Source organism: Nymphaea colorata, chromosome 3 (assembly GCF_008831285.2).
Source record: "Nymphaea colorata isolate Beijing-Zhang1983 chromosome 3, ASM883128v2, whole genome shotgun sequence".
Classification (NCBI taxonomy): domain Eukaryota; kingdom Viridiplantae; phylum Streptophyta; class Magnoliopsida; order Nymphaeales; family Nymphaeaceae; genus Nymphaea; species Nymphaea colorata.
In genome coordinates, this window is record NC_045140.1 from 7,728,894 (window position 1) to 7,797,686 (window position 68,793).

The 68,793-nt window shown below is 36.5% G+C and overlaps 3 protein-coding genes across 10 annotated transcripts; 2 read left to right on the forward strand and 1 right to left on the reverse strand.

Annotated features, from left to right (window-relative positions):
* Positions 1 to 9,814: 9,814 nt before the first annotated feature.
* LOC116250521 (uncharacterized) lies at positions 9,815 to 26,263 on the reverse strand. Of its 2 annotated transcripts, XM_050076679.1 has the most exons (12): positions 25,849 to 26,263; positions 25,653 to 25,747; positions 22,195 to 22,252; positions 21,674 to 21,689; positions 21,498 to 21,586; positions 20,905 to 20,981; positions 20,416 to 20,498; positions 16,732 to 16,783; positions 16,565 to 16,633; positions 10,490 to 10,576; positions 10,319 to 10,383; positions 9,815 to 10,243 (listed from the first exon to the last, which is right to left on the reverse strand). In XM_050076679.1, the coding sequence occupies exons 1-12, from the start codon at positions 25,958 to 25,960 to the stop codon at positions 10,141 to 10,143; spliced, it is 906 nt and encodes a 301-aa protein (XP_049932636.1). In that variant the 5' UTR covers positions 25,961 to 26,263; the 3' UTR covers positions 9,815 to 10,140. The 2 variants fall into 2 exon arrangements, with proteins under 2 accessions (XP_049932636.1, XP_031480057.1); XM_031624197.2 differs by having other exon boundaries at positions 21,498 to 21,689; positions 25,849 to 26,248.
* On the forward strand, positions 12,850 to 16,547 carry LOC126409897 (uncharacterized). Its single transcript, XM_050076678.1, has 3 exons — positions 12,850 to 13,877; positions 13,979 to 14,183; positions 14,270 to 16,547. The coding sequence occupies exons 1-3, from the start codon at positions 12,854 to 12,856 to the stop codon at positions 14,541 to 14,543; spliced, it is 1,503 nt and encodes a 500-aa protein (XP_049932635.1). The 5' UTR covers positions 12,850 to 12,853; the 3' UTR covers positions 14,544 to 16,547.
* Positions 26,264 to 31,393: 5,130 nt separating the features above from the next.
* On the forward strand, positions 31,394 to 60,383 carry LOC116251036 (protease Do-like 10, mitochondrial). Of its 7 annotated transcripts, none has more exons than XR_007572909.1 (10): positions 31,394 to 31,806; positions 32,555 to 32,800; positions 35,167 to 35,362; positions 39,521 to 39,780; positions 39,865 to 39,992; positions 40,441 to 40,644; positions 45,739 to 45,789; positions 49,202 to 49,464; positions 49,556 to 49,620; positions 49,714 to 50,002. XR_007572909.1 is itself a non-coding variant. In XM_031625094.2 (10 exons), the coding sequence occupies exons 1-8, from the start codon at positions 31,470 to 31,472 to the stop codon at positions 49,445 to 49,447; spliced, it is 1,668 nt and encodes a 555-aa protein (XP_031480954.1). In that variant the 5' UTR covers positions 31,394 to 31,469; the 3' UTR covers positions 49,448 to 49,464; positions 49,589 to 49,620; positions 49,714 to 50,002. The 7 variants fall into 7 exon arrangements, 6 of the variants coding, with proteins under 6 accessions (XP_031480954.1, XP_031480955.1, XP_049932982.1 ...); XM_031625094.2 differs by having other exon boundaries at positions 49,589 to 49,620; XM_031625095.2 differs by lacking the exons at positions 49,556 to 49,620; positions 49,714 to 50,002 and adding an exon at positions 60,255 to 60,383.
* Positions 60,384 to 68,793: the final 8,410 nt, after the last annotated feature.

Sequence of the window (68,793 nt, forward strand, 5' to 3'; positions counted from 1 at the left end):
TTGAATCTGAACTTAGATGGTCTTTATCTTGATATGTATGAGAAGATTTGTTATTTCTCTTGTTTCTTTTTTGTTTGGTTGCTCTCTCATGAAGATTCTATAAACAACAGGAACATATGGTGGATTTTTGGTTCAATTGTTGGGACGCCAAGTGTTTCTGACATAGGACTAGAAGATGAAGCTTCGTTCTAAGGGGTCTGCTTAGCTTGTACTATTGTTTCAACCATCTTGTTGGCTTCAAATATTCACACCTCTAATGTGACAAGAAAATGAAATTATTGAATTAAAATGATGACAAAATGAAGGTTTACATTGCATTAAGAGTTTAAAGATTAAGAAAACATTAACTGATCAAAGATGACAATGACTAAAGATAAAATAAAGAGTACAAGATTGACACCAGAAACTTTTAAGGAAGGATGAATGGCGGTTGGTTGGCATCCCACCACTCGGCATTCCATTTTTACTACTGGGCCTGTAAACTAAGTGTAGGATATTTGTGTTTTCCATTCTTGTTGAGATACTCCGAACAATGCCACCCATTGAGAAGAGCTAAGGTCAAATTCAAGAATAGCTTCGATTGATGTATGCACGAAAACCATCTTCTGTCTCTAAGAAAATTGTCTCATGCATCTACACAATAATCAACTACAAAATAAGGGCCCAAGAGTGTAGTACGACCATGCAATGGTGAGTGTATTTAAATGGATTTTGACAACGACCATAATAATCTCAAATGATATCTCCTGCATCTAGCTGATCGATTAGACAATGGTATTGTTTCAAAACTATCAATGCTCCATTAGTGTTTCTGAATAGACTAGCTGAGAGTCCTACGTGCTTGAGGAACAATTATTGTAAAGTATATGTGCATCCTTCCACATAGTTTGTGTCTCTGACATTGAAGCAGGTGAGTCATCGGCAAAGTAAAGCCAAGACTGTCATTACCACTGATAAGTGTTAGGTCTCGGTATGCCTCCATATCTAAAAAAAGTTGGACGATACAAACATCTAGGAGGTTGGTGAAGAGGGTCGCTCCCACTATGCAAAGCATCAGACAATGTTTAACTCTTCTTGTGGTTTTTTGAGATAAGGTGGAAGGCTAAACATAGGCTCCAAATTCTTTGTATAGTTACTTTAAGTTGATGTTTTGGCTTTCAATGTTTTCTACTAAGGGCCAAGTTTTTTATTTAGTAAATCGACTATAAGGTCATTTGCATTAACCTTAGTCGGGTTCATGAGGAATTGTTTCTCCAATGGGTCATTTGGATTACAAGTCAGGGTAGGAAAGTCTAGTGTTTCAGCAAATTCATCCAAAAATATTGTTATTTCTCCCCATGGCATCCAAAAGGAAGAGGTCTTTGGGTTCCATCACTTGACAATAGCATGCACCTCCATCTACTGATTATAAAGGAAATTGACTCTATGTTGAAAAGAATACATCTTGAGTGAAGACTCTGAAAGATGGAGATTAAATTAGTGAAAAAATTCATCAAAGTTAACAAGGATGATATGAGGCAGGCTGTAAATCATCACATAAGGTTTTGTGCACATCTAACATTCTCTATACTTCTATTATGTGAAAGAATTTGAAGAAAAGGAGGCATAGGAACCTAATTGAGATAACTTTGCATCACGATAATCCAATGCCACTTGCTATGCTTATATACTTCAGTCAAATGTCTTAGTACTAGCATAGATTCTTTTGTAGGTAACTAGGGGTAAGGTTTCTCTACTTCTTCTTAAACGCGCGTCAATATACCATAAGTTACCACTCGTGGTACTAACGAATGAGCTTTCTCGCCGATTTGTAGTGCAGTTATAAGACTTAGTCTTGTGCTAGCGTCTAAGGCCAAACACGACAACATCTTGACCAGGTCAAATACGCATGAGAAGTTTTTGAAATATGAGTAAGCATGCGAAATTGGATGTCTCTAATGGAATGTTGCATAAGCGATAATTAAAATAAGTAGAAGAAAAAGCATTGTTTTGAGGGTTATATTTGATCTTAAATGTTGGTAAACATAATTAATCATCCTCAATTAATCTTATATTCCAAAAAGCAAACACAATCACTAAGCAATGCAATGAAATGCTAATGGGGTCAAGGCCAAAGAAATGGACATGTATTAACATCGGCAATATGGAAGATGTTCAAGTTAGTGGAAATGTATCAATGGTAACCATAGCCAAACGATGATGGGTTCTATCATGGTCGCCATCTACTTGCGTCCCCAAAATTTATTTTGATTTTGGAGTGCTTTAGAAATATAAAATTTTATTTTTGAATGAGAGAGAAATAGACTCACCCGTCAATACGAGGATTGACCGTTCCTACCATCTTTATCGAGGGTAACCAATCCAAGGACTATGCTTATTCTTCATACATTTTGTTTTTGCTTAAACATTTTTTCATTCCAAATGTGGTATAGTGCTTGGAAAAAATGTTGAAGATTTGATGTTTCAAATTTTTTTAAAAGTTTTGAAGAATCATTTAATAGTATAAACCATTTTAACTTGGGAGATTTTGAATTGAAAAATCTTTACAAATATCATTTAGAAACTTTTGAAAGATAATATGAGTATTTTGAAAGTCAATTTAGTGTTTTCTTAAGAACTTAAATAAGTTTAAAGTTTTGCTATAATTTGGTTACTACCTATCTAAAGTTTCATCTCATCTTACTTAAGTTCTTTTAAAGAGGGGCTTATGATCATTTGTGAATTCCAAAAGTGAATGTGAATGCATGAATGCATTGACTCTATATGATTGAAAGCAAATTATTTATTCATATTATATCATTCATTTAAGGATATCACATACATATAGATTTATTTGCACATTTATTTTAGATATTCTCATGAAAATGAAAAACAATTGAAAGTGAAATGGGGTTGTATAGCATCAAGCATGATTCCAATATTGGGTCATCACTTGAGTTTCAATCTTAGTGAATTTGATAAATGAAAATTTAAAATCTTAGATTTTGGGAAAAGAATATTCCAAAGAATAGAAGAAAGAAAAGAAAAGATTTTAAGCCAAGAGGAATAGATAGAAAGAGAATGAGAATGAGATTTTGAAAAGGAAGAAAAAAAAATTAAAGAGAGAAATGGGTGTATGTGTGTGTGTGTGTATAGTTGTATTTACATACGTATATGAAAATTTATTAAAAAATGATCTTACATATAAACATGAGAATGTCACGAAGATGCACTTTAACATGTATACATTCGTGAAGGGTTTTTCGGGTTGGACAAATCTCAACCTCAAAAATGAATATAATAATAAAGAAATCTCAATCCAAGCGCTCATTCTTACCGTTCATTCACGTATTAACAAAAAGTATCAATAATTTATGCATAAGCAACATCTCAAAACAAAATACACATTCAATAGAAGAGAGAAACATGTTTCGGTCCTACAATGAAAACTGGTTTCACCTTCTCACACTCCTAGTGCACTCAAGGATAGCTCTTGACTCTAGAAAGTAGATTTCAGAGCTATCTTGTATGGCCATGGGGAGGTGAAGAAGGAAGAAAGCAAGAAGAGAAAAGTTTTGAGATATTAATTACATACCTCTAATGTGAATGATATTTGAAGATAAGTCTCCTTCTCCCAATGATTCTAAAGTTTCTTGAATAGAGCTCCAAGGCATTGAACATGTCTCTCTGAGAAGCCTCCTCATGCTCCATTGAAGAATAGAAGTTAGGGAAGCTTGCTCTCACGGTTGGAGAAGAAGAATAAGAGAAAATGAGAGGAATAGAGAGAGAGCTAGGGGAAAAAATCTAAGTTATCAAATGAGAAAACACTAGAGGTTTTTCAAGGGTTAGCTCATGCCGAAGAGAAAAGATTTTGATGATATTTATAAGGAGTTTTAAAGCCAAAACTCAAAATTTGATTTTTTTTTTAAATTTAACAATATTTGCATGTGAATTCTAAATATTTATTTTGAATAATTTTAAATTTATTTTTTAAATAGGTTTTGACCAAATGAGATTGGCCCTTAACCCCTGCAAACACCCCTTTGGGGGTGTGGACAGAGCTAATGCCCACCCATCAGACCAAAAACACCCTCAAGTGGGCAGTTTTTTACCCAAAAAGGGGCCTACACCTGCCTCGATGCATAGGCTGTGATTGGCCATGCACGCCTTGCCAGGCGACAGCACCAAGCGATGTTGTGGCTGTGCTACGCATGGTAGCACCTTGGCCAGAGTGCATGGCCTGACCATGCGCTGCTCGGCCAGGCACCGGGCATGCGTGAGGGGGTAGAAATGCCCCCCTTATTGGTTCGTTTTGAACCAATAAGGGTTGGCTTTCACCTCCTTGGCTTCTAAGTGATCCCACACATAAAAAATGTAAAAAAAATATTTTTTTAAAACACATATTTTAAATGGCAAAGTAGTATTTTGTTACAAATAGGGCCGACTTCATTTTGAGTGATTCTGAACTTGTTTTAGATCTGAATCTTGGTTGCCAATGTGTTCTAATAGACGCTGAGGCTTGGATCAAGGATCTTAGGCTCGAAGTATATTTTTGGCGCAAAATTGAGATGCAAAATAAAGGGAATGTTTGTGAATGTGCGAGCGGCGCTTGATAGTATCAAAATTTGTTATTTTGGCCTCGACTTTGGATTTTGAATTGAAATTTTTGATTTGGATCCAAACTTTGGTTTTGGATCTAACTTGGATTCAAGAGCTACTTTATGCGTTCACTTTCCTAGTTTAGATGTAATTTCGTTCTTGGGGTTCAATCATGGTCTTTGGCTTCGTATTCTAGAATAAGGTGTGTATTTTAGATCTACGACTTGGATTTGGATCTGAATCTTGGTCTAAAGTTGGATTTTGGATTTAAATATTGCATTTGGACTTGGATATAGGCCTAGGAATCCATTTTGGATCGAGTGGCCGTGAATTGGACTTGGGCATAGATATAGAAGTTTGTCTTGTGTCTAGGGTCGAGATTTGAATTTGAGTGTGAGTTTAGAAGCCCGTTTTGAGCTGAGCTTGGGCCCGGGGTTTGAAATCAGATTCTGGTCATTGTAAAAATGGTTGAAATAACTGAGAATCTTATTTGAGTGAAATGAAATACATTCTTTTGAAAAAAAATGAGGTGATAACAGTCATGCATTGCAAATCCCAAGGGTTTGCCCATTCTCTCTCCTATAGATAGGACTCCTCCCTCTCCTTTGGCACTATATTCTTTGAGCTATTCCTTGGTGAGCCCAAAAAGTTGGTAAAATTTCAATTGGGTACTAAAAAGGGTACAACTCAAAACAAGTTAAATTTATTTTTTGTCTAAGTGTTGGTTCGGGCTGCATTAACACTCAACGTAGACCCAACCAGACACGGTGTAGGGGTCATGGGATTAGACTTAGCTGGGGCACCAAATTTAGGTAGTTCCTTTTTCCCTCTTATTTCTTTTCATATTTGCAATTTAGTATTTTTCTTTCTTCATGTTTAGTTTAGTTTTGCTTTTAGTAAGTTTAGTTAGTTTAATCATGCATTGCGGTTTTGTTTTAACATACACTGAACCACTTTGCACGAACATGCACCCCTTTGTCTAAAACCAAACTGGATCCGCCAAATTGCATACTCTACGTGCATCAACCCAGGATGCGACAACCTGAACCTAGCCTAGTTGTCATACAATAACCATTTCAAATCATGGTTTTCTCTAAAATGTTTTGAAAAGAAATCTCTTTTAGTTTAAAAAACCGTAGGTCATATAGGCATGGAGTCCAAAGCTATCGCAATTCCCTAAGACTAAATTTAGACCGGTCTTGGAGCCTACTACTTATAAGCCTAGTTCAATAGCCTAGATCTAGTCAAACTCCTTTAAATACTCAATTCATATGAAATGAATGAAGCATATATCATATAACACATGGTTTGACTAAGACCAAGCCCATTTGTGATAGTCAAACCTGTCCCAAGTAGGTTCAAATCTAGTGTAGGCAAGACTGAGCCCAGTTATTTTGACCAACTTAACCCTAGCCCATTTGGACCTTGGATCACATTTCCAAGTACTGGATTTAAATGATAAACCTTATGTGGATCTAAACCAACATTAACCCAAGTCTAACCTACTTGGATTTGGATCCCAAGTATTGGATTTTGGATACCAAATATTAGATCTTGGATCTTGGACCTTAGATTTTGGATCCTGGATTTTAGACTTTGGATTTTGAATTAAAATTCACATATGAGTCTCAAACCATAAATCTCAAATTATGGATTTCAGAGTTCAGGCCCTAGTTTTTTTATCTTAAATTTCAGATCTTGGATTGAATTTCAAAGCAAATGAGTACTTGATCATAAACCTATGATCAATCCCTCCAAAAACAAACCCAAATACAATATTTTAAACCTTGTAATCATCAAATTTGAATCTATCCTTTTAAAATTTGGATCTTAAAAGATCTAATCGTGAATACTATATCAAATTTACTGAATCTTTGATCTTCAATTTTAGATCATGGAGTCTCAATCACATGAAATGATATTTTGACTTATACAATGTCTCTTATTTCAGTTTTCGAACAATAATTGTATAAAACTTCATAGATCATGATTATAAATCTTGGATTCAGATCCAGTTTTCTTCTAATAGGTCCACGTCCTACATCCTAGTCATAGTATAGACCAGGACTCTAGGTCTGCATGACTCAGTTCTTGCATGCATCATATTTATTTTGGGCATTAACTTGCATTGATCTCTGATGATCCAGACATCAACAGACATCAAGATTTAATTCTTTCTATTCATAAGTTTATTTCTAAGGTCTATTTAGATTTCAAAACATGCATCATTTTAAATCTATAGTATGTTTCCTTTTCATAGGTTTTGGATGATATTTAGGTTTAGGAATTGGAACATTTAGTTTAGCCCTTGGTTTGTAAGTGCCAGGAATGGTTAGACTTTGTACCGATAGGTCAAGTTCTGTCTCTTGGAATCCTACACAAAGAACAAAGGCAAGTACATGTAATGATATCCCATTTATTATGGTTTGCATGTTAAATTGAAAAATTTTACATGTAAACACATCCTCTTTGTATCCAACTATCCCAAAGGTTAGTGACTCCACACATAGTCGTGTGACCCATTGGGGTCATGGTTGTGTGGACAGCTAGGTGGGAGTGCCTGCTTTTGAAATCTGGTGAGAACTATAGGATTGGTACTTAATGGCAGGACTTTGAATAAAATACTAAATAATATGTGTGGCCAATTGAATAAGGCATTTCCTATGAATGCACCCCATATTAGGGATGTACAACGGGCTAAGCCAACTCAAGCTTTACTCGAACCCACCCATGCAAGTCAACTCGAGCTCAAGTTGTTTAATAAATGTGTTTAGCTCGAGTTTAAGTTAAAACTTGAGTTATAGATGAGTCGGGTTTGAGTTACATGAACTCAACTTGTTTAAACTCAGCTCAGCTTGTGTCCTCCTTATTTGTTAATCTTTAGGGGCACGTCATTAATTTTTTATAAACCTTAACACCCTTTTTATGGTTTTCATTTTCATTGAAAGAAAACAATATATGAATTAAGTTACATGAGTTTAAGCAAGTCGAGCTCGAGCTGAGACCCAGTTCAATTCATGAGTCAAGCTTGAGCTCTAGCCAAGCAATGTGTGACTCGAACCAAGCTCGACCCCAAGTTACCAATGTGTTGTTTTATTGGAGTGTCCCGATCCTGCCTCCTCAACGTAAGTGCCCTTGATGTCATTCTTGTACCCTCAACGTCTTTGGTTGTGATGCTTTTATGATGAATATACAATCAATTTTCTAGATGTGATCCTTCTGTATATAATAGAAATATGTATATATTTGTTTTTGGGTTGCCATGATGCCATCTTTCTGAACGGGTTGATATTGTGTGCACAAAATTACACATACATCATTCTGATAGAGTATAACACATGTATGCTCCAGGGCAGTGGCGGAGCCAGCGTAGGGCAGGTGTGGGCGCCTGCCCACGCCAGCCTAAGATAGCCCAAATTCAAGTCGTAGCCTTCTTCCTCCCTCTCACTCTCTTCACTATTTATTAGAAATTCATAAGAATTGAGATCTTAAATTCATAGTGTTATCATAAAGATGTCATGCATGGCGGGAGAAGTTACCGAAGGTTCTCCTTAGCTTAGTCGATTTCTATGGGGAAAAAGAGGCAGACCACCATAACTCTGGCTTTTTACGTGATTGCAAGGGAGAAATTATCCATGATAAGTTTAACGGAGTGGTGGTACACTAAAAACATTTGTTTCATGCCTCATTTAATAAATCATGAGTTTAAATTAAAAAAGAAAAAGGTGAGAGAAGAAGGCCACGTTCGGAGACGGCTAAGAATTTTCTTAAATATTGTAAAATTTTTAAATGGTCTCGCACATCTTCACCCTGTGGCCTATTAGAAACATGTATAATTTATTTGTCTAAACCACATTGGAAAATTATCAAGAACTGTCTTGAATATTTTAAAATTTTTAATTGTCTCACACATCTTTACCATGTGGCCTACTTAGAAGAAATGCATGACATCTTTTGTCTTACCCCAATTGGAAAATTATCTTTTCATGTACGAAATTTTTGTGAGATTCGAATTCCTTGTCGTAGATGATGTCTACACTCTATCAGGGCAGGTACCAAACCAGTCTCCGGGCTCTACTTGTTCTGGCTAGGCTTGCAGAAGTGAGCCACGAGACTTGCAGGAGATTATTCATAAAACATTTAACACCGATTTTCTAAATTTGCATTTTCAATTAATTAAAATCACTTTTTTAATATTCAATAGTATTAATGTGAAAATAAATTTGTAAATCAGGTTACACAAGCCAAATAAAAGGCCAACACTTTCAGGTCATGCTTAGCGTTTTAGCTGCTCGATTTAGGCTTTTTAGGCCCTATCCGGACCATGCCTTTTTTATTTTTTTTTCTTCCTCCCAATAAGAAATTTTAAGTTAGAAGACGGTCTCTTAAAAATTCTTTATTTTTAACTAATAATCTTAAATATTTATCCTTATATATATATAAGTCCCCCACCAGATTTGAGTATTTTAAATAAGTGCCCCGCCAACCAATTTTTCTGGCCCACTGCTCCAGGGTTGCTATGCACTAACTATGCAAACAATTGATATATTGTCACGTAGGACAGGTCGTGCCAGACATTGAATACGTCAGCAAAACTGCTTTCTTGTATGATTCACTCATGCTGCACTAAGGTTTGTATGGGTTGTGTCCTGAGAATGACGCTGTCACATCAACATCAGCCTAGGATTTCTGAAAATAGGCGAAACAAATGCTAGAGTTTGTTAACCATACCTTAAACAAGGGAACTATATTACATATTTTGAAAAAAAAGGACAAAATTCATACTAGATTAAGAAGCGTCATATAAGCCCAAGACATCAGCTGCATTTCTCTTACTAGTTTAAATAAATTAGTAACTTGTGATTAGATATGAATTTATTTAACCAATATTCAAGTCCTAAAAAGACATGGAAGCATAGATCTACTTAAATTCTTAGAAGTGGCATCCTCGTTTATGAAGATATGCATTGAATTTTGCCAATAAATTTTGGATTTCTTTGACAAATTGCAACTCTCTGTAGGTTCATCATAGGTCCCCTTTTTGAGCTCTATATAGAACCAAACCACCTGATGAAGGCCTTTCAATTTCATTTTCTTACTTTTTCCTGCATAAAGAATTAGTCTTTTAGTGCACTTGTAAGTGAACTTTACGTTTTCCCTCTTTCTAGTCTTATTTTCTTGTTGCCCTAGTCACATTCCATTAAAGTATTAAACATCAACACTTACTACAACTATATCAACAGGAAGCAGATAGTAAAAAATTAAAGTATGAATCATTAGTAGCTCTCACAGTTTTAAAACCACCGAGAGGATCTACTAATGGGAATCTGGAGATTGACATGCATGCCTGAGCTTAGACAGTTAAAACTTCTATTTGTCTCTCCAGTCAAGCACTGTTTGAAATTCCTATGCATACCAAACCTACAGTTTATTGGGCCTCCCTGACCTTATAGAGAAACTTCGACATTACATCAAGAGAAATGGGTCTTAGAGTGACTGGCCACCAACTCTCACACATTTAGTTGCTGAGCCCTTGTCCACTTATCTCAGAGATCAGCATTGTCAACTGACCGATACCACATTGGAGTTGCTTTCCTCTTCAAGCTGATGATACTGAATAGTCTCTGACCCCTCCATTTGTGTGGCAGGGCTGTCATCTTTTCCTCTAAGGAACACCACAGTGGTTAGTCTCATAGCAGTATATACGACAGATGACAGCATATAGGTTCAGGGAAATTACGTGAATGAGTACATGGCAAGACCAATTGCAATGACAGCAAACGCACAAAAATAAAGCCAATCCACCTGCAGAAAGCAAATAAAGACATCAAAGAAAAAGGTACATTTGTGTGTGCATGTGTGTGTGTGTGCACATGCAAAGGACCAAACTTGAAGGCAATATGTCAAAAACCTGTTGATGATAGAAGAAAATACGAATCAGAACTGCCCACATATTTGATGTGAGGAGAGAGAGATTGAACATTGTTGCTCCACTCGTCTGTACCATGGCAGGAAACTTATGAAATAGGAATATTTTATGATGTGAATTCACAAAAGTACTTGTGTGGGGCCTGAAGGCCAAAACCAAGCATTCGAAAATTAGAAAAGTAGGATTATTGAAGCAATACTTGATGTAATAAAAGGCAAGTGAGTTGCCATTTTCAAACACTAACAAAAGTTACAGAACCTGTTACAATAACATATTTATGCTACCACCGCTCCTCAGCAAACCATGCATGAGATATAGCTGAAAATTATGATAACTTCTTTCTTTTCCTTTCTTCTCATTAGCAAGCTAGGGTTAGGCAGAGACATACAGGTTTGTACAAAGAGATGCACCTATTGAACAGTTAACCTCCTTCAATTTCAAGGTCGCATGTCTGAACCCATTATTAGGTGAACAGTTATGTGAAGTAAATGAATGTAGAAATCAAATCCTAGAATAAAAGAATTGGAAGAACTTTATTTGTTGCTATTGCTTTCAAGTTTCAACTATGAAGAATGATTCTAATGGCATGAGGAGACCTGTTTATGGTGTGACGTTATTTTGCTATAATCAAGCAACAGGGACTGGTTTCTGTCAATGTATCTTGACCTTGGTCAATAAAATGAATCCAGAGTTCCAACGACAGGATGAACCAAGCTGTCACCTTGATGGCCAACATAGTGAAATAGCAAAAACAAGGAGTCTCTTTCTCAAGTATGCATATTGCAAGAAAACATGGGCTTCCTGCACCTGGTTAGGAAAGCCATTCTTAACATCCCAATATGAAAGGTGTCATAAACTCAACAGCTTGTGCCCCTTGCTGCCAGGTCAAAGTTTGTACCTGGTGAGCAGGAGCAACTAGGATGTCTTGCTCCAGAAAGATTCCATATCCATCATGGAATACCTGAACAAGATGAAGTTAATCATATACCTGCTTGTAGTTGCAGGATGCAATGTTATCCGTATCGTACGATACGGACGCGTATCGTACGATACGTATCGTCCGTATCAGTGTTTTCGATACGTTACACCTAATAAATACGATACGCGTACGTATCGTACGTGTATCGCACGTATCGTGCGATACGGTGGGCGTATTGCACGATACGTGCAATACACCCCCGTATCGCACGATACGGGAGTAAAATTAAAAAAGGGGCCGTCGGGCCCCTTTTTGCTTCTTATTTTGAAACTGACGCTCCTCTCTCTCTCTCTTCTTGTTTCTCAATGCTGCCAGAGACGTGGGAGGGAGAGATTTTCTCCATTGCATCAAGATTTGCCGGTGAAGAAGCTTCATTTCTCGTTGTGGGGAGTCTTGGGACGGTGGGAAGCTTGGAGAAAGAGGGTTTTTTGGTTTTTAACACCAAGAAGGTAAGAAATAACTCATTTTTGCCGTTGAATCGTTCATTTCTCTTATTTCCTACATTTATTTGTATGTTTTTACTTGTTTTGTGAAGATATAATGTCGGATCCTGCATGGCAGTGGTGTACAAGGGTGAATCCCAAAGATAGATTAAGAGTTAAGTGCAATTATTGTAAGCAAATCATATCAGGAGGGATTTCTCGCTTTAAACACCATATAGCTGGTACACACAGCGATGTGGCTGCTTGCAATGGTTCCCAAGAGATCCCATTGCCAGCGTATGTAAAGCACCAGTGTCAGCAGCTTCTTGATGCAGTGAAAGCAAGTAGGATTGAAAAGGACATGGAAGATGCGGAGGAAGGATATGGGGACCCACATGAAGGGGAAGAAAGTGAAGGTGAAGATGTTCAACTTGAACAAGAAGATGTTGGTGTCAGTTTGGGAACAACTAAAGGGAAAGGCATCATGCATGGAGGTGGTTCTTCTGCAACTGCAACCAGAAAAAGAAGAGGTGCAAGTATAAGTTCAGTTTCACGAGGACGTGGCAGAAGTCAGGGTCGTACTGGTGGTGGTAGAGTACCTACTATGAAGTCGAGCAATATGTCTGGTTCGATCAAGAATTTTTTTCCCAATTATACTGCTGCTGGTGCTCAGCCTGAGGTTCGTATAGCCATGCAATCAAAGGATATTATTGAAGCAGCAGATGAAACCATAGGAAGGTGGTTCTATGATGCATCCATTCCCTTCAATGCAGCAAACTTTTATCATTATCAGCCTATAGCAGATGCGATTGCTAGTGTAGGGCGAGGGTATAAAATGCCCTCTTTCATAAATTGCGAGGTAAAATTCTCAACAATATAGTTAGAGATGTGAAGACATATTGTGATGAACTAAAATTGAGCTGGAAAGCTACAGGATGCAGTGTAATGGCAGATGGGTGGACAGACATCAAGAACAGAACATTGGTAAACTTCCTTGTATATTGCCCTCTTGGTACTATGTTCTTAAAATCTGTTGATTTGTCTGATACTCCTAAGACTGCTGATGTGTTGTTTGGGATTTTTGATAAAGTTATAGAAGAAGTTGGGCCTGAAAATGTCGTACAATTTATTACTGATAATGCAGCAAATTATAAAGCTGCAGGTGAAATGTTAGCAGCACGATATGGGACATTTTATTGGAGTCCATGTGCTGCTCACTGTATAAATCTTATGCTTCAGGATCTTGGTGAAAGAGATGATATGAAGTTGACAGTTCATAGATGCCAAGAAATCACGAAGTTTATTTACAATCATGCTTATGTCTTGAATTTGATGAGGAAATTCACAAATGGGGCTGAATTAATTCGACCTGCACAAACACGGTTTGCTACAAATGTTTTGACTGTGCAGGGTATAGTCAAGCAAAGATCTTCTCTCAGGCAGATGTTTTCAAGTGATGATTGGGCTGCATATCTACATACCTATAAAAGAAAGGCTACAACAGTTGTGGATACCATCTTCGATGCTGACTTTTGGGAATCATGTGTGCACTTATTGAAGATTTGTGTACCTCTAGTGAAAGTCCTCAGATTAGTTGATAGTGAAGATAGACCTTCTATTGGATATTTATACGAGTCTATGGATAGAGCCAAGGAGGCCATTAGAGATAATATGAAGGGAAAAAAGAAGTTGTACATGCCTATATGGAAGATTATAGATGAAAGGTGGTCTGGACAACTTCATCGCCCACTTCATGCAGCAGCCTACTACCTAAATCCTGCTGTTAGATTTCTTCCCACTTTTAAGAAGGACAGAGAGGTTGAGTATGGCATGTTGGATTGCATTGATGTATTAGTAAGTGATAGTAAAGAACAAGACGCTATCCATATGTCGATCAACAAATATGATACGGCTTCTGGTACCATGGCGAGAGACACAACAGTTCGATGCAGGACAACTATGCGTCCAGGTATTAGAAAAAGAGACTTTATACTTTTTGTTGTTTAGCTTTTATTCTACCTTCTCATATATTTATTTCTGACAACATTTTTACTTTCCATCTGTTATTAGATTTGTGGTGGGAAAGGTTTGGGCCTGATTGCCCAGAACTAAGGAAGCTTGCAATTAGAATCCTCAGTCAAACATGTAGTGCAACTGGATGTGAAAGAAATTGGAGTGTATTTCAGCACATCCATAGTAAGAAGAGGAATAGGCTGGAACATAAAAGGTTGAATGACCTTGTTTACGTTCGTTATAATATGAAGTTGAGACAAAGGTAAACATTTGTTTTGTTATACAAGAATATCAAATTCTAATATATATTTTAATCTCTAACAATTTGTTAATTTTTTCTCTTGTTAGGCAACTAGAAACAACATCTACGAGGAAGCATCACAATCAATATGATCCTATCTTCATTGACCATTTTGATATATTAGATTCTTGGGTTGAAGAAGAACCAGCTGCAATACTTGATGAGGACGATCTTGATTTTTTGAATGTTGAAGGAGCAGCAGAGATTGTTGAAGAAGGAGAGGCTGGGGAGGAGCAATGGAATGTTGGTGACATTCCATTTGCAACAGAGGGGATAGAAGAAGAAGTTAATGAAGAAAATGAAGATGATGATGAAGAATGAAGATGATGATGCAGATGACGATATGTTTTGAGTTTTGACTTCTGAACTTATGAATTGACGATAGGTTGCTTAATATGTAATTTTGATTTTTGAATGTTTGATACTTTGATTTCTTATTTTGGAATGTCTTGTTCATATTTAGTAAGTGCATACTTCATAGTTCATACTTCATAGTTCATAACTTCACATACATGAATGATGAATGTTCCTTTAAATACATTTTTATTGAATTTTTCTGATTTTTACTAGTTTTTTTCGGATTTTTTTAGATTTTTTCCTGATTTTTTTAGATTTTTTATAATTTTTTAATATTTTTTACAAATTTAAAAAAAAAATTACGATACGTTACGATACATTTACGATACGGCGTATAGGTCGGCCCGACCGATACACGATACGATACGGCAGTGATAACATTGGCAGGATGTGCTTTCAGCGATAGTGACATGGTGCAACAGATCCTAAGTGGACTTGGGCTGAGTTTACCTCTTTGTTATGCCTGCCCATCCTTCCTACTTATGAAGAGTTGAGAGTCAAGCTACTATACCATGAGATGACACTAAAAGGCTTGTCTGAAAGCTCTCACCCTCAGCAGACTCTCAGGATGTTCTCATAACACTGTTGAACACAAGATTGGTCAATCAATCCTACCTTCACGCCTTCCTGGGCTATCAAAAGGAAAGGAATAGATATTACCGGCTATAACTTGTCCATTGCATACAACTTCAATTTTATGCAAGAGATAAGTGCTATTTACTTTCCTGCAGAAAGAAGAGGGGTGGAGAACATTGAAGGTAGGTTTTTTGGTACTTTTTGAGAGAAGATATTGTTAGAACTTAATGTCCACATTTGTTCTAGGTAAGAGAAAGAGAAGAGAAGACAAAAAGGGATTTCTGTCTAGGCATGAGCTAGTCTCATTAAGATATAAACAGATATTTAACAGGGCTTAAAACTAGATAAGTAATTGCAAGATAACAAATTTTTGGGGCTTATAAGAACAATATAATAAATGTTTTGGGTCTGACCCACATCCAAACAATATAACTCGCCCCTTCTTCGCCCTACCCTCCCCCCAAAAATTGTATATGGTATTGATTCATGAAGAACTTGCCTTTGAGGCTTGAGCAACTCATGCTCTATTCCCATTTTTTTCAATTTTTTTGCCTCAAAGAATATTGGTCAACCTCAATGTATTTGACATGGCGATGGTGAATTCAATTAAAGGACATGTTTATCGCAGTTTGATTGTCACATTAGAATAGAGCATCAGAAACTCTGTGCTCCCTTTCAGCATGACAAATTTGTCCTCCTTTTCGGCCCCTTTTTTTGCTGCTTTCCTTTCCACCTTTTCCTTTTTAAAGGATCAACCTGCCGGTAGACTCCATGGAACTTTAAAGGAGGGAAAAAAAAAAAGAGTTGGGAACAAAAGAAGGATGCTTGGTGTTATAGAAAATCAGATGTGCATTTGTGAAAAGTTGATTTCAGATGCCTGTTCATGTTGTGTTGAAGGGCTGATCAAAATGCAAACAAAGTCATCCATTCTGTCCAACCAGATGCGGAGAGTAAGCTGAACTGAATGATGGCCGATATTCAAAAGAAGGAATGGAAACAAGAAATCAGAAGTCAGAACAATGAAAAAGGACACACAAGCTGATCGAAAGAGAAAGCAGAGATCAGATGAACTGATGTATTTAGAAGGCAACAGCAGAGCAGTAGAGTGCAGATTATAGGCAGATGGTACAGGTCAAGAACAAATTGGGGACAGATTGCAGATTGCAAAGAAAACAGAGGGCTCGGATATTATGTAAGACTTAAAACTGCATAAGTAATTACAAAATAACAAGCGTGCATTGTGAACACATTGGGGCTTATGGGAACATAACTATGTGTCTTTGATCCAACCCAGATCCAGAACAATATAGCCGGCATTCTTCTTTTCAGGTTAACAGTAGAACAGTGCCTAAATATTAGTACAGAAATGCAAATCACTAATTATTTCAAAAAAAAAAATGTAAGTATACCTGGAGAATGAAAGGGACAGTACTATAAAATAGAAAGAACCCAACTGCAAAAGCAGCAAAGAGAAGTATCTGAAATGAACAACATATAAATGATTCTCAGATCAGATTTCTTAAATTATAAGAAGTACCTAGAGACATTCCAAGTTTCAAAGGGTAGACTATCTTACAACTTTTGGGGTCCAATTGATTGATTCAAGTTCGGCATACTCAAATATCAAACTGAAAGCATCTCAGGATTAACAAGGACAAAAAACTAATGCTATCATTAAGTTGAAAATTCAGGTAATATCCAATAAATGAAGCAGCAGATTGGTTCGAGTTCTGCATTCCCGAATTTGAAGCTGAAAAGGTCTCAGGACTAACAAAGTAGCAAACAAAAAAGAACAGATGATATAACTCAGTTGTAAATCCAGGAAAGTATCCAATAAATAAAGCAATGGATAACAGAATTGAAACTCTTCTTTAAACTTTTGGAAGATGTGCAAATGTTAGGGTATTTTCTAATTATAGTGTCAACAATTAGGGTGTGTTCGACATCTAAGTTTTCTTAATTGTAGTTGGATTTCAAGTTGGTCAAAGCCCTAAAAAGCTAGTCAAGATTAGTCAGGATTAATCGATTTAAGCCAGTTTAAGTTGGTCAACTAAAATAAAATAAAATATACATATATTATAAGTTTATAACACTGCAGCCAGATATGCAGAAAGATAAATAAACAGATATACAAAAAAAAGAAAAAAGAAAAACACATCTACAAACATAGATGCCAGACATATATTAAGAGTAAAAACATGTGTGTCTCTATGCCATGCGGCCTCTTCATGTGGAGCAACACACCCATGTAGACATGCCAAGATATGAGTGCAGGCCTGGACACATTATTGAATGCATGGGGTCCAATCAATGCACCTGATCCTAAATCTGTCTTTGTTCAAGCTCAGTCAATCATAACCAAGTCAAAAAGTGTTAGGATATATATATATATATATATATATATATATATATATATATATATATATATATATGTTGGAGAAAAAGTGCTGGTTTGAGGTTTTCTGTATTTTGGAACTTTATTATTAGGTAGTTCTTTGAATTTTTAATTATTTACTGGACTCTTCATGTAAGGGGTTAGACATAACCCTAATTAGATCTTTTAATCTAGTCGAGGAGGAGGAGCCAGAGGTGACAACTCCCTTTTCTCTCTTTCTCTCATATCTAGCTTCCCTCGCTTATCTCTTGTCCCATCTTCTTTGTTCTTGCTCGTTTAATGTTAAGAACAACATATATATATATATATATATATATATAGAGAGAGAGAGAGAGAGAGAGGAAATTGAATAGTGACTCTAGCTTTTTAAAGTCACCCTGCCATCTAACCGGGATCATCCGATCCAGCATGATGGACAATTAAGAGAAAAACAATGAGAAAAAGGTGATGGGTATTTTCGTCATCTAGTATTAGTTCTACATTTTTCTTCATGTTTTTCTCTCAACCATCCATCCACATCAGATGGATGGCCCTGATTAGATGGCTAGGTGATTCTAGATAGTTAGGCTCACCGTTCACTCTCTCTCTCTCTCTCTTATATATATATATATGTGTGTGTGTGTGTGTGTGTGTGTGTGTACATAAACCCTCTGTGTGTGCTGACAACCAAAAGCCCGCCAGCGACTCCAATGATTAGCAGGTACTCTCTTTTTCTCTGTCACTTGCTCATCTCTCTCCATTGGCCCCTCTCAGCCCTCTGTCTCCATCAGTCAACTCTTTCCTGCGTCGTCCTTCCAGCAACTACTTCCATCCATCCATCACCCTCTCTTTGTCTGCTGATCTCCCTTCCTCTCTTTGCTGCTTTCTTTGTCTCCTCCTTCTCTCTCTCCTGGTTTCCCTTTTCTCTTTTTCAATCTCCCTTCTTCTTGCTCTCTCTTTGTATCCCTCTCTTTCTTCAGAGCAGCCATTTTTTGTGAGGCAGGAAAAACAAACAATGTCTTTCACAAAGCACAGTCATGCTTCCATCTCTCTCTGTTGATTAAAACTTATGAGTCTTTATTTACTTAACATCCAGAAGTTCAGGACAAACCTTTTGAACTTTCTAAAGCTCTTTTATTCCTTATGCCTTTCTGGTTCTAAAAAAGTTAATCTGATTCTATTAGGCCCATTTCTTGAGTTAAAGTTTATTTTCTGAAGAACACATTGTAAGCTGTAACCAATAACAACATTGTTTTTTCCTAATTATGCCATTTTTTATGAGTTCTTTTTGCTGCTAATATAGACCTGGTAACTTGTGGGCATCATATGGATCAGAGAACAAATCTCCATCATCTTGCAATGAAATTGGTGTCCCAAGCCTGCTATATCATCATATTCTGACTGGCTAACTCTTGACTGGCATTTGTTAGCTTAAATATGCCTTCAAAAAATGGTCATATAGTTCTCCATCCTCCTGAAATAACTCCATATGTACCTGCCCCAAGCCTGGAACAACTCCAGGAAGACGTTCATGAGTTCCAACTGTAAAATCTTTCTATATTTGATGGAGTCAAGCTAAAAAAATGGTACTTAATACAAAACTTGCATAGATGAATGTCAGATAAGATTGATTTTTCTGTGTTGGACACAACCATTTTAGTGTATGGTATTCCCATCATACAATAGCATAACCAGGTAGGCCTCAATTTAGCCCAACTTGCTAGGGAAATCATCAAAACTTAAATTTCAAACAAGATGCACCTATAACTTACTACACCTACAGCAGACAATATCACTGTTAAGGACCATGAACTACATTCAAGCACACACTAGATTAGTTAAATAAATGGCACGGGCAAACCCGGTGGTGAAGAAGGGGGGAGGGGGGACTGGCTCCTTTGAACTTTTGAAAAAAATAAATTCAATATGGATCTTCTGGAAAACGACTTTTTGCCACCCTAAAAGTTTGGAAAGGAAATAACCTCCCCCTCCACTTTGGAGGTCAGAGCTGTGATTGTTAGTTCACAACTCAAGCGTGCAACGTCCACAAATATTACATGAAAAGCATATAAAATGGAAGGCCACAGGTATAGTCACCAAAACATGCTCATCACCAAAAGAAGGCATAGTATAAGTGGGTAACAAATGCACATACAATGCAGACCTTGGCTTTAAGAATAGTGTCCTCATGTACTAAAGCTCTCACGTTTTCACTTTTCATGTCACTTACAATAATGCACATGTGTTCACCTAAATAGGGATCTTCAACGAATCAAGCCAACTAGAGTTCGACCTGAACTCACTCAGCTAAACTCCACTTGAGCTCCCGAGTTCGAGTTAAGAAATACAGTCACTTAAAAGAATGAGTTGAACTTGAGCTGGGCAGGCTTGACTCATTTATATTCGATTAAACTCACAGAAAGAAAATATATAATATGTGTCCTACAATACTATCACAAAAAAGCAACAGCCACAATGGAGTTCCATCTGGGTAGCAAGCATGATGTCAAGAGTTTGAACCTGGTCGTTTTCTTTCGTGTTAAAAAAGATAATAATAAACAGCTCAAATGGCTCGGTGAGCTCAAGCCGAGTTCGAGCCAAGCTCAAGTTGAGTCCTTTGGCACTCGAGCAGAGTTCGAGCTGGCCCAGCTCGGCTCGGGAACATCCCTACACCAAAACTAGTCTTTGTTTCTAGTCATGAAAGACACACAGGAGATGCATTATTGAAACCAACAAATAGTTCTCATGACACAGTAACAAATTTATCACCACAAGGAAAAAAAGAAAAAAGAAAAGAACACCACCAGTATGTTCAAGCATTGCCGACAAACCATAGTGAATCATCACAAGCATATCCAAGAAATACATCAACCATGTAGAGGATACATTTCACATCCGCTAATTAAAGTCCCAAAAATTCCAAGCATTCCAATCACTTCAATGAGGTCTCTCTTTTTAACACAAAATTCCTGCAAATAAAAAACATTTTTGTGAAATAATCATTAATATGACCAACATAAATAACCATAAATGCAGGTTAATAAACAAGTGAGGAAAGGAAAGAGACATCAAGGATGCTTGCAACAAAGTATCTGGATCTTCACTAGTGCTGTGAACTCGTGTAATGCATCGATGAACTGTGAAAAATAATGGTACTTTCACTTGAAAGGAATATCATTCCAAAAATCTATCCATGAAGAGAGGAAAAGCAGATGTTCGATAAATGAAATGTCGGTCTACAATCAATAACAAATCAAAATTCTTTCCATCTAGCAGTTAGTTGTTCATGAGAAGATTCAAAACTTTACTCGATTAACCGGTTAGTGATTAATCAGCCTTGCTAGCAAGTAATTTATAACTAACAGGAAAACTAACCTCCCAAACATTACTGATTGCATAAAAAATTGTTCCTGCAATTACAAGCCCATCACCAAGAAGGGGTCTGGTTCCACCTGCATTCAGAATGTCAACAGATATTGCATCTACTCCATTTGAAACATTAAATGCAATCTAGAAAAGGTAACATTAGAAAAAGATACCATACATAAGCAAGACTGGCAGCATTATGATATTAAAGTAGCGTGAAGAATAAATCGACCTTGTGCTTATCTTGATCTTAGATTGTTTCAGAAAAACTGTAATCCATAATACCTCAATAGCAGGTAATGCCTGAAAATTTCTGTGACTATTAGCTGCTTAAGCAATTTACTCCAATTGTTATTTGTATCCTTCTAGTGGAAAATAAAGAAATAATCCAACATCTCAATGACTTCCTAAAAAGAAAAATCAGAATGGTAACTTCAGGTATCACAAAAGCACTTTTCTATACTCTTTTCTGTTTTCTCATTATATAAGGATGTAACCTTTGTTTGTATTTGAAGCAAAAAAGGAAATGTAAATGCATTCAACTAAGAAAATAAGGAATGCAAATGTGTGTTATGCAGGGAATGGAAAACAAGATAAAGTACCTCCACCAGCTACACCAGCATCTGAAAAAAGCACCAAAACAAGGCCCAACACACAGGTGGCTGCCCCAATAAACTGCAGGACTGTATATCTGGTCCCAATGTAAATTCTGGTAAGTATCATGACCCATGGTATAGTAAAGCAATCCAATAGTGTTACACTTGTGATTGATGTGTACTGGTATGCCTTCAAAACTGGGGAACAAAAAGGCACATCAAGCATGACAGAAACTGTTAATATCATTTCAGAAACCTGTCTATTTGAGAAAACCATCAAATTACTGCTATTCATAAATCTAATTCCAAGCATAGAAAATGATTCAAGAAAATGGCAACAGTTTGATAAGCATCAAGAGAAACAATTGTTCCATGTCATGTGGAATTAAGACAAACACAATTTCTAGACTTGTGAAACACCATGGATAATGAAGCCCCAGTATTCATCAACCCACTCCAAACAGGTGAGCAAGCAGATCGAGGCTATTTAAGTTTCACAGTACATTTTCATCCTATCCGACAGTTCTATAAATGTTGAGGGGTTCAGTTTTATCCAGGAGAAGAAAATGTTTCACGTGAAAAAATTATCCTCAACCTTCTCTTTGAGAAATAATTTTTCATCAACTTTTCCGTAAGAGTATTCTCTATTTTGTGAGCATGCGCTAAAAAGAAAATAGAATGTATAAAGAATCACAGTTCTTACCAAGATAATTTCCTTGAACATCAACAAAGCCCAAAAAGATATACCAATACCAAGACACCTGCAGGGCCCATGCACGACATAAGATGCATTTACGATTTATGGTAGATCAAAAGCAACAACCAGGGAATGAAAAGCATCACAGAACATCTCAAGGACAAAAAGAAATAAGAGAATTTTTAAAAGTAAACCAAAAGGTTTGGCACAATCAACACATGCCCAACATTTTCAACATTATTGGAAATATAGCTGATTTTTGCACTGTAAAGAAATAATAAACCATCAATTGAACCTTATCTTGTCATTAACCAAAGTTGGGCCGATGAGGTACATGATTAAAATACCCTTAAAATAAATTTCATGTTGACTAGTTTGTATGAGACTCTTTAACTGCACCAAATAATATTATTAATTCAAGTTCAACCATAACCAAACTGGCCTTTTTTATTAATTAGAAAATTAGTTAGGGTAATTTTATTGCCTCTTCAAGCTAGAAAGTTGTGCAAGAAAAACTCAGGTGTATCAGGAAAATTAGCTATATGTTTCAGTTGACTTGACCGAAATAAACTTATGCTTGTTTTTAGTTGACCATAACAAACCCTAGGCGTAATTTAGTAATGCAGAAACACTAGGTATGTTTTTTGTTTATTGCTGTTCGTTAGGTGTGTTTTCAGAAATTTCTCTGTACATAATAAAGTAAAGAAGCATGAACAGTTTGTGAAAATGGATTACTTCGCTATGAAGCATTATCCAGATATCCACATTTTTTATAAATGAAACTACACTTTCTAATGTGATGCACTAGCATTTGTGTTAGTTTTTAGGGGAATTTTTTCTTGATTATGTAATTGTTATTAGGCCTAAGAGGCTAACTTCTTTTATATGATTCTCACAAAAAGGCATCCAGGCTTCTAGCCATCAAGTGTTTGTCTTGCTCATCATTGGGACAAGGCTTATATTCCCACCTACCATCACAGTAAAAGTAGCATCGATGACCCAGAAAAAATTTGTCCAGATCCAATGGTCAGCAAATTGGCCATGTTGGTTTTAGATTTCTCTTATTTTTGGTTTTGAATCTTGCCTGAGAGCCTCTATTTGCAGTTCCAAATTTGACCTTTTAGTTAAGGTTGGCCTTCCTTGTAACCTTCAGCACAAGCTTCAATCTTGACATGGAGTTATCATCGTTTTCAAGGCTAAATTCATAATGTTCTAAGGTCAGCCGTAAATAGCACTCAGGGACTTTTTCCTCTTGTAATGCTCTTTCTGATGCAATAGAAACTACATCTCAACAAGTCAAACATGTACCATCTTGCCCTTATTCATAAGCATGTCCCTCTAGCTTTTGAAGCCTTGAGGTGTCCCACACTCCATCTATCCATGTATGACAGCAGATCCCATATAACATAGCCCAAGTCCCATCATTAGGAGGATATAGCATTTGCAACGAAATGAGGATATATATAGCAAAATGGTGCTGGAGATCTATCCCCAGCTCGCTGGAGATCTATCCCCAGCTCGCTGGAGTTCTTACTCGCATCTTAGCTAAGTCATGGGTGCGGCTACAGGTATGGACATGAACATGGAGGTATGGGCATAAGAACTTTAAAAGTATGGGTACAGCCAGCTATATATATGTATGTATGCAAAATACCACAAAAAATTCAATATGAAAGAAACAAATAAACAAGTAATACAAAATAAAAACAAATACATGTAAACTCTGTAACACGGGTACTCCTCCAAAGGAGGAGTACCCGCCCGGTACCAGTACAACACCGGTACCGGTACGGGTACGGGCTTCGGTACGCCATTGGTGCGGCGTTGACCGTACCGGGTACGGTCAACGCACCGGAGGCCGTATCTGTTCTTTTTTGGACACGGTCAAATTTGACCGAATACAAATATGTCCGTTTTTAAATTTTAACGATTATTTGATTTTATCTTCTAAAACTATTTTAACGTTAAAAAACACGAAAGTTCGAAACCCTTAAAACTTAAAACATGTTTTCTTTTTAAGTTTTAAGGGTTTCTTCTCACCTCTCACCGAGCGACGTCCAGCGATGAAGGCAGCGGCAGTGAAGGCAGGGTCGATGAACGTGGCGGTGATGTTGGCTGCCCGGGGGAGGAAATGGGTGAGCAGAGCGTGGGTGCCACCGTAGAGGCACGTCAGGGCGACGACATGGTCGCCGCTGGCGCAGAGCTGCAGCAGCACGGAGGAGATGGCGGACATGCCACTGGCTGTATATGAAGAAATCTCGGTCAGGACCGAGCTCGCCGGCGAACATCCTCTGCATCGTCTCCGGCTCCATGATCGTGAACGTACAGTGGACGCCTCGATGGACATGTTGACGCCTCTGTGCTCTTCGAATTCGTGTCGAACGCTCGCCAGCGCCTGCACAGGGTCCGACAAGCCCGTCCATTTCCTCCCACCCTTCTTTATTGAAAAGCCTTCATCGTCGTCATAAGACCCTGCATCGTCTTCACTATAACATTTCTTCCCCACGAGAGGCAGAACAGTACTGGTGGCGGCCGTCGCCTCAGCAGCCATGGATGGAAGGAGGAGGGGGCGTATGTCTCTTTGGATGGACTCGGGCCGTCTCCCTTTGTGGTGTTCTTGGTTTGTTGGGTGTCCTTTACTTATAGGTTGATAAATTTTGGATTATGATTTATGAATATATTTTGTTTGTTATTTTTGATATATATATGTGTGAATATGTTATTTTGTTTGAAATTTTTTGACATATATATGTATATGTGCATGTGTGTGTACGGCCGTACCCCCGTACCCAAGGTTTTTAAAAATGGTCTGTACCGGTACCAGCACGGGCACTCGTACCCGCACCTGTACCCATGCCTATGTGACATAGCATGTAAATGACCAATAACTTTCAGAAACAGAACAAAAAACTGAGTTAGACACAAGCTAAATCAAGTAAAGTTAAACACAAGCTGAATCAAGTAAAGTTATGTAGTTTGGATAAGTTTTAATTCAAAAAGTCCCCAAGTGTGTCCAAGTATCCACTTTGGCATGTTGGTACCGCAACATAGGTACGGGGACCTTTATGAACCCGCAACACAAGAACCTTACTGGAGTGCCCATTAGACACTTAGAGAAGTTCGGAGTAACCAACAACGATTCAAATACCCAACTCATAGTAAAAATTTGGGAACGTCAAATCATCCATGTTCACTAATAGCAAACTGTGATTAACATAAGTAAGCTTACTCAAGCTCATACAGCAAAAAAGTTCAAGCAGCATGACCGCCTAAAAGTTTCAGTATAAATACAGTAGTTCTAAGTTTCTAACATACACAGTTAAAAATGCAACACCAATTCATAAAAGATCCAAAAATTCAACACCGGCTAACACATGATTTTCAGGTCACGTGTTGTTGTTAAAGCGAAACATACCGTTCGCGTAGAGACACACACACACACAAAAGCACACACGTAGCATTACCTTCAATCTCCTGCGTCGGTAGAGAAGGACGCAGCCGAAGACGATAGCAAGAATGATGTAACTAAGAAAAGCCTGGGTCAGCGGAGCATCGATGTCTGTGGCATCCAAAAACCACAAAAGAAGACAAAAGGAAGAACATCAGCAACCCTCTCCCACTATAGAGAGAGAGACAGAGAGAGAGAGAGAGGGAACCTGCCTAGATCGGTGAGGAAGGAGGTGATGAAGCTGCCGACTGTAAGCAAGAAGGAGACGACCTGGCCCAAGAAGAGACACCAGAGCACATGCAGCACCTTCCTTCTACTGTCCATCACGAAGGGAAGAAGGACCGACGACCTTTCACACTTCGTCTCATTTGACTGGCATGCAGCCCTGCAACAATGAGAACTAGCATACTTTCTGCTGAAGTTGTTGACTGGTAGCTAAGGATCAGGTGGGAAGATACTCCGACCAACCGAACACGTGGGAAACTGAATTCTGGCTTTGGAACAACCGAAGGAGAACTACGGAAGGGATTGAATTCGGAGGTCCTTTCGAGACTACCAAATCCTAACGGCCCTCACTGATGATGGGACCCACCAACCAGTCCATCGGGTCGATCTTGCCCTCTTGCAAAAAGCCACTCATACATCAAATGATTAAAAACCAACCACATATCGATTGACAATTATATCGCCTTTTCCTTCATATTCATATAACCGCGATTACGCCTTTTTGCCACAACCCATCAATTTATCATCGTGACCTCTCTCAGAGTTCATATTCAATCTCTTTTATTCTATTGGTGTTTCCCCGAAAGGGTGGAGAAGCCCTTTGAATCTCCTTCGTCCTCCACAATGAAGTATTTGCTAAGTACTATGACCTATATCTGGACGTCAATAGCAAGAACTCCTATCCTCCAAATCTGTAGGTGTTGTGAAACATCGACAAAACCCCTTCTTTTCACCAGCAAAATTGCTGGCAAAAGAGTTTTAAATGCAGCGAAAAAAAAGATGCGCCAAAACCAAGACCACCAAACTACCAAAAACGACGGAAGAAGTTGGAATTGTCGGCTAGTTTGACGGCCACATTTGGAGTGAGTTTAAACGTTCAACTTAAAGGACCTGCTAAATGCTATGTGCCATGTCTGGATGTCAATAGCAAAAAAACCCATCCTGTGAAGCTACAAGTATTGTGGAAATCAACACACAGTAATCCTCCTTGTCACCAAGAATTATCGACCCCCAAAAATAACAATCATCATCGAAAGAGGTTTAGAAGAAGGTTAAGAAGCAGACATGCACCCCATCACTGACGAAAGAAGCTCGAAAGTATGCAAAGGAGTAGACATGCTTCCCATCACTAGTGATTATCGACCAACAACACCCATCCCCCTCTCCCGAGTAGGAAAAAGAAGTTAACAAGTCCCAGGCCCCTAAAACAACGGTGGCACATGCAAGATAAGGTGTGACGGTAGATAGACATCTAGAGGAGCATAACTCTCCATCTTTAGCATGTGGGAAGTTGGCATCCTCCTGGCAAGGGATGTGGTTGAATTTAATTGCATAGGTCAATGAATAGCATCATTGCCGACCTCCACAAGTGGGCAAGGGGTGGAGGAAGAGGAACAATACAATAGAACTGCAAAAGGAGTTGTACGTTGAAGGAAGAGTAAGATGAGAATGAATAAGATTGTTGTGAGGGAGGTGATTATGTGCATGATTTAGAAACAGAGGAGGATGGGGATGAGCCGATGAGGAGATGTTGTGTGAGGAGGAGGTTGATTCATGAATCTGGTGGGCAGGAAGAACATGTGTTGTATGGAAGAGCAGGGTGAAAAACAAACATGATGACTTAACTATGCTATGTAATAGCATTTTCATGTAATTGACATCTCTTTTCCTCAATCGCCAACGATATGCCCCTTTTGCTACTTATTTTGTCATTTTCGTTAGCATTTCTGTCATTTTCAATAACATTACTGCCGAAATTTGTAGTGTTTTTGTTGTTTATGTGCTCTTAGACGGACATTAGAGCTAAGTCTGTGTGTAGTGATGCAAAAAAGCATTCCCTTTGCCTTCTTATGGCTGCAGGTGCAGGGCCCTTTTTATGTCCAACGCAGCTGGCCTATGGTGCAATGGTGGTGGTACTCGAAGCTAGCTGAGTGCCAGAAGCGACAGTTAAGAGTGATGCATTTCAGTGGCATTCCAGAAGCCATTAAGATTAATAACCAAACTTATTATTTTTTGTCTTGATACTGGAACCCATATACCAAAACGTTATAGTTTGATGACTTTGAAATGACTATCATGCAGGAAGATGTATATCTTATTACTGGATTGAAGTGTCGGATCCCCAATTTTGGATTATTGCAATGTGTTCATATGAACGCTGTACAAGATGCTCTAGGTGTTGAGGCTTTGTGGGCATATATTGTGAAGATCGATACCACCGGTATCATTAGAATTAGTTTACTCGAGGATCAACTTGGTTAAAAATCCCCCCAACAAGACCAGATCCATTGGCTGATAGAGAGCTGCACCACTTCATATTGTTCTTGTTCGATTATTGCCTATTTTATGACATTTCTAGGGGGAGCATCCATGCCAATTCCTATTGAAAAGTTGGACTGGACTAGCCATATTTACAACCAAATGCATTGGGTGCAAACGAACAAAAGTGCTTGTGGTTTTTGGTCAATTGTGCAGGTAAACTGGTATACTACTCTCTTTTTTTATTCACATTCATGATGCTTGTGTTGTCGTGTGTGGTGTAGGTTTGATGTGGAACACATCCCCACTCTTGCTCCGAAGCAGCTATCTAACTTCCATGCATTTACCAAGCTCAAGAAATGGGAAGACGTATGGAAGAAAGAAAACAAAAAGCATGGTCAAGTGAATGTTATTCTTCATAGATTGCAAGAAAACAAGGTACATCATCACACTTTGCTTTGATATGGTAGTTGATTTGTTAACTTAGTGTCAAGGATATTTAAACATTGTCATTTTGTCTTCTTTTCGCTTTCAAATATATTGATGTTCTCTGCATTATATGTTATTTTGTTGATTTAGTCATTGTTAAATTTGCTCAGTTTTGACAAAAGTCTCTTTTGTTTATAGATGCTATCAAATTACATAAATTGCCTTCTTTTGTAATTCTTTTCACTGTCAATATTTTCAACCTTGGTATTTTGTTATACTCTCCTTGTAAAACTAGTTGATTGTATTGTTATGTTATGTTATCATTGTAAAGGTAGTTAATATTATGGTTGTATCCAATTCGTCAACCTGTGCAGCCTCTGATTAGGTCTAGAAACACTAGCAATGTACGTTGCAAGAGAGCTTTGCTGACCCAATTTACAATAAAGGCAGGGTGGAGAATGTTTAGGGGGACACAAAAGGCAAATGTGTAGCCTCCATTTATGTTGAAACATATAGAGGAATGAGGACATAATTGCATTCTTTATAAGTAGAAGGAGAGGGATTGTGCAAGTCTCTTCATGCATCGAAAAGACTAAAATCAAGCTCTTCTCATTCGCAATTGATTAGGAGATGATAGTCTCGTCATCCAGCACCAACAAGTGAAAACCATAATGGTTCAACAATGACATCAAAGATGAAATTGTGAGGATGCATCGATTGCATGACCACCTCCATGACAGGATCGATCAGTTGATACTCAGTTTCGTACTTAATAATGATAGATCAAAGGAAGCTGCTTAGAAGTTAGTGAGTGGTGCTACAAAGCTAATTAGTAGTTGTCACCATTAACTCTTAATTTGGTTGTATAATGTGCGTTCTATTGGTGATTTTGAATTGTCATTCTTTTATTATATACTCATTTGCAAACTTAACAATGGTTGATCAAAGAAAGCTGCTCAAAAGCTGGTGAGTGGCGCTACAAATCTAATCAATAGTTGTCACCATTGACACTTAATTTGGTGGTCATAGCATGCTTCCTATTGGTGATCTTGAATTACCTTTTTTGTATTATATACTCATTTGCATACTTAATAATGACAGATCAAAGGAAGCTGCTTAGAAGCTAGTGAGTGGTGTTACAAAGCCAAAAAGTAGTTGTTACCATTAACTTTTAATTTGGTTGTCATAACATGCTCCCTTTTGGTGATCTTGAATCTAATAAGGGTCAAGTACGTGTACATGTGTTATTTCTTTAGATTTACTTTTTTATGCATCACTTTTCAGTGAATTAATTGTTTTTGCTTGCATATGGATCAACCATATGCATAAATGCACCACTTATTATAAACAACAAAATCACTTATTATTATTTTTTTATATATCATTATATGTAACAATTGCATGGGATTTACAAAATCACAGTATGCTACATCAAGCTGGGAAAATTGATGTTTTAATAATCTACATTTGCGTCAGGCTCATTGCTCCCTCATACATTAGGTTTGAAGGTCTTACTCCACCCTCGACTTGAAGCTGGTCAAGTCTTGATATGGTTGCTTCTGAATTACATCATCCTATAATAAATTGGTGTCGTGATATATGGCACAATAAGGAAACTGAAGCCAATAATATTTGGCAATGTTATTAACCTACTTGATCGAATTATAATGCCTTTGAAAAATGCCTTCATATATATTTGAAGGCAAATATACTACAATTACAGCTATTTTTCTAAATAGAGGCATAGTCTTTTTCCTCAACACTCTAATAGCCATTGTCAAGCCATATTTATGTTTGAAGAATCCCAACTTTGGGATAAAGCACATGATCATAAGAAATCATTGAACCTATATAATGCATTTTGAAAACAAAAGCTCTCGTGAAATCTTGCTAACATTAATATGCTATGTCACCACAAAAAAAGCTCCTTCCACCTATAGTGAATTAGAATGCACCAGCTTTTGCTTGTGAATATCAACCATGTTTAGCAGCACCTAAGGTTCACACTTTATCCATAAATTATGGAGGATAATATATACACAACCAACACATTGACAATTAGCAAAGTAAATCACTATTTATGTTCTATTGCCTACATTACATAACAAAAAAAAAAAATACAAACATGGCAATTCACAGTCTATGATTTTGTTGAAGGCAACAATAGTGTAAGAACCGGTAGCACCAAAGCCTTTTTGTGATGTTTTTTGCCAGACAAAATCCTGTCCATCAAGATAATTAAAGTGACACACTACACCATGGGTAACAAAATGAAATTGAATAAATCTTCGATTTGTTTGAGGTCTTCACTAACATGCATGACAAGTGCGTATCATGTACATACACTCACTATTATTGTATAGATGCAACTTTTGATACATATGAAGTTAGTTATTTCATGCAGTAGCATAAGTTCATTTTGGATACCTACTATTTTTTGTCTCACAGATGCATTGTAAAAGATGCAACTTTTGATACATATGAAATTGTGCTTGATGAAGATTAACATTTGGAGATAGTTTGACTTCATCTTGAAACTGTTTTCTTTTTCACCAATGCAGGTCCCTCTTTACCAACAGTCTATCAAGTTTCCCACCAAGACGAAAGAGGTCGATCCTAAATATGCTTGAGAGTTGACTATGGACTCTTCATAACCCTACTCTTTACATTGGAAGAAAGACCATGCAAGATTGCCTGCAATCTTAAAGCGTGATCAAACGGTCGCTGTTTTTTTTCACATGTTGTGGGCCCCACATTCGTCCACGAACACGGTCTGTCTCGGTCCAGTGATCGAGTGAACCGGTTGGATGGGTCTCTCTTTCTGTTCTTGCCTTTCTCTAGTCTTGTGGCAGTCGAATTAAGACGGGGAAACCAAAACGGAGCGGGAGGCACCATCCAACCGGTCATTCTTCCCTCCTCGATGCAGGCCAGCACTCTCCGGCGGCTGTCCTCATCTCTCCGTCCTCTGTTCCATTTTCACCTTAACACAAGGACTCCTCTCTCTAATCCGGCGGCCGTTTTCTCCTTCCACAAGCAGCCACCACACCCAACCGCCAGCAATCGCGGCAGGGCAACCTCCAGCTACGCGTCGCCGTTGTCGTTGGTTGGGGAGCCGTATCATAAGTATCAACATGTGGATGCCTACGCAGCTAGTGAGCTTGCATTGGACTCCGTCGTCAAGATATTTACTGTTTCAAGCAGCCCCAACTATTTCCTCCCTTGGCAGAACAAGCCCCAGAGAGAAACAACGGGTTCTGGTGAGTGCCAAACTCCCTCTTTGATAATTTTCATACATGTAGACTTGCGAAAGCGCGAAGGATCATATTGACGTTTTATAATTTGAAAATGCCCAATGACAAGAAGATGGGTCTCCTGCAGGCTAAAGTGTCTTTTTCCTAGTGCACCTGATCTGCTTACAGGGTTTGGCTGCAATGGAGTTTTTTTCAGCATTAGTACTGCTACAAATCCAAAATTAGTCCAAAAATCCTTCCTTTCATCACATTGTTTTTCTGTTTCATTGTGAAAATCACTGTTGCATATTTGCGTAGTCCATTTTTATTTTTTTTTAGAATTGCGTTGCAAAACTATGTAATGCATTTTATTCTATTTTATCTTACACGGAAGAATAACAAATTCGGTGGTTATTGGTTTTTTTTTTCCGTGATCGCGGTTGTAATTTGAAGAGCCTCTATAAAGCGGAAGGTTGAAAATGAAGTGTCGTGCTGCTCCTGGTTAAGCTAATTTCTATGACCCCTGTTGCTCTAAATGAAAGCCCATGTCGATGAACCATACTTTTCTCACTGAATGCAGACGAAAGATAGTAGAAAATATATACAAAATGATCCGTGTACAAATCCTTATATGTTCATTATTGCTAAGCCTTCTTGACTGTTTACATGACCTGACTCAATCTTGTTCCTGTCCAATTAACATGCTCTCTGTGATGTTATGCCATTTCATACTATATGCAATTTGTCTCTTGTTTCCTAACACATCAACATACAGGTTTTATAATTGGTGGGCGCAGGATCCTCACCAACGCACATGTTGTAGCAGATCATACATTTGTCCTTGTAAGAAAACATGGGTCTCCTACAAAGTATCGGGCCGAAGTGCAAGCTGTTGGACATGAGTGCGATCTTGCTCTTCTTGTAGTTGAAAGTGAAGAATTTTGGGAAGGAATGTGCCATTTAGAGCTTGGTGACATACCACTTCTGCAGGAAGCTGTCGCAGTTGTTGGTTATCCTCAAGGTGAGACTTCTAATTTTGAACATACCTCCTTAAAAATTTCAAGCTGATGCCCATGCCACTTGTAAACTAGAAACGACAGTTTAGCTCTATAAAACATGTTATATTTCATGAAAATCTGTTTGAGAACTGTGAATTTCACTCTTGTTGAACCTACCAGTATGATTGTGAAAACTTGTCTATGTCAAACGGATGCTACATTCTGATCCCTTTATCATATCCTCTTGCATATAAATCATATTGGAAATAAGTTGGCCACATAAATGGTTATATCCTGCATTTACGGAGTTGTCCATATGTTGTTTGCCTTCATATGTAAGGTTAATAACTTGTTCTTCTCTTCATAAGGAAATATTGATTCTTAATATTTTATGGTTTTTGCTATTCAATCTCCATGGTAAAAAAAAACTCTTTCTTAAACAATTGATGTGAATGTATCCTATATGAGGCTTGCATATGGCTTGAGCCCAGGCAGGGCCGACATGGAAGGCTTAAGACTGGCCACTAAGTGTTTGTTCCACATTGTGTAATAAGCCTTCCACCTCAAGCAAAAACACCTGCTCTCTCTCTCTCTCTCTCTCTTGGTGGAAAGTCTACCTGTTAGAAAGGCTACCTTTTTCAGTTGAGATCCCTTCAATTGGCCACATCCTACTGGGGTTTGACAGGTTCTAAGAGGGATCCATAGTGGATATCGTCACCCTTGCAGACAAGGATGTGTTCTTTGCTATCCAAAACAACAGTGATTATGGGGAAAACGTTTAAACTAATCCTATTGCTGAGATAAAAGTTTAAACTAGAGGGGATGAGTTGGTGCTAGTAGAGGGCCTCCAAGGGATGAATTCCAGTACTAGGACAAACCATGCTGTGAATGGGCATGAATTTCTAACTAGAGTTGCATCCCCAATCCCAAGCTAGAGGAGGATCTAGGTTAACAAGCAAAAACTCATGTCTATCTGATTAAGTGGTCTCTCAACTGCAGGCAGTTAAGTTTTTATAGATGCATTTACACCTGCATTTTTCCTATTGTCACCATTTGGCCAAAGTTCAAAGTTCAAACCATTACATTTCACCGCACAAGCAGCAATATGTTCAGAAAGTTTGTACAATCAATCAAAAGGCCATCTGTCCATGTGAAGGTGAAAGTTCTAGTCCGTCTATTACAAGTCAAAGTTAGACATGGTGCTATGTCACTATTAATCATAAACACAAATATCAACGATATTTTGAAATATCACATTCTTATTTCGTCTAAGTTATCCATTTAGACTTGTTATGAACCATTTTCTTATATCCTGGATCCATATATCCAATTTTCTTGGAAGTTGTATTTAAAGGCACATTTTTTTTTTTTTTTGTGATTATTGAAGGTTGATCAATTGAATTAGTGCTAAATTTTCTTTGTTCTTTATGTTCTTCCTTCACTACCTTCATTCAATTTGCTCTTTAGTTCTATCTGAATTGCACTTTGTGGGGATCTGAGTGAGGAGCTGTAATCACTGCATCAGGTCAGTTATCCCAGATGCATGTGAGCCACATATTGAGTGGGTCCCTTGGTTGGGAGCATCTATTAGGATTTCTTTGTCTTCCATTTCTGAAGCAATTTGTCTCTTTGATGCCTCCTCATCTAAGCTATGTGCACCTTGAGTTGATCAATGTGCTTCTCAAAGGTGGAGAACAAATTTCAAGTTGTTGGTGAGTTTGAGGTATCAATCTTAGAAAGATTAGCAACACTATGCGAAAAACTCTACTTTTCATCCATTGGTGGCTGTAGCAACTAACATTTTGTTCTGTTTCTCTGTCCAGGGGCTTAATGGCTACTTCATGAAAGTTCTTTGTTTATTTGTTGCTTACTTGTTGTCAGTTGACAACTCGACATTTTATTTGATAGCTCTGCAGCATGTCATTGAAGGCCTATTTTTGGTCTGTGGCTGAAAGGAAGTTCATTTTGCTATTGTATATCATTGTTGACAAACTACATCATTTAAATTGCTTGTTGTCTATACTTTGCAAGGCATGTAAAGCTTACTTTTATTTCTTCAGGTAAGCCTCAAGTTTTAGATTTCTACATTAAGGAATAGTAAAAGTATTGATAGCCTTTCTATAACTAGGGAGGAATATGAGAAGTGCTGATATACTTATTTTGCTGGACACACAAGGACATGCCACATTGCATAGGTTGTGTTGATTTTGAAGCAAAAAGAGGTCTAGTTAGCAGTTTGTATCTTCTTTCTTCATCTACTTAGTTTGTCTATCCCATCACATAGGGTGCAGCAACTATATCTATATGACTTGACCTCAGATAAGCTATTTCACATTTAGTAAGCTTGTGGCAAAAAAACTATGGGTTGCTAAGATGACTTAAATTGCAGGTGGAGACAGCATCTCAGTGACAAAAGGTGTAGTCTCTAGAGTTGAACAAACACAATATGCCCATGGTGCTGCACAGCTGATGGCAATACAGATAGATGCAGCCATCAACCCAGGTAATAGTGGAGGTCCTGCAATCATGGGCAACAAAGTAGCAGGTGTTGCTTTTCAAAATCTTTCTGGTGCTGAAAATATTGGGTATGTACATGTATTTTCTTTTAGTTCCTTTCTTCCACACAGACATGTCAAGTTGTTGGGCAATGTGAGACATTCCACCTAAACATGAAGCAGGGTATAAGCCTTGAAATATAAAATGTAAGCCTCATATGCTCATGAGAAAAGAAATACAGTGAATATTTAGAATGAAAACCAATATCCACTGCTTGTGGTCAAAATAAGTTTCTTGATGTTTCATGTTATAGGAATAACCTCAAGGCAATAACTTGAATCCACCTTGTTTGACAATTAAAGAAAACAATAATCAAGTGGCAACAGGTAAAACACTCCATGAACAGATTAAAATTATACGTTTGACCAGAAGTGTTAGAGCATTACATCCCCAAATATGTAAAAGACTTGAGCCGTAAGCTCAATATTGCAATGATCAACTAAAGCTAAAAACGTTGGGGTAAAAGAGAAAAGTTGAAGGCCTTGCTAAAAGTATGCTCGGTTAGGCTCTTTTTTGCGTTTCTTCGTCATTAAATTTAATTCAATGGTGGTTGTCATGCAGTTTGGTTCTCTGGTTAAGTGTATTCAATAATGCTTTAGAGTTCAAATCATCTATCTTAATGACTTTTTATGCTGAAAATGGTATCTCTCCCCAATTTACATGCCTTCATACCTCACAATAGAATGGAGTTGTCGAACGAAAATATAGGCAACTTCTAACTGTTGCTCGTACCCTAATGCTTCATAATTATGTACCTGCATACTTATGGGGCGATGCCATACTCATGGCTTGTTACCCGACAAATCGTGTACCGTCATCCTCCATTGATAACAAAGTACTGATTAAACTTGTTCATCCCAATCGAAGCTTATTTCCTGTTGCACCTAAAGTTTTTGGTTGTACTTGTTTTGTTCACATCCTTGGGCATAAACGTGATAAATTTTCTGCCCAAGCCATTAAGTGTGTGTTCATTGGCTATCCTCAAAACCAAAAAGGGTACAAGTGCATTGATCCAGTTACTCACAAAGAGTATATCAGTGTGGATGTCACTTTCTTCGAATCTCAGTCCTACTTTAGTTCTATTTTTGTGTCATCTGAGATGCCATGTCCTATTCCTCTACCTATTCTTCTAGTCCCATTGCAATCTTTTCCCTCTCCTGTTCCGACTATGAATAGGTTCCAGGACCCTCTATTGTTCTACACTCGTCGATAGGATCCCCCTCATGGTTGACCATCATAATTTTCTCAGGATGTGAGTTCCATTGAAGTAAGTATACCTGACATTAATCCTTCTCAGGATGTGCCTATAGAGCCCTATGAAAAAGCAAGAGACTGTGTACCATGCATTTTATCGCACAATTTGTTTCCATTGACCATCTTGATGACAACTTACAACAGTTCCTTCATGTTATGTCAGTCCATATTGTACCAACTAGTCATCAACAGACATTACTAGACTGTAAATGGCGGAAAGCTTTGCAAGATGAGATGGATGCTTTTTTACAGCGTGGAATTGGTTGATCCACCTTCAAATTGTGATATTGTTGGCTCCAAATGAGTATTTACAATCAAGTACTATTCAGATGAGTCTGTAGAGAGATATAAGGCTCGATTAGTGGCTAAGGGTTACACTCAGACATATAGAGTTGACTTCTTTGAGACTTTCTCTCCTATGAGCAGGTTGAGTCCTATTCAGCTCATTACTTTTGTTGCAGTATACTATGATTAGCCTAAGTATCAACTTGATGTGAAGAATGCCTTTCTCTATGGTGATCTAGAGGAGACTATATATATGCAGCAATCCACAGGGTTCGAGTGTAGAAAAGTGTGTCGTCTAAAGAAGGCAACTTATGGACTCAAACGAAGTCTCAGGGTGTGGTTCCACAAATTATCCGAGGTAGTTTCACAATGTGGATTTGAAGATTTCCTTTGGAACATTCTCTATTCATCAAAAAGACCTCCAAAGGTATAGTTGTTATGGTAATATATGTTGATGACATTATCTTGACAAGTGATTGTGATCAAGAAATTTCAGTTGCAAAGACTTTCTTCAGGAGCACTTTGTCACGAAAGATCTTGGTCACTTACGATATTTTCTTGGGATTGAGGTTGCACATAATAAAGAAGGTGTAGTGTTGTCTCAGAGGAAATATGTACTTGACCTACTGCAGGATACAAGGATGTTAGGAGCCAAGCCGGTTAATCTTCCTATGAATCCATGACTTCATCTACATGATAATCAGTTGGAGCTAGTGGATTCACGATCTTACAAGTCTCTCATTGACAAACTTCTTTTATGTCACTGTGACAAGACTAGACATTAGCTTTGTTGTTGGGAAGTTAAGTTAGTTTATAGAAAAGCCTAGAAAAGTCCATTTCGATGTTGCGTTGATGGTTTTGAAATATCTAAAGTCATCCTCGAGTAGAGGCCTCTTTTTTAAGAAAGGTGAATCTTTAGAAATTGTTGCTTACAGTAATGCTGACTATGCATGGTCTGTTGATGACAGAAAATCCACTACAGGCTTCTGTATCTTTGTTGGAGGCAATCTCATATCATGGAGAAACAAGAAACAAAATGTAGTTTCTAGATCAAGTGCAAAATTTGAATATAAAGCAATGGCTCAAACGGCTACTGAGATGACCCGGGTTAAATTTATGTGAACAAATATGAGTATTCATGTTTCTCTTCCTATGAAAATGTATTGTGATAACAAGGCTGCCACCTACATTGCAAATAATCCAGTGTTTTGTGAGAGAACAAAGCACATAGAGGTGGATTGTCATTATGTTCGGGACCTTATACAAGGAGGTGTTGTATCTACGGTTCATGTAGTTTCTGAAGATCAGACAACAAATATGTTTACTAAGGCCCTTCCGATTGATGATTTTTTTAGATGTTGTGACAATTTGAGTATGGTTGATATCTATGCTCCAACTTGAGGGAGAGTGTTGAAATTAGAAAGTTTATGTTTAAGTTTGGTAGTTTTCAGATCATTTAAAGAGTTAGAGTATTCTTTAGTCATTTTATGTGTCTCTCATGTGTAAGGAATTCATCTGATCCCTAATCTCTCTTTAAGAAGAGATTAGGGTAAAATAATGAAAAATAGATTGTTCGTCTCTCTCTCTCTCTCTCTCTCTTGTTTCTTCCTCCATCGTTCAACATTCTTGTTCTCTCTCTTAATCTTTCCTTTGCTGAAACTGATCGTGGGTTATAGTTTGATATCCAAAACCTAACACTTGGGACTTGAGAGGAATTTCAGGCATTGTCACAAAAATCCTATCCATTTTCGAAAAAAATCCGTTTTATGCTTCAAAAATGAGTCAGCTGAAAAAACCCGTTTTTTGAAAAAGACACCAAAACAAAAAGAAATACCAAAAAAGCACAACAATGTGATTTTTTGCGTCTTTGGCTTTTTCTTTACTTTTTTAATTATTACACTTTATTTTCACATTTTATGCATTTTATTTTTAGGTTTCACCTTTTTTAATTTTTTTTTTAAAACTGGCTGAGATTTTCCTGGGATTTCAACTTTGCTATGTAATACCTGAGAAAAACCTCACCATTTAAAACCTGTGTTGTGACAACGATTGTAGGACATGACATGATTCTGATAGAAAGAAGTAAAACCATGATATGTTGCTAACTTGATATAGTTGGCATGTTAAACTTCAGTTACAAATTGGGCCGAAGATCTAAATGAAAGGATAATATCTGGATATTGTCTTTATTGGAGGAAGGTTTGTTTCATTGACTACCAAGAAACGAAGAGTTTTTGCAAGGTCAAGTACAAGTATATAAGCAGATTACGGAGCCACAACATCAACTAAATAAGAATTTACTTGGATTCAACATCGTTTGGATGAAGTTGGAGAAGTTTTGCACTTTTATCAGTTCTTTTCATAAACAAAGGGCCAATAAGATTTCAATTTTGATTTAATCTCATACAGTACGGTATAACAACACACATTAAAATATATCAAATTTTTACTGAGGGGCACTTAAGTTTTTTAACTTGCTTTCAAGTTTGAGCTGATTTCGCTATTTCATGACTTGAAGCAGAAAGAATATCCTGCACTACCTCGATACTCTGGCATTTACTTCTCATTTTATGATCTAATGTGTGTTTTCCAAGTCAATTCTGGTTTATTCTTTTCTAATAATGTTTGATTTTCTGTTTCCTTGTTAGGTATATAATACCGGTACCTGTGATCAAGCATTTTATCAATGGGGTGGAAGAAAGTGGAAGATATACTGGATTTTGTTCTTTGGGTATTTCTTGCCAGCCTATGGAAAATGTACAACTCAGAGAAGAATTCCAAATGCAGCCTGAAATGACGGGAGTGCTGATTAGCAAGATAAATCCTCTGTCAGATGCATATCAGGCTCTGCAAAAAGATGATATTATCCTTTCATTTGATGGAGTTCCTATAGCAAATGATGGAACTGGTAGATTTTCTTGCTGTCCATTTTGCTTTTTATGAAGTTTAATTTATTTATTCAATTTTTAACTCTATGCTGTTGTTACTGCAGTTCCTTTCCGGAATAGAGAGAGGATAACATTTGATCATCTTGTTTCGCTGAAAAAGCCCAATGATACAGCCCAACTAATAGTATTACGAGGTGGTGTTAAGCATGAATTGAATGTTACACTCCAACCTGTAAGTAAGACCTGTATTGAATAAACATTAGTGTCATTGTCATGTTCTGGTGTCTTTGTATCAGTTGATCTCTTGGTAGTAAGTGGAGTGTCACACAGCTGCTATTGTGAGTGTCTATAGAGCACAAGTACATTAGGACTTATTTTAAGCATCAGATTTATATTACCATTCTGTGATCTTGCAAAGGTCTTCATGTCAAGTGTATGTATACCAAGCTCATTGCGTGGTCATTATTGAAATTATGGTTTAGGATGTGATGGTTAGAGTACTTGATCGTTATTGAGCTGCTATGTGCTTTGTTACGGGCAAGTTGTTGGTGACTTCTGCAGGTTCATTAGGATTCTACTTCTTACTGGCTGCGTCTCATTAGAACTTTATGGATCCTCTTTGCTGCTAGATTTGCTATTTTCTGAATTTTAGTCAATAACAGTGTTTGTTCTCATTTTAGTTACAACCACTGGTTCCAGTTCAACAATTTGACAAATTGCCAAGCTACTACATTTTTGCTGGCCTTGTGTTTGTTCCTCTGACACAACCTTATCTTCATGAATATGGAGAAGACTGGTACAACTCCTCACCTCGTCGTCTGTGTGAGCGTGCACTAAGAGATATGCCAAAAAAACATGGCGAGCAGCTTGTCATCCTTTCTCAGGTTAATTTGCTTCTGCCTATACAATTGAAATTCCTTTTCAGGTCCTGTTTCTTTTTATCTATCTTTGCAGTTGGATTTTTCTAGTAGATCTGCTCTTCCTTTCTCACCTTCAAGTTACAAGTTCTAGAATATATAGTACATACATAGTTTTTAACTTCTCAATTATTAATTTAAACGATAGTACAAATATAGTTTTCGGGTTTTTATCGACGAGATTTTGCTCGGGTATTTTTTCGGCAAAGCTATTTTTCTTGGGAAAATCTTGCCAATTTTTGAAAAAATGAAAAAAATCAAAAAGTTCGGTAAAAATAAAATAAATGAAAAACTAATGAGGAGACATAAAGAAATGCCCAACTAGAATGATAAATGAATAAAAAATAGAGAACTTTAGAAAAAAGAAAGGCATCCAAGGCTCTTCTATCCCTTGTAGTGCAGTAGATAGAAATTAAAAAAACTAAAAAAAAAAAATTAAACATAGTGTGGTGGAGGAACATGCAGGCAGGTGGCCTCCACATCTCGAAGGAATGCCTTCTTCCACTTCTTCAAGGAGCAGCAACCAAAATAAAGTCATAAAAGAGGGAAAATGAGGAATGGAAAGCCCTAATAATGTTTGAGCAAGTCCAAAACCACCCTTTTTAAGTCCTCTTTTTGACTTACACTGCCCCTTACCTTTTTAAAAAGAAATAGAGCACCGGCAGTTTACAGCTTCTAAAAATTTTGCAAAAGCAACGAGACTGCCTCTTTCTGAGCGTAGGATTAAAAGGGGATGAAAAAAGCGCACACACACACACACACACACACATATATATATATATATATATATATATATATATCATTGTCACATATATCGTATACGGGTATTATATAACGAGGAATTTCTCGGGTATAATACGGCAATATTGTATATCTCGCGAAAATGTCGGCAAATTTTTAAAAAGAAAATAAAAAATCCTGGCAATTATATAAAAATAAAATAAATCAGAAATAAAAAAAAAAACATTGAAAAATGACTAGATAAGCAACAAATTAGAATTAGAAAATGAAATCTCACGGTTTGGCAAATACATAACTAACAAAAGTTTATAGCCTTCGTGGCTTTACAACACAAATGAAGTCATTCTTCACTTGGAAAATGAAAAAAGCATGTCCTAGTCTTCATCCCAAGAAGTGGAGTCATCTTCTTCATTCCTTGTATGCCTTGAAATTCTGTCTCACTTTCATCAACATTTTCCTCTTTTGAATTTGAAGACAAGTTCGCCGTCTCAGTATTTAAATTTTCTTCTTCATAAAATGGGTTCACATGTTCAATGTAGATAGGATTTGCATTGGTCTTCTTCAATTCTGGAGCCATGCTTTGCAAATGGATATTAATTCTAACAAAGACCAAATTTCTTAATCTTGATGGTGCAAGATTGTTTCTTTTCTTTGTGTTAGTAGCATCAAATGCACTCCAATTTCTTTCACAAGCTGATGCGCTGCATGGTTGACTTAAAATTTTGATTGCTATACCTTGAAGCACAGGAACAAAATAACCAAACGTCTCCCACACAAAATTGAAAAGTAATAGTGCATAACCAATCATCAATGTTGAAAACTTAAAAAGAAAAGATAATAAAATGAGACTTGCGTGGATGTGCAGTATGAATAATAGTCATGGCTAATCCCTTGCGAAACAATGTAGGATCTTTATTATGATATTTGAACAACTCATTAGCTATTTCAGAATAATCTTCACCAGAAACAAGTTTTTTTGTCACTATGTCCAAACCCTCATGAACTTCTTCATCCTTTTTTACCATTTTATTCCAAAATAAATGAGGATTTAAAAAAGCAGCTGCAACATGTATCAGATTGTAAGTTACGATTCAATCTCCTATCAATTATTTTCCAATATGGCATATATTTTTCCTTGTTATCCTTACTTGCAGTCTTTATAGCTTCTTTTGCCCCATCAAGTGCCTCATACAAATATCCCATAGTGGCTCCTTCTCCATCTACCATTTTCAATACTTTCACCAATGGTTCAACAAACATGATTATTTATTTTTCCATATTCCAAAAATCTTCATTTTGAATAAGATGTGTAATATCTCTTGGATCATCTTTTTCTACTTCTTCTACATGTCTCCCATCATTTGAGGCAACCATGAACCTCAAATTTTCTTATTTTAAAATAGAATGTAAACAAATAAAATGAGAAGCAAACCTTGTTGCAGTGGCCTTTTCAACTTTTTTCCCTTTTGTGTAAGTTCTCATTATATCTAAATCTTGCTGCTTATTGTATATGAATTTGACAATTTGTCTAGCTTTTTTCATGATAGATGCCACATTTTCCAAAGTATCAATATCTTCAAGGATTAAATCAATGCAATGAGCAGCACATGATGTAGTAAAAATATTAGAACACATTTCTTCAAGGATAAGTTTTGCCTTTCTGTAATTGCTTCCATTGTCTGTCACAATTTGTATTACATTTTTTGACCTATTTCTTCAATAGCTGAAGATAAAAATTCAGTTATAAGTTCTGCATTTTTAGGAACCTTTTCTACATGTTTTGTTTTTCAAAATATCGTAACTGTTGGACAACTTACCAACAAATTTATGTATGATCTGCTTCTAATTGTATCCTTCTAAATATCTAACATAATAGTACACCCATATTGTGCCCATGTAGCTTTCGTTTCTTCAATATATGCTTCAATCTCTTTCCTTGCATCATCTAGTAGCCTTCTTCTCGCTGTTTCACTACTTGGTGGGAAGTATCCTGGGCCATGCTGTGAAACAACAACAACAACAAAATTCTTAAAATCATTCGATCGAAGTGAGTTGAATGGTAGATTGTTCATAGCCATAGCTTTCAAAGGAGCCTATCAATATCGTCCTTTTCTTGTTTTTTGAACATGTTTGAAATTGTTTGATGTTGTCCTCCTCCTTTAGTCAATGAGTTTGAACCGGAAGAACCTAAATATGCTCCACTTCCACTTGAACTTATTGGGTGGCTTTGCATTTTTTCCTTTTTTGTAGGCCTCTTGGTAATACCTTGACAAGCTTTAAGTCTATTTATTTGATATTTTCTGGCACATTCTGACATACGGCAACATCATGACATTGAAAACCTGATAAATGGTACTTAAACAGGATGATTCCTCTTGAATATTGTTCTCCACAGAAATTGCAAACCAATTTTCCTTCTTCGTTTCCAAAATATATCTTTGCCTTTAGGCATGATTAAAAATTTAGCACCACCACCTAAACCATTCAACAAGTTAACAAATTAAGAAAGAATCAAAGAACTTCGTTCAAACTTCTAAGGACTTGCAATTAATCTGCAGTTGAAATCCTGTTACACCTTGCAAAAGAACATATAGATGAATAAAACAGAGCCTATGATTGCACGATTCTAAGTTTCTAACATAATAAAAGTATACAGAGCTAGCTTACGTCCCAACACCATATAAAATTACAATTTTAAAAACCTCAAAGGCTCAAACAAATCATAACCTTTGTAGCTGAAAATCTATACAACTTGCATATAATATTTACATTTTAGAACCTCAAACAGATCATAACAAACAAACAGATTATAAACCTAGCTTACGTCCCATAAAATGAAGAGACAAACCGTTGATGCTCGACTCCCGTCAGCCTCCAGCACTCCCGTCGATGCTCGATTCCTGTCAGCCTCCAGCAACTCCCGTCGATGCTCGACTCCCATCAGCCTCCGGTGACTCCCGTCGACCCCTCCCAGTGTTTGTCCGTCCGACGACTCCCCTCAAAACTTCAAAGTTCAAAACCCACTTTCAAGTTTCACCCGAACGATGATTTTGATTTCGATTTCAACCTAGGCCCTTTTTGCTACTTAAAAGTACCTTTTTGCCATTAAAAAAGGTGATCAAGTTTAAAATAAACCAACTTTTCTTCAATATTACATGTGGTGCCATTATTTAAAAAACACATCTCTCGCTTAACAAAAATTTTCCGTTCGTTTAAAAAATGCAAAAAATATGCATTTTTTTCGCTTTTTTTATTTTCTGGCGTTTTTCTAAATGCATCTAATTGCAGTTTAATTCGTCGGACTGTTTTTTTGTATATTTAACGCGTTTTTTCGATTAAATACACGTTTTTTGTGACAATAAAGAGAGAGAGAGAGAGAGGTGTTAGACACTTAGATGCCTCGTTGCACCCGCATCGAAGTTTTTTTGGACCTTGCTGCATCCCTCACCCGCACCAGCACCCCGCACCCATGTGAGATAGGGCATCAGATTGGTGGCTTAAGTAACATGAACTCTTCAAAATGGATGACGCACCTAAGTCATGTTAGGTGTGGCTTGGGTGCTTCTCAAACGCGACAACAAACAAATTGCTCTCTTTTCCATTGATTTACTGATAAAACCATAATTTTATTAATCATTAATTGCTATTTTTATTGTTTATGAACAATTTTATTGCTAGTTCCATTTTTTGTAGACAATTTTATTTGTTTGTTTATATATATATATATATATATATATATATATATATATATATATATATATATATATATATATATATATATCCTTGCATGGCAAAATGCAGCACTCACACCCCGTTCCTATGTGACGTAGGTGGTAGTGTTGAGATCCGAGGGTTGTGCTTTCTTTCAAGAAGTGTATGCTCAATAGATCTTGTATCTTTTGTAGGTCGCTTACCTCTAATTTTATTCTCCTTATATTTTATTTCTACCTTTCTCTATTTCTGAATCTGATTTTTCAAGGCCCTGTTTTCTCTTCTTATCTTTATTTCCTCTCTTAAATCTGATATTTGAAAGGCTATGATTTTTTATGTTCATGTGAAATCAGTTTTTTTTCTTGTCTTTATTTGTTTCTATTGTTCTAAATATTTGTGGTTATGAAATCAAACTTATTCATATCTGTCTGCATGTATCTTCTGATCTTATACTTCAGGTTCATCAAGGTATAACACTGCCAGTTTGTCATTCTCCTTGTGGCAGACTTCCTGCTTGTTATTGGCATTGAGGGCTTTATTTTAAACTCCCCCTTCTCTGCTTCAAAAGTTTCTTTGTAACCTATCTGATTACTGATTATGTGACTTCAGGTGCTAATGGATGACGTCAATGCTGGGTATGAGAGGTTAGCTGAATTGCAGGTGCTTTCTCTCTCTCTCTCTCCCCCCCTTCTCAGATGCGCACACACACACTCAAAATATGCACATTGTGGAATGTTGGGGTGTGCTTGAGTTAGTGCAGGAGAACGTCTGAGATTTTCTCCCTTTTTCCTGTTGCATCCCTAGGGGGACGACAAAGTTTGGGACAATTCCTCATTTTGAAATTGATTTAATGAGGGTGTCATGTGCTGCCCTCCACTTTGACTGATTGGGGATTGTATGGTTGAGACAGAATATCTAAGGCCTTTCCTCCATCAGCTTGGCATGACCTTATGGTTATGAAGAGAAACACTTGCATGGAGAGAACCAGGGAAGCAAAGTCATTAGAGGCAAAAACATGTACACCGACTCCTATGTTCTGGCATTCACTAAAGTGATAGTTGGCATAATATTATCTAAGTATGTCTTATGCTCAATTTTTTAAAGTATCCATGTTTTCATATGCAATACCAAGTCTAAAAATTACAGTCCAATCCAAATATGATTAGAAGAGATAGCTGCACGAATCAGATTCTATTGGTGTGATCCTATGCAGATTATTACCTAGTGCCTGACCTGGATAAGCTGCTTCACTAGTACATATAAGGCCTGTAACAAAAACAGCACTAATCAACATCTACTGCTCATGGATTGACCAAAATGCGACCACATATGCATACCTATTTAGTCCACACATACCTGAAGTGTTATGTGACATGTACATGTATACATACGCATGCACATGCACTAACTCTTGACTTTCGTAGATACCCACAGCATGCACGTTAGTATCTTGGCACTAATGTGGAACCACGGTGAATAGCCTGTGCATCCACATGAACTAACACACGTGTGGCCCTTAACATGCATCCAGATGCAACCTAAGTAGCTAGCCACCACATGCACATTGCACACATGCCTACTTACATGCACAACTATTCACCTATGTATGCACCTGTACTAGTAGAAGCCCATGACCTATAGCCTCATGCACTGGACAACGTATGAGCATCTTTACTCTTATAGCCTTTAAACATACACAAATGCACACACTAACAGCCACCTATTATGTATGCAGCTCCAATATGTGTGCAGACACACATGCACAGTGCACACATGTTATTCATATGCATAGGTACATGTCTGAACACACTCATACATGCATGAATTAAGTATAAGTGAATTAAGTTCAACCTCTTTCTCAAATTACCAACTGAAAGGAAAGGGCACTTCCCCACTTCTTTCCTTGTCGGTGCCACCATTTTAAAAGCTCCTCTGTAAACTCCCAGTGGTTCGGGTGTCTCAACAATCTTGTCATTTGTTAAACCTGACTTGCTAACAACATTACTACCAAATTTGATTATTGAGAGTAAATATCATCTTTTACTGTATGCAACTTCAATACCAAGGAAGTAAGTAAGATAACCTGAATCTATCATTTCAAACTCATTTTCCAGAAAACATTTGTCATTGCTAATTGCCTCTTCAGCATTGCAAGTAATGATCACATTATCAGCATAAAGAAGCAACATACTTATACTTATTGATGTATTTTTTGGCATAGTAGTGTCCGAATAGCATGATTTAAAACCTTGATCAAATATTACCTTGTTGAAGCGGTCATACCAAGCCCTGGGGGCTTGCTTCAATCCGTATAAAGCTTTTTAGAGATGTAAGAACATACCTTCAGGAATGTCAAATCCAGAAGGAGCATCCATATAAACTTCCTCACTTAAAACTTAGAAGTATTATTTAGAAAAGCATTCTTGACATCCATCTGAAAAATCAGTGGTTGATACTTGATAGATGCAACGACAGTTAATGTTCTAATTGAAGTCATCCTAGCAACTGGTGCAAAAGTTTCTTCGTAGTTTATTCTATACTCTTGGGTATCTCCTTTAATTATCAGCCTAGCTTTGTATCTTTCAAGTGATCCCTCACTTTTAGTCTTTACTTTATAAACCCATATATATCCTATGGTCTTTTTACCTACAGGCAACAAGCTGTGATCTCCCAGGTTGTGCAAATTTTAAGGGCATCAAGCTCAGTTGTCATTGCATAAATCCAATGAGGTTGGTTTTGAGCTTCATCAAAGGAGGAGGGTTCATCAAAGTAGTCATAAGACCAGCTTTATGTTTTGGAGAAAAAGAGTCATAGGAGACAAATCATTGTGGCTGTTTTGTTGTTCTAAGGGATCTTCTAAGAACAATTTGTGGTTCTTCAGTTTGATCAGTCTCAACAAATTGGTTTCTTCTTCTATGGGTGAAAATTTCTCTAGGTGGCTGATTTTCACATGGAATGTCATTTAGCTTATTCTTGTCATTACATTTATCACCAAATTCTTCATGATCATCTTTAGAACATTCATCATAATTCCATCCATTCATAAAGGAAAACATAATCATAACACTTGGATTCTATTTTCTCAAAGCATTCACGAAAAAAGACATTGCTAGATACGTAAACTTTATCTTTCTCAATATTATTACACATATGCCCTTTGAGTTTTTGAATATTCTGTAAATACTCAGTTTATTCCTTTGGAAGAAAGTTTGTCACTATTATCATTCAAAATAAAGCATTTGCAACCAGAAACTTTTAACCAATTATGATTAGGCTCTATATTGTGAAGTTTTTGAAAAGCAGAAATTTTGCTTAAAATTCTAGAAGCATCATTTAGCAAATAAATAGAGGTGAGGGCAGGTTCAGCTTAAAAATTCTTAGGAACATGTTTTGCAACAAGAAGAGCCCTCATAGTTTTAGTTATGTGTCTGTGTTTTCTCTCAGCAACTCTGTTTTGGTAAAGGCTTTTTGGACAAAATTTTTCACCAGAATCACTACTCAAGATCTTAATATTGAAGTTAAATTGGGTCTTGATCATATTGTGGAAGTTTTTGAAATGCAAAAGAACTTTGGACTTGTGTTTGAGAAAGTAAATCCAATTATATCATGGGTAATCATCAATAAAAATCATAATTAGAAAAATCCCATTTAGTAAGAGATGGCTGTTGGACAGGTTCCAATGGCTAGATAGCTGTTGGAACCAGCCCAGCAGCCATCTCTTTTGAAACAAAAAAGGAAAAGAAAAATACAGAAATAAGAAAGAAAATAGTAACAAATAAAGGACAACATAATGAACAGATCTATGTACGAAATATATAACTACATATGTATACACTTCACATATATAACTTTCCAATAAATAAATAATATATATATATATATATATATATATATATATATATATATATATATATATATATAACACATGTGTATGTATGCACATAAAGTTGTTGTCTGGGTCTTTTGAAATTTCCCTATACTTTATGCATCATATATGATTCATCCTACTTTGGATGTTTATCATGATTTCCTGTAATCGTTTGCTTAACGCAAGCTGCAACATGTTATACAGGTTAGGAAGGTGAATGATGTTGAAGTTGAAAACCTAAAACATCTCTGTGGACTTGTGGAGAACTGCACAGATAAGAGGATACGGTTTGACCTTGATGAAGATCGAGTTATTGTTTTAAACTACATTAAAGCCAAACTTGCTACCTCTCAGATTCTTAAGCGCCATAGAATAACGTCTGTAATGTCCAATGATCTGCTTGACACACAAAAAAGCCAAGAGGAAATTCAAGCTTCATGCACAGGCTAAACTTGTAACATTCTCAGGTTCAGAATCCCTCTCTTTTGCTTTTGTTTGCATTTATGTGCATGTGTATGTTTACAATTTGTGGATGCTTGTTCCTTGATTACATGATAGTTCAAAACTAAAGCCTGCTTCCGGTGTGTATAGATTTGCTTCTCTCCAGGCACTTCTGTATGCGGGTACCACTATAGATTTCCTGTGTTTTTTTTTCCTCTTGATTGGGCTATAAGATTTGATTGTCCTGGAACGTTCACCCGTTTGCTTCTCCCCAGTGGTTGGCCCCGACAAGGTAATGCAATTGGTGTTGGAGATTCTTGTGAAAGTCAAGAGTTCAGGAGAGAGCACTTTCTGGAATATTGCAGCTGAAGCTGACCTCTTGCTCTCAACCCAGGGGAGTCAGAAACTGAGATTAGAGGCTAGTGGAATATGTTGATGTGAACTATAATTTATAGGTAACCTATTGTTATTGGAAAATTTTGTATCTCTTATGCCTGTCAATTGTTTGCATATTCATTAAATGTTATGCCTATTCATTGCTCGGGCACGTGAGTACCCTGCTTCCATAGTGGCGAATATCTACATTTCACTTTATATTGGTTATACCTACCTCTATCTGTAATTATATGTTTCTTCGTAGTTTTTAGGGAAATTTTTAAAACTGCACCCAAAGAATGGGCCACAATAAAAAACACAGGTTTTTTTTTTTCTTGTGTATGTTAGAAACTTAGAATTTTTAGGAAAATTTTATGAATTCATTCAGTTCCATGCCTCAGCCAGAATTGACGTGATCGGGCTGGGTACCTGGTACCCTGCCAGACTCAAGCCTGGGCCGGGCCAGAGAAATGGGTATGAGGCTATTTCAGGTTGGCTTGATTTGGCCTAAAAAGTTTTTTTTTTAATTTTATATATATATATATATATATGTATATATGATTATGTATATTTTATTATAATTAATTATATTTATGTATTATTTTATATTAAAAAAATATTTTTTTAACCGGGCCGGGCTTGGGTCTTGGGTGCCGAGCCGAGCTCGGGCAACAGTCACGAACTTGGCCCGGCCCGAGCCCAACTGCTTATCGAGCCGGCCCAGTGTCCAGGCCTAGTGACAATTAGGTTTTCTCATTGCTTATATATGGATTATAGAATGAATCAAGGGTTGAGATACAATCATTTCAAATTAACCTCAAATTATAATTTACAGATATGCTCATTGACACTAATCTTATGCATAAATTGCCACTTGAACTTTTAATCGTTAGAGAGTTTATACTGCTGCAACTTTAACACCCCCTCAAACGGAGCATAGAGATTGACAATGCTTAGTTTGCACCTTAAATTTTGAAATGATCCTTTGCCAAAGCATTCGTAAATGAGTCTGCAACATGTCCATGAGAAGCAATATATCTGAATAGCTGACCTGTTGTTGCATAGAAGTTGAACTAAAGATGAATTATCAACCTGAAAGTTAAGGTGAAGAATTTGTAGCCATAAAATCTCAGAGCATGTGTTTCCCATAGACTTGTATTCGGCTTCAGCTGATGTTTGGGAAGCAGTTGCTTGTTTCTCAGTCTTGTATGAAACCAAACTGCTGTTAATGTAAAATGAGATCAAACTGCTGTTAAAGTAAATATGAGACCATACTGCTGTTCAAGTAAATATGAGAGCCAACTGATCTCCTTGTGTTACTGCTGTTCAAGTAAATATTAGATCCAATTGATCTCCTTCAGTTACTGCTGTTCAAGTAAATATGAGATCCAACTGATCTCCTTGAGTTTTACATGCTATAAAATCAACGTTACAATATGACCTAAGTTTTAAATTGCTACCTCCAGGAAAAAAGAGTTCTTGACCTGGTTCCATCTCACTCTTAGAGCTGCTTTATAATGAATCATTCTTGGGTGCTGCATATGACGACTAAGAACATGAACAACAAATGTAATTTCGGGCCCAGTTATGGTTAAGTATATAAGGTGCCCTATTATACAGTGATATTAAGTTGGATCATTTGACAGTTCTCCATCTGAGGTTGAAAGTGTTTGTTTATACTCCATTGGTGTGTCACATGGTTGTGCATGAATTAGACCTACCTCATCAAGAATGTCACATGTATATTTATGTTGTGACAAATAAATCTCTTTGGCTGATCTAGCAAGTTAAAGTCCCATAAAATGCCTAAGTTCCCCCAAATCTTTCATAGGAAAATGCTTGCCAAAAATATCTTTTGAATTCTTCAATATTAAAAAGACTATTTCCGACTACTATGAGATCATCTACATACACCAACACAGTCATATAAACCCCCTTTTGCATATAAGTAAATGGTGAGTAGCCACATTTGGATTGAACAAAGCCATAAGCAATGAGTGCAGTATAAAATTTTGTGTACCAATTTCGATGGACCTACTTGAGGCCATAAAAAGACTTTTTTTATGGCTAGACATATCCTCTTGATCTCCAATTTCTCCCTTCCAACTGGGGCATCTTTTTCTTTCTCTCTTATTCTAATAAATGAGCAACAATGATGCCCACCATGATGATCATCATGATAATCACGACCCTCATCGTCGAGAGCCCCGCTGGGTTCAAGTTCCCCATGCCGAGAAGGATCACCACATTCAAGAATTGGGCAAATCAGCCGTAGATATGAACAACAAGAAAAACAATGCCCGCCTCCATTTTCTGCATGTCATCGCTGCAGAGAAATTAGAGCGTGCCCCTGGGCACGACAGCTATAAGCTGCTCATTAAGGCTCTTCCCCCTCACCGCCAGCATCCAGAGTTTTACAAGAGCCTAGTTATGGAAGATTCAGCACAGCATCACCATGGAAAGCCAGCAGTCAGCTTTGGTTACTTTGTGCCTGCCCATAACCTGCATTAGTCAAATCCCTATATTAATAACTGTTGAAGCTATAATAAGAAGTAGCCAGCATGACACTTGGCTGCTTCCATGTTGCAAAAAAAAAAAAAACATACATAATAAATAGTGTGTTAAGTTGACCAGACTTAGCACTAGTACATATATATCTGCATTGGTTCTTTATCATTCTCTTTGTCTTGAATGTTGGACTTCTGGTTTGCTTTGCTTCATCAGTACGTAATAGAGTTTATTATTTCTACAATATATGTGACTTTCCCATGTTCCCTTTGGTCTATAGCTTGTACCTACCAATTACGTGCCTTTCGTTTTTTGCCGTTCCCTACAACTTGATTTTTTAATAAGTTGGTCCACTTTTCTCATACATGACCTGCACCCAGCTAGCTGACATACTTTCATTATTTGTATGCAAACCTTTTATCGATCCTCAACAATGTTATTTCCGGTATAGCCATTCAAATGGATGTTTGTAGTGTGAACCCTTTTGTATACATGCCTCTTGAGTACAACGAATGTATATATGCCAAAGCACCAGAACAAAAAGCCAAGTGTAAAATGGAAATTAAGCTCTTGAGAGAGAGAGAGAGAGAGAGAGAGAGAGAGAGAGAGAGAGAGAGAGAGAGAGAGAGAAATTAATTTCGTCAAAACAAATGGTAAATATATTGCAATAACAGTATGCAGGGGGTTAGGCTCCCCACCTATAGTAAAAATGCAATTCCTGTACAAGGAAATGGTTAGCAGGAACAAATATGCTAATCTTCACACTAACAAAAAAACAAAGGGTTTACTCAACCCTTCAAACGATCCTCCAAGAAATTCACTTGTGCTGTCGTCCACGCAATAGCACAAATAAAACTAGAAGAGTAAGAGTTTGCGCTTTTGCAACCACGTCCCGCTTTGAACATTTACCCCTTTGACTGTGCTTGTCATGTTACTTTTGATGTATAAATATTAAAAGGGATGCAATGGTTTAGTTAAAGAAACTGTACTTATCAAAATTAAAAATGATCCTTAGTGAAATAAAATGGCATACAAGCCTGCCTGTTTCATGCAAATATATATGCTCAATTCAAGTGGTTAATTATGAAATATTTAAGCATGGTCGTTATTTTGTTATTCCTTAAAAAGGTAAGCAATTTTTTTTTGAAACATTCATATAGAAATGCCGATTAAAGAGTTAGGAGTTTGAAGGAACTGCTGCAGTATGTAGTCGAGGTTCTCACTACAAGTAAAAATACATTTGATTATGCGGGTAAAATCAAACAATGATGTGTTAATGTATGCTTGAAATTTGATCAATTAAAAATGTCAAAGCAAAAATGCCATGATTTCTCTTATATAATAGTTGTATGTGTACCTTGTTTTTGGTATTATATATAGTTGTCTGGACACCTTACTGTTGTTAACATTATCTGCATTTTTTACTGTATATATATATGCTGACCGTAGCACCCTTGTTTTTTAATATTCCTTGAATTAAAATGTCAGAAAGATTTTATATCTCTAATGAAATTCACTGACACGTTATTTTTTTTCAGACACAAGATGAAAACCTTCCCTACTTTAAAACACTTCAAATGCAAGTTTTTGATTTTGATTGGCGTAAATCAAACTCCCTTAACACAAATCCGTCGTCATATATATATACATACATACATACAAAATAATGCGGACAATTCTCAGGAGATAAGAATTTCAATACTGTTATTGTAATAATCATAAATCTCCAATATGTCACTTGTCATAATAACATATGAATTGTTTCAAGAACATGGCACACCACTTAATTACTATGTCGCTGTGAGAAGATGGTACCACATGAACTCATCTATATATATATATATATATATATATATATATATATATATATATATATATATATATATATATGTATGTATTTATATATAGCCATGAACAATGTATCAACCATAATATATTATAGTTTCACTTACGCAAGAATTTGAACATCCAATAAATCTCAATCTTGCATACCATTGTCATCGTAAGTGTTATAAATACCATTCAATCAATTATCAGCCTAAACGTCATACATTTAGTCGCACTTAAGCAATTCAAACATTACACCTATGAAATCTATCGACAGCATGCCTTCCCATCAACTAGTACGCGAACCTAGGATGCCATGCATTAGTTCGCTTTTTAAGGGGAGTCAAAACAAGCCAATTCAAACTCTCCATTTTCTCAAAATACAAATATAAATGTAATTTGAATTTTCAAATCGCAAGTATATCAATATGCCCTCAAAATTCTAGTTGAAATATGACAGCTAATTTGGTACCACCACAAGCATACCACAATATTGCAGTTTTAAAAAATCTAAAATCTATGTTCTCTTTAATTTGGAAGTTAACTTTTTGCCTTCTCTCATAAATCCTACAGAACGGGTCCACAAATACAGTATCAAATCTAAAATGGTGAGCGAAAAAAAACTGGTGTAATGAGAGAAACAGCAATTGGCTTAGTGTGTTAGTGTTAAGCAAGGAGGTGCTGAAATCGGAAGTGGAATGTAATTGTCTGAAAATGCCAGTATCCACAATCGATGTCTAGAGAAAAAGGAAAATGCAATTTTCATATTACAAGCATATAGCAAGACATTTACTTGTCATGGAAATAAATTTATATACATGCGTTAGCCATATATTGTTAGCTCATATGTTGACAATTTCAGTATGATGACATATTTGCAAATGATTGACACGAAAAATATGTTGCAGATATACAAATGGTTTGGCTTTTGCCCTTTGAATGTTATACCTAAGATTTGTATCCGTCGCAGTAAAATTGCCTCTCTTTTGCGCTGTAGTTTGAAGGAAATAGTGAGAATCAATTTTTAAACGTCGTTAATGACAAACGATAATTTCTCATTCATAGGTGGAGCAAGTGTGCGTCGTCTAACAATCTTGAATTTGATTTTTGAATGAGTTTCTAATTTGGTGCGTCTGCCCTTGATTCTCGTTATCATGACCAGCAGTGGTAGATCGGTTGCCATTGTTATCTCTAACAGCATTACCGCCAACCATATTATTGTCATCGATATTACTACTATGAACATTACCACCAGCAAGTTTTTTGCTCCCACCATTATAGTTAAAACCACCACCTTCCAATCGAGGCTTCAGATCCGTTCGAAGCCTAAGCTTGTGAGCTAGAGTTGAGACGTGCCTGAGGAAATGGCTAGTAAACAAATCAGCAAACTGATCTAAGGAACTCAAGTACATATTTTGAGTAACCAATGAACGTCTTTAACATTTTTATAAACGTTTCCTTTGGACATCGGTGAACACTATCACCGACATTTCTGCTACACGGCTGCACGCCTCGATGTATTACTGTTCATTGACACGTGCAGAACACAATTGAATAAACTATTATTGACATCAGCCAGATGTCAGTAATAGTATTAGAGACGAGTTTACTAACGTTGGTGATAATTATCACCGATGTTTGCTGAACGTTGGTAAGGATTATTACTGACATTCGACCAGATATCAATCAAAAGTCTACCGACGTTTGCCTTAACATCAGTAAATCGTTAGCCGACGTTCACAGAAACGTTGGTAATAATCTTTACCGATGCACTAGCATGCGTCAATAAAGACTTGTAAGTTTTTTTTTGCCAATTGACAATTGAAATAAGTTCAGAAAATCAGAAATACATATGCAAATAGAAACTTGCTTACAATAAAGTCATTTAAGCAGTTACATGTCCATAATTAAACAAAATTCGAACCTGTATTACACCAAAACTCAATAACTAAAGTTCGAAGTTACAACGACATATTAAAGGAAGTTATGTTATGTACATGTCCACGGTGCTGTAACTTAAAACGAAGAACAAAATTTTTTCCTCCAAATGTAATCACTAAGGAGGGAATCATGTAAAGTTTGGTGATGCTGGCATGCCTATAATGAACATTAAGAAAATAAGTTAGAAGGACCAAGAATATAGTTTAACAAATAGAACCCATAACTGAAAGTTAAACTTTACATAACTGGAATTGTTTAGCTATTGTACCATAAACTGAGTAACCTTCTCTTGAAAGTCATGAAATTGGGAGTCAAATCATGTAGTAGCCATCATTACTTTCCAATATATCTTATGGCCCTTGAGGGAATGTTTGAAGTTGTTTTTTAAATTGATCATACAAAATATAATAATATATAGTATGAATTTAAATCAACAACTGCTAAGATAGAAGAATGTAATCATTCGATTGACACTTACAATGACACTATTGGTTTCTGGGTTTGAGTAGTTTGAGTTTTATCTAGCTCTAACAGCAATGAACAGCTTAACATGCGATGACCGTTCAACCCCTAAACTGTACATTGCAGCACAAGTTACAAGTTAATGTGTTTAGCCATAAAATACATTTACCTCCTTTTCCTTAAAACATGTGAAACTTGGGTACCCAAGTTTTAAAGTCATGCATGTTTTGAAATTTAAATAGATCACCAAACTAGACTTATGAACACAAAGAATTGAGCCTTGATGTCTGTTTATGCTAGATCATCAGATATCAATGCAAATCCATGTCTTAAATCTAATATGATACATGCAAAAACTAGGTCATGTAGACCTGGAGATCGATCACTATTGGAACTTGGCTGTAGGACATAGATCTAACAGGGAAATTTAAATTTGAATCCAAAAATTTAAATCGGTATTTGAGAGAGTTATAAGATTCTTGTTCTAAATTTGAAATTAGAAATGTCATATATAGCCAAAATATCAAAAAGCAAGGTCAGAAATCCAGTAGTTTTGATCTTGTATCCATGATTGGATCTCTTAAGATCCAAATTATAAAAGGATAGATCCAAGTCTAATGAATACCAGGTTTAAAAATTTTGTATTTGGGTCTGATCATGTGAATATTGATCTAAGATTTATTATCGAAAGCTTATGCTATAAAATCTGATCCAAAATACAAAATCAGAGATCCTAGATCCACAATCCAAAATCCAAAATATATGGTTTGTTAAGGTTTGAAATCAAAACTGATATCCAAAATCCATAATATGACACCTATAACCATTATGTGAAATCTGTTAAAAAATCCAAGCTTTGAAGTCCAAGATCTAAGATTTAAGATCCAAAGTCAGAGATCCAAGATCCATAATCCAAATTTTGGGATCCAAATCTAACTATGCTAAATTTGGGCTTAAGATTCAAGTTTAGATCAACATGAGTTTTATGATTTAAATCTTATATTTTGAATTGAGATCTAAGATCCAAATGTGCTAAGGGTAAGTTGGTCAAAATGGCCGAGTTCAGTTTTGTCTAATGCTGGATTTGAACCCACTTGGGTTCGACTGTAATAAGTGGGTTTGGTTTTAGTCAAACCATGTGATATCTGCTTCATTCATTCCATGTGAATGAGTTTGTAAAGAAGTTTGACTAGACCTAGGCCATGGATTGAGTTCATATGTAGTAGTCTCTAATACAGGTCTCGGATAAGTCCTAGAGAGTTGAATTAGGATTGGACTCCATGCCTACATGGCCTAAGGTTTTTTGAAATCATTTTAAAGAGATTGATTTTTGAAATATTTTTGGAAAATTATGATTTGAAATGATTTTTGACTGAGGACCAAGCTGAGTTCAAGTTTTCACATACTTGGACTGATAAACATAGGGTATGCTACTTGACCCAATCTGGTTTCAAAAAAGGGGTGCATGAGGATGCAAGGTGGTACTGTCTATATTAAAACATAGGTGCAAAACATGCTAAAAAAAGCACAAAAGGGAACTTTATTCTGTATGGATGACTTAAGTAAAACTACGTAAACCCAAAACATGAAATTAAAAGAAAGAGGCGAGAAAGAGAGAAGTATACTTGACCTATGCCTACCCTAAGACATTAAAATAAATCTAATCCAGAAAATAAACATGCTAAACTAAGCAAAAGATAAATTAGTCTGGACATTTAGAAGCATAAAAGAAAACTAAACAATCTAAAGGCAAAAAGAAAACTAAACTAGACATGATGAAAGCAAAAAATTAAACTAAAAATGCATAAAAAAAAAGAACTAAATTGCAAAGAAAAAAAGAGGAGGAAATATTAATTTACCAGAAACTGGCACCCTAGCTGAACCTAATCCCATGACCCCTATGTCGAGTTTGGCTGGGTTTAGGCTGAGTACTAATGCAACCCGAACCAAGACTTAAACCAATCTTCTTTTTAGCAATTTTATTGGACTTCTCAAGGGAAGCTCAAGTGTGTGAAGTGAGAGAGGGATGAACCCCTATATATAGGAGGGAGAGCCTCTCGCTTGAATCTACATGACTAAAATTTCTCTCCCTCTCTCTCCTCTCAAAACTCAAAACCATATGTTAAAACTACATTTTCAATCAAAATTTGATTGTCGTGATCTTGTCTAGACTTTGAATTCAATTCCATAAAAAGCAATGGGTGGACGATGCGTGAATATGAAGAGGAGAAAACACACTTTTAAACTTTATTTTGAAACTTGATGTAAATCAGAAAAATGTCCATTGAGACTACATATAGATGTTGATTTCAATTTCGTTTGTATCGAGCCCTCAACAAAGAATTATGCACATTTCAAGTGCTTACATGTGAATTAATATTAAGCGTGAAGTGAGAAAAACATTATACATTTTTGAGATGTAATGTGCATTAAACTCACATGTGGATCCTAGATCTAGGTTTGATCTTGAGACCCAATCTAAGTCCAGTTCCAAGAACAATTCTAGATGAAGAATCTAGGTATGGTTAGAATTGGATTGTGCTTTGATATCCAAGATCTGAATTGAGAATAATGAATCTGGATCTATAAAGATAAACCAGATCTGAGGCTTGCATATGAGATGCAAACATAAAAATAAGACTTGAATATGTGATTTGGATTAGAACTATGAAATGAAATCTGAACTATAATGAACACGTTTGAAAACTTATGTAGGCTAGTATGTTTTCTTGAGTGCATTGAAGCGAGAATTCTTAGGTTAAAGGCATGTTTCCTTAGAGGTGCCGTAGTGCAAAATCTTATACCAAAGTGGGTCTGCTTGTGTGTACTGAAGCACAAAATCTTACACTTAAACACAAGAAAAGTATGCATTTCTATGTTTACTTGGGGGTGCTGATGCTCAAAATCTTATGTCGATGCACGTTTACTTGGAGGAGCTGAAGTGTGAAATCTCTGCATACAAGAATTTCAAAACAATAATAAACTGGTAAGTTTACTTGGGTACATTGAAACACAAAAGCTTATGCCAATGCAATGTTTGCTTGTAGTTGTCTAGGTCTTTTGAAATTTCCCTATACTTTTTGCATAATATATGATTCATCCCACTTTGGATGTTTATAATGATTTCCTGTAATCCTTTGCTTAACTCAGGCCGCAACATGTTATACAGGTTGAGAAGGTGAATGATGTTGAAGTTGAAAACTTAAAACATCTTTGTGGACTTGTGGAGAACTGCATAGATAAGACGATACGGTTTGACCTTGATGAAGATCGAGTTATTGTTTTAAACTACATTAAAGCCAAACTTGCTGCCTCTCAGATTCTTAAAATTAAGCGCCATAGAATACCATCTGTAATGTCTAATGATCTACTTGACACACAAAAAAGCCAAGAGGAAATTCAAGCTTCATGCACAGGCTGAACTTGTAACATTCTCAGGTTCAGAATCCCTCTCTTTTGCTTTTGTTTGCATTTAAGTGCATGTGTATGTTTACATTTTGTGGATACTTGTTCCTTGATTACATGATAGTTCAAAACTAAAGCCTGCTTCCGGAGTGTAAAGATTTACTTCTCTCCTGGCACTCTGATAGGTAGTATTATTCTGTATGCGGGTGCCACTATAGATTTCTTGTGTTTTTTTTTCTCTTGATTGGGCTATAAGATTTGATTGTCCTGGAACGCTCACCCGTTTGCTTCTTCCCAGTGGTTGGCCCCGGCAAGGTAATGCAATTGGTGTTGGAGATTCTTTTGTGAAAGTCAAGAGTATGGGAAGCATGCAGAGAGCACTTTCTGGAATATTGCACTTGAAGCTGACCTCTTGCTCTCAACCCAGGGGAGTAGATTAGAGGCTAGTGGAATATGTTGATGTGAACTATAATTTATAGGTAACCTATTGTTATTGGAAAATTTTGTATCTCTTATGCCTACCAATTGTTTGCATATTCATTAAATTTTATGCCTATCCATTGCTCGGGCATGTGAGTACCCTGCTTTCATGGTGGCGAATATCTACATTCCACTTTATATTGGTTATACCTACCTCTATCTGAAATTATATGTTTCTTCGTATTTTTTAAGGAAATTTTTAAAACTGCACCCAAAGAATGGGCCACAATAAAAAACACAGTTTTTTTTTTGTGTATGTTAGATTTTTTAGGAAAATTTTATGAATTCATTCGGTTCCATGCCTCAGCCAGAATTGAGGTGATCGGGCTGGGTACCTGGTACCCTGCCTACTAGACTCAAGCCTGGGCCCGGCCAGAGAAATGGGTATGGGGCTATTTCAATTTGGCCTGATTTGGCCCAAAAGGTTTATATATATATATATATATATGATCATGTATATTTTATTATGATTAATTATATTTGTGTATTATTTTATATTAAAATATTAAAAAAAATATTTTTTAACCGGGCCGGGCTTGGGTCTCGGGTGTCGAGCTGGGCTCGGGCCGAGCCCAACTCATTATCGAGCCGGCCCAATGTCCAGGCCTAATGACAATTAGGTTTTCTCATTGCTTATATATGGATTGTAGAATGAATCAATGGTTAACCTCATATTATAATTTACAGACATGCTCATTGACAATAATCTTATGCATAAATTGCCACTTGAACTTTTAATCGTTAGAGAGTTTACACTGCTGCAACTTTAACACCCCCTCAAACGGAGCATAGAGATTGACAATGCTTAATTTGCACCTTAAATTTTGAAACTGATCCTTTGCCAAAGCATTTGTAAATGAGTCTGCAACATGTTCATGTGAAGCAATATATCTGGTTGAAACAGTGCCATCTTCAGCAAGTCATGAACCAAATGGCAATCCAATTCTGCATGTCTGGTAAGCTCATGTAGAATTGGATTTGATGCAATCTGAATAGCTGACCTGTTGTTGCATAGAAGTTGAACTAAAGATGAATTATCAACCTGAAAGTTAAGGTGAAGAATTTGTAGCCATAAAATCTCAGAGCATGTGTTTCCCATAGACCTGTATTCGGCTTCCGCTGATGTTTGTGAAGCAGTTGCTTGTTTCTCAGTCTTGTATGAGACCAAACTGCTGTTAATGTAAAATGAGACCAAACTGCTGTTAAAGTAAATATGAGACCAAACTGCTGTTCAAGTAAATATGAGAGCCAACTGATCTCCTTGTGTTACTGCTGTTCAAGTAAATATTAGATCCAATTGATCTCCTTCAGTTACTGCTGTTCAAGTAAATATGAGATCCAACTGATCTCCTTGAGTTTTACATGCTACAAAATCAACGTTACAATATGACCTAAGTTTTAAATTGCTACCTCCAGGAAAAAAGAGTTCTTGACCTGGTTCCATCTCACTCTTAGAGCTGCTTTATAATGAATCATTCTTGGGTGCTTCATATGACGACTAAGAGCATGAACAACAAATGTAATTTCAGGCCCAGTTATGGTTAAGTATATAAGGCGCCCTATTATACAGTGATATTAAGTTGGATCATTTGACAGTTCTCCATCTGAGGTTGAAAGTGTTTGTTTATACTCCATTGGTGTGTCACATGGTTGTGCATGAATTAGACCTACCTCATCAAGAATGTCACATGTATATTTATGTTGTGACAAATAAATCTCTTTGGCTGATCTAGCAAGTTAAAGTCCCATAAAATGCCTAAGTTCCCCCAAATCATTCATAGGAAAATGCTTGCCAAAAATATCTTTTGAATTCTTCAATATTAAAAAGACTTTCCGACTACTATGAGATCATCTACATACACCAACACAGTCATATAAACCCCTTTTTGCATATAAGTAAATGGTGAGTAGCCACATTTGGATTGAACAAAGCCATAAGCAATGAGTGCAGTAGAAAATTTTGTGTACCAATTTCGATGGACCTACTTGAGGCCATAAAGAGACTTTTTTTATGGCTAGACATATCCTCTTGATCTCCAATTTCTCCCTTCCAACTGGGGCATCTTTTTCTTTCTCTCTTATTCTAATAAATGAGCAACAATGATGCGCACCAATTTCAAAGAAAATTAAAAAAAAAAAATTCAAAGAACTTCCACAAAAGGTAATTACATCTTTCAAATCTTAAAATTCTCACCCCTAAGAAAGATGGATTGTTAGAGCTTTAAAATGCAACGTTTTTGCATTATGTTTGATTCCTGGTGCAGGAAATAGTGCAACTAGCACCAAAGATAAAAATCTCATTGCATGTTGTAAACTGAAATGCATTAGTCTAAACTTTTTTGGTTAAACCACAGAGAAAAGATTGCGTCAACAAGTTCATTTTTAGATGTATCTCTCATGTTTTATTTAGAAGAAATGATGCATTTGGTTATTAATTTCTAACATCAGCGTATGTTTTCTTACAAATGGAAAACCATTGGCTCAGACTACGTAAAAACTTGATGATGAAAAGCTTAAACTTTTTAGTTAGCCAAATTCAGTTAAAGATGTAGTTTTATAGTTAAAGACGTAGTTTTAATTAGCGATAGGCAATTAAAAATGGCATCTATAGGTCAGATTGGGCTGAAAACATTTGTTATGATTTAATGCTGGGGCCTAACAAAAAGGAGTCAGAGATAAAGTGCATTTTCCTGTAGAGCAAATAAATATATCACGTCGTGTGATTAAAAAAATGCAAAATCTTGTGATTAATGAGTCATAAGTGTATTATGTTGATTTATCAATTCCTTCCATTAGCCTTACAAAGATCTTTGTCAAAGAAAGTAAGTGCAATATTGATTGAATTTTCCAGTTTTTCCAAGGAATCATGTACAAAAGTTGGAAAAGAAAATGATTTAAAGCATTTAGGATCAGATTATGCTGATATTATGCCATATGGAAAGGATTTTTCCTCCACCATCCTTTGATATCATGATCCACTTCCTATTCACTTAACTCATGAAGTAGTATTAAGTGGGTTTGTACAATACCATTGGATATATCCCATCGAAAGGTGTTTGACTATCAACTATATTTTTGCAGTTATTTGGATCTAATTTCAGACTTTGGGCCCAAAGCCCAATCTCAATTTAGACTAATTTTATAATTCAAATCAGGATCCAGTCCAAAAAACTCATATAGAAGCCTAAAGCAGATCCATTGATCCAAATCCAGATCCAAATCCCAGCTCCACATCCAAATCTAAATCCTAAAACATGAAACATAACAGAACTTTAGATCCACACCTTGATCTAAATCTCAATTATGGACTAATTTGATCCCAATTTGTGCCTTCAATCCAATTCAGATCTGATCCAGATCCAAGATCCAAACTTTAGATCCATATCCTTGTTTGGTTATAAATTCTTAACTTAGATCCAATTCCTTCGTTTTACCTGAATTCATGTGTTGTTTGAGGTTTAGATCCCAAATCTAAATGTTAGATCCAAATTTGAGATCTAAATTTAAATTTAAATATAATATTTTTATCCATTCTAAGCTCTTAATCCAAATCCAGATCCAAATCAGAGACCAAGTTCCATTTTTAGATTCGAATCCAAGTCACAGATCATTCGTAACCCAAGTATCGAGGCGTTACGATCATTTTTCAAATACCAATAAATTTTAATTCAAAATTCCCAATATACCATTGATTTTTGAAAATATAATTGAATATTCTAAAAAAACCTTGATTTGATCAAAATACAATTTAATTTTCTGGAAATACCCTTGTTTTTTAATAAATTTTTTCAAATACCCTTCGTGGGACCAATAACCAACTCGACAGGCTGACCAAGCATGACCAAGCACCGCCATGGTCCAGGCCTAGGAGGGCAGCATGCCCTTAGTGCGGTCAACCTATTTTTGGGTAGATTTAAATCTTTTAATGTTTTAAGTTATTTTTAAGCCAATAATGACTAATTAATGGCTAATTTTATTTTGAAAAAAAATCACAATCCCCTTGAGCTTCCTTCATCTATAAATACCTCTTCATTTCTCTCATTTACCTATCATGTTTTAAAAGCTTTAAACCTTCTCTCATCTTTTAGATTTCTTGTTCTTCTCATCCTTTTCCTCTTTTTCTTTTACATTTTTCTTGCTTGCCTCTCTTCATTATCAACTTCAAACATTCATTTCCAAAAAGAGACCTTGGAGGAGCTTATAAAGGACTCTTGAAAAGCATGTGCAACCCGTTGGAGCCACTATCAAGGAATTCTCTTTGCCGAAAAGATCTAAAAGGCCACCTTTTACATTAAATTTTTTTTTAAAGGTATTTATAACTTTTCTTTCTACAATTTTGTTGCCCCTTTTTTTTTTTATTTTTTTATAACAAGCCGATGAAGGCCTTGAATCTCTCTAGAGCTTTGAATACTCTTTGAAGCTTTGGGAGCATGACCAAGACTAATGTTTAATTCATTTTCTATTTTGATTAGAATTTTTTCTCTCTTTTAACTTATCTTTTATCAGTTAACTCTTTTTTTCATTTCTTTTAACTTTTTTTTTTATCTCATTTAAACTTGCTTTCTCTCATTTTAACTTTTCTCTTTTTCATTTTAACTTCTTTTGCAGTCATTCTTTACTTTTTTTTTCATTTTAATATTTATTTCTCATTCTTAACTTTCTTCTTGCGTTTTAACTTATGTTTCTTTCATTTTAATTTCTCGTGTATATTTCTTTCTTTTTATTGCTCTTTTCATTTCTCTCTCCTTTTAATTTTTCCTCTTTCAAATCTCTCTCTGTCTCTCCTTATCAGTATTTCTCTCATATTTATTTTCATTTTTTTCTTTCCCTCTTTTAATTTCTATCTATCTATTTTCACTCTCTCGTTTGATTGTTTGTGGATATGCATTATAATGTGAGGATTTGGGGTTGATTATTTTTTTATTTTCATCATTTTGAAGTTGGGACATGTCTAACCCCAAGAACATCTAAACAAACTTGATGTACAAGTTAATTTGCATTGAGCATGTCATTTTCGATTTTTTAAATTGTAAATTATCTTTCACATTTTCCTAAACATTCATTTCTTTCTAGCCTTCCTTGGCCTACTTATATTTAAGTGACTCGGTAGATGAGATTTTACCTTTATTGATTTCTAACAAATGTTTCTTCTTCATTGTTCAATAGATATATGTTATGGTAAGAATAACTTATTTTATTCTTAAGCATATAGAATTGATGTAATCATCATTTTTGGAATTCCTGAATGCTCACACGCACGCGACTCTAAGAAATTTAGGTGAGACAAGATCAAACCATAATAAAGTGATAATTGAATTAAGGCAAAATCTTGAAATTTTCTTAAGATTCAAAAGAAACACTCTTACAAATTCTAATATTTTTTTTTGTTTCAAATATCAAATCTTGATTTTTTTAATATATTGTTTTGATTTTCAAATCTTTATAATATTACAAAATTCTTCGCTTTGGCCCTATAATGAACAAGAACAATGGTGGTCGTTCATTTATTTTGATATATTATCTTTCAAACAAAACTTGAAAGTTTGCTTTTGCAAAGCATGATAAGTTGAAGCTCTGATTTGCGAAACAAGTAATTTACAAGTGTGTTTCTAATCATATTTTCTTTTGAAAACTTCCATTTTCAAAAACTATCTTTCCAATATGAGTTATTTTCATTTGAGTTCTAGTGATAATATTTAAAGAACTCAAATGATCTTACAAGTATTTCTTTTAAACAATTTGGTTTTTATACTATTTATTTATTCCAACAATTCAATCACAAGTTCATAAAATTACTAATTCATTAACCCTTAAGACCATAGTTCTAGACATGATGGCACTACTTTTTAAATCAAACTATAGTTTAATTAAATTTGTCTTAATATTTAAAAATTTTATTTAGACTTGAGCATGCATGCATATGAGATTTAGGATAATATTTCATATATCAGAATGTGCAAAACAAAGCTTAGTTCTTCGTATGGTTACCTCTAATAAAGGCATTGGAAACGTCCAGACTTCATACCAATGGACGAGTTCCTTTCTCTTTCATTCCAAAATAAAATCACATTTTTATGAAGCACTTTAAAAACCAAACAATTTTGGGATGCAAACAGGCAATCGTGATTAATGCCTTGGACCGATTGAACCAAGCCCACTTTGAATTAGGCCGCGCAGCCCCATGCCCATCCCAAGCAAGAAGTAGACAAAGGGGATCATAGGAAAGACACATATATATATAGAATAATAAAATCTGTTACATAGTCATGAAGCAAAGGAGAAAGTCCAACAACATAAAGAACCAATGCAGTACATATGTGGTGCTAAGTCTGAACAACTTAACACATTATTTATTATATAAGTATAATTTTCAACATGCAAGCAATGCTGGCTACTTCTTATTGTAGGCTTACAGCTTCAGCCGCTATTAGTATAGGGATTTGACTAATGCAGGTTATGAGCAGGCACAAAGTAACCAAAGCTGAGGACTGGTGGCTTTCCATGGCGTGCTGCATCTTCCATAACTTGGCTCTTGTAAAACTCGGGATTGTGGCGGTGAGGGGGAAGAGCCTTAATGAGCAGCCTATAGCTGTAGTGCCCAGGGGCACGCTCTAATTTCTCTGCATCGATGACATGCAGAAAATAGAGGCGGGCATGGTTTTGCTTGTTGTGCATATCTACGGCAGATTTGCCCAATTCTTGAATGTGGTGATCCTTCTCGGCATGGGGAACATGAACCCAGCGGGGCTCTGGACGACGATGATCATGATTATCATGATGGCCATCCTGGTGAGCAGTGGCCAGCAAGGCCATTGCTGCAAAGCAAGTCATAGAGAGCAGGAGAAATGGAAGGAGACGACCCATGGCGATAGTGGACGGGTGATGTTGGGAGGGTTGTGGAGCTAGAGCTTGGAAGAAAGCTAGCTCTGGTTATGATGAAGTAGTAGTACCGATGGGTAAGGGTCCTTGGACAAAACTCCCATTTATAAGCGCGGCCAGGGAGGCACACAGGGATCATAGCTGGTCATGAATTTTCATTTACTTATCTGAAGGAGCCAAATTAAAGGAATTATTAGAAGGCATATAGTTCTACAACATGTATCCTTGGGCGACGCAGTCAATGGTAAACACTACGAAATGGCTTGCACGTCTATTCTCGCTCATCTCAAGATATCCCTAACCTTGAGGCTTTTGATTTTAAACGTTTATCTTCCTAAGCTTGAGACTTTTGATTTTAAAACTTATCCTCCTGTTAAGCAATACGACTAATCCGAACCTTTAGTGGGCATTGTTTCGTTTAGGTCTCAACATTAATTATTGTAGCATGCTCCATTTAGATTACATCGCAAATTGTTAACGTGATTCTTATTCTACTTCTCTTCCACTTTCTTTAACGTGCTTAGATTTGTGATGTTCACGTTGTATCCCTTTGAAAGGAGCGTCCTGTTTTCCGATGCTACCCTGGTGGGAGGAATGACAGTCCTTTTACCTGTACGCGCCACCAATTGCCATGGCGAACACGGAATTCAATGACCTATACATTCATTCCTGATTATAAGTGGACTTTCATGCATTATTGCCGTTTATAACAGAACCCATATATGAAGAGGCAAAGCAGGTCCACTTATTGACCAAATTAATTGCCCTCAGTAGAGAGTTTAAAGCCAATGAACTGAATAAGCGGCATCAATATTTTACATTATATGCGGCGGAGTACAGGCACAGTTCCTTTCTTCTAAAACGCAATGCTTCCACCAGCAGTGCTGCTTCGGAAAACAGGACGCCAGTAAGAAAAGAAGACAAGAAAGGACGTGGATGTCACAAATTTGAAGCATGTTAAACAATGTAGAGGAAAAAAATATAACATAATAATCAGTGCACGTTGCGCGATGTCATCAAAATGGAACAAGACAAAAATATTATTGAGTTTATTGGGAATTCAAGGAGCCTGAACATTTAAACTCAAATGTCTGACGAGTAATATATAAATATATCTCTCTCTGAGTGGTCCAGAGATCGAGAACCAACATGCAGAACATGTCTCAGTATATACCATTGACTGCGTCGCCTCTAGCGTACATGACCCAAACTATGTCTTCATCTTCAATTTTTTTTCCCCCTTCACTTAATTTGGGTCAATTCCTTCATAGAAACATACAAGATCACCAGCCAGGCGAGCGCGTTGTTGTTGGCCTATAAATAGCCAAGGACTTACAAATCAATACCCTACTACTTCTTCGTAGCCAAAGCAAGATTTCTTCCTCTCCACAAGCTTGGTTAATAACTTATTGCGATCTCCGTGAAAGCTGCCACCAATATCCCCGTCCACTATCACCATGGGTCGTCTTCTTCCATTG

Excerpts from the sequence above, each read along its gene's own strand:
- LOC126409897 (XM_050076678.1), top strand. The coding sequence starts at position 12,854 with ATGGCAGATGGGTGGACAGACATCAAGAACAGAACATTGGTAAACTTC. Across the intron at positions 13,878-13,978 it reads CAGGACAACTATGCGTCCAG|ATTTGTGGTGGGAAAGGTTT; the intron begins GTATTAGAAAAA and ends ATCTGTTATTAG. Across the intron at positions 14,184-14,269 it reads AATATGAAGTTGAGACAAAG|GCAACTAGAAACAACATCTA; the intron begins GTAAACATTTGT and ends TTCTCTTGTTAG.
- LOC116250521 (XM_031624197.2), bottom strand. The coding sequence starts at position 25,960 with ATGGACAGTAGAAGGAAGGTGCTGCATGTGCTCTGGTGTCTCTTCTTG. Across the intron at positions 25,748-25,848 it reads CTCCTTCCTCACCGATCTAG|ACATCGATGCTCCGCTGACC; the intron begins GCAGGTTCCCTC and ends TGGATGCCACAG. Across the intron at positions 10,244-10,318 it reads CTTGCCATGTACTCATTCAC|AGGAAAAGATGACAGCCCTG; the intron begins GTAATTTCCCTG and ends GGTGTTCCTTAG.
- LOC116251036 (XM_031625095.2), top strand. The coding sequence starts at position 31,470 with ATGCAGGCCAGCACTCTCCGGCGGCTGTCCTCATCTCTCCGTCCTCTG. Across the intron at positions 32,801-35,166 it reads AGTTGTTGGTTATCCTCAAG|GTGGAGACAGCATCTCAGTG; the intron begins GTGAGACTTCTA and ends CTTAAATTGCAG. Across the intron at positions 39,993-40,440 it reads TGAATGTTACACTCCAACCT|TTACAACCACTGGTTCCAGT; the intron begins GTAAGTAAGACC and ends TTCTCATTTTAG.